This window comes from Dendrobates tinctorius, unplaced genomic scaffold, assembly GCF_039654945.1.
Source record: "Dendrobates tinctorius isolate UK_male_01 unplaced genomic scaffold, ASM3965494v1 ptg000057l, whole genome shotgun sequence".
NCBI classification, from domain to species: domain Eukaryota; kingdom Metazoa; phylum Chordata; class Amphibia; order Anura; family Dendrobatidae; genus Dendrobates; species Dendrobates tinctorius.
The window spans coordinates 6,443,783-6,515,871 of record NW_027361725.1 but is presented as its reverse complement, the minus strand read 5'-3'; the positions used below and the strand labels follow the sequence as shown (position 1 = coordinate 6,515,871).

At 47.6% G+C, this 72,089-nt stretch overlaps 1 protein-coding gene across 1 annotated transcript; it reads right to left on the bottom strand.

Annotated features, from left to right (window-relative positions):
* Window positions 1-64,268: 64,268 nt before the first annotated feature.
* LOC141091915 (uncharacterized) lies at window positions 64,269-71,143 on the bottom strand. The gene is made up of 2 exons (XM_073577697.1): window positions 70,638-71,143; window positions 64,269-70,144 (listed from the first exon to the last, which is right to left on the bottom strand). Exon 2 carries the CDS (start codon window positions 70,130-70,132, stop codon window positions 69,059-69,061), a length of 1,074 nt encoding a protein of 357 aa, XP_073433798.1. The 5' UTR covers window positions 70,133-70,144; window positions 70,638-71,143; the 3' UTR covers window positions 64,269-69,058.
* Window positions 71,144-72,089: the final 946 nt, after the last annotated feature.

Below are 72,089 nucleotides of genomic sequence, written 5' to 3'. Positions count from 1 at the left end.
ACAGGAATCGCGCATGCGCATAGCGCTATCCAGCGCCATTTTATTGAAGACACGTGTCTTCAGCAATATGGCGCCGGACAGCGCGGTATGGGTATGCGCGTACTCCGGCGCCAGACTCCTCCCCCCGGCCTCCGCCAGACGGGACAGCGGTGGACACAGGGAAGAAAGTTGAGTATAATTTTTTTTGTATGTGTGCAGTTTAATAGGGGTCAGGGGGACCATGCATACCACGAAAGGAGGAGTGAGGGGACCATGCATACCACGAAAGGGGGGTGAGGGGACCATGCATACCAGGAAAGGGGGGTGAGGGGACCATGCATACCAGGAAAGGGGGGTGAGGGGACCATGCATACCATGAAAGGGGAGTGAGGGGACCATGCATGCATACCAGGAAAGGGGGGGTGAGAGGACCATGCATACCACGAAAGGAGTGAGGGGACCATGCATACCAGGAAAGGGGGGGTGAGGGGACCATGCATACCAGGAAAGGGGGGTGAGAGGACCATGCATACCACGAAAGGGGGGGTGAGGGGACCATGCATACCAGGAAAGGGGGGGTGAAAGGACCATGCATACCATGAAAGGCGGCGTGAGGGGACCATGCATACCAGGAAAGGGGGGGTGAGGGGACCATGCATACCAGGAAAGGGGGGGTGAGGGGACCATGCATACCAGGAAAGGGGGGTGAGGGGACCATGCATACCATGAAAGGGGAGTGAGGGGACCATGCATGCATACCAGGAAAGGGGGGGTGAGAGGACGATGCATACCACGAAAGGAGTGAGGGGACCATGCATACCAGGAAAGGGGGGGTGAGGGGACCATGCATACCAGGAAAGGGGGGTGAGAGGACCATGCATACCACGAAAGGGGGGGTGAGGGGACCATGCATACCAGGAAAGGGGGGGTGAAAGGACCATGCATACCATGAAAGGAGGTGTGAGGGGACCATGCATACCAGGAAAGGGGGGGTGAGGGGACCATGCATACCAGGAAAGGGGGGTGAGGGGACCATGCATACCACAAAAGGGGGGGGAGGGCACCATGCATACCACGAAAGGGGGAGTGAGATGACCATGCATACCACGAAAGGAGGAGTGAGGGGACCATGCATACCAGGAAAGGGGGGGTGAGGGGACCATGCATACCAGGAAAGGGGGTGTGAGGGGACCATGCATACCAGGATAGGGGGGTGAGGGGACCATGCATACCACAAAAAGAGGGGTGAGGGGACCATGCATACCAGGAAAGGGGGGTGAGGGGACCATGCATACCATGAAAGGGGGGTGAGGGGACCATGCATATCATGAAAGGGGGGTGAGGGGATCATGCATACCACAAAAGGGGGAGTGAGATGACCATGCATACCACGAAAAGAGGAATGAGGGGACCATGCATACCAGGAAAGGGGGTGTGAGGGGACCATGCATACCAGGATAGGGGGGTGAGGGGACCATACATACCACGAAAATGAGGGTGAGGGGACCATGCATACCAGGAAAGGGGGGTGAGGGGACCATGCACACCACGAAAGGGGGGTGAGGGGACCATGCATACCACGAAAGGGGGAGTGAGATGACCATGTATACCACGAAAGGGGGGTGAGCGGACAATACGTACCATGAAAGAGGGGATGAGGGGACCATGCATACCACAAAAGGGGGGGAGGGGACCATGCATACCACGAAAGGGGGGGCGAGGGGACCATGCATACCAGGATAGGGATCAGGGGTACCATGCATACCAGGATAGGGATGAGGGGTGCCATGCATACCAGGACAGGGGTTGAGGGGACCATGCATACCATGAAAGGGGGGGTGAGGGGACCATGCATACCACAAAAGGGGGAGTAAGATGACCATGCATACCACGAAAGGAGGAGTGAGGGGACCATGCATACCACGAAAGGAGGAGTGAGGGGACCATGCATACCACGAAAGGGGGGGTGAGGGGACCATGCATACCAGGAAAGGGGTTGAGGGGACCATGCATACCATGAAAGGGGGGTGAGGGGACCATGCATACCACAAAAGGGGGAGTGAGATGACCATGCATACCACGAAACGTGGGTGAGGGGACCATGCATACCACGAAAGGGGGAGTGAGATGACCATGTATACGACGAAAGGGGGGTGAGGGGACAATACGTACCATGAAAGAGGGGATGAGGGGACCATGCACACCACAAAAGGGGGGGAGGGGACCATGCATACCACGAAAGGGGGGGCGAGGGGACCATGCATACCAGGATAGGGATCAGGGGTACCAGGCATACCAGGATAGGGATGAAGGGTGCCATGCATACCAGGACAGGGGTTGAGGGGACCATGCATACCATGAAAGGGGGGGTGAGGGGACCATGCATACCACAAAAGGGGGAGTAAGATGACCATGCATACCACGAAAGGAGGAGTGAGGGGACCATGCATACCACGAAAGGAGGAGTGAGGGGACCATGCATACCACGAAAGGGGGGGTGAGGGGACCATGCATACCAGGAAAGGGGTTGAGGGGACCATGCATACCATGAAAGGGGGGTGAGGGGACCATGCATACCACAAAAGGGGGAGTGAGATGACCATGCATACCACGAAACGTGGGTGAGGGGACCATGCATACCACGAAAGGGGGAGTGAGATGACCATGTATACGACGAAAGGGGGGTGAGGGGACAATACGTACCATGAAAGAGGGGATGAGGGGACCATGCACACCACAAAAGGGGGGGAGGGGACCATGCATACCACGAAAGGGGGGGCGAGGGGACCATGCATACCAGGATAGGGATCAGGGGTACCATGCATACCAGGATAGGGATGAAGGGTGCCATGCATACCAGGACAGGGGTTGAGGGGACCATGCATACCATGAAAGGGGGGGTGAGGGGACCATGCATACCACAAAAGGGGGAGTAAGATGACCATGCATACCACGAAAGGAGGAGTGAGGGGACCATGCATACCACGAAAGGAGGAGTGAGGGGACCATGCATACCACGAAAGGGGGGGTGAGGGGACCATGCATACCAGGAAAGGGGTTGAGGGGACCATGCATACCATGAAAGGGGGGTGAGGGGACCATGCATACCACAAAAGGGGGAGTGAGATGACCATGCATACCACGAAACGTGGGTGAGGGGACCATGCATACCAGGAAAGGGGTTGAGGGGACCATGCATACCATGAAAGGGGGGGTGAGGGGACCATGCATACCACAAAAGGAGGAGTGAGATGACCATGCATACCACAAAAGGAGGAGTGAGGGGACCATGCATACCATGAAAGGAGGAGTGAGGGGACCATGCATTCCACGAAGGGGGGGTGAGGGGACCATGCATACCAGGAAAGGGGGTGTGAGGAGACCATGCATACCAGGATAGGGGGGTAAGGGGACCATGCATACCACAAAAAGAGGGGTGAGGGGACCATGCATACCAGGAAAGGGGGGTGAGGGGACCATGCATACCAGGAAAGGGGGGGGAGGGGACCATGCATACCATGAAAGGGGGGTGAGGGGACCATGCATACCACAAAAGGGGGAGTGAGATGACCATGCATACAACGAAAGGAGGAGTGAGGGGACCATGCATACCAGGAAAGGGGGTGTGAGGGGACCATGCATACCAGGATAAGGGGGTGAGGGGACCATGCATACCACAAAAAGGGGGGTGAGGGGACCATGCATACCAGGAAAGGAGGAGTGAGGGGACCACGCATACCAGGAAAGGGGGGTGAGGGGACCATGCATACCAGGAAAGGGGGGTGAGGGGACCATGCATACCAGGAAAGGGGGGTGAGGGGACTATGCATGCCACAAAAGGGGGGGTGAGGGGACCATGCATACCACAAAAGGGGGTGAGGGGACCATGCATACCATGAAAGGGGGGGCGAGGGGACCATGCATACCAAGATAGGGATCAGGGGTACCATGCATACCAGGATAGGGATGAGGGGTGCCATGCATACCAGGACAGGAGGCGGGCAGCATATACCAGGATGGGAGACCATATACCAATAAAAATGCTCACCACCCGGGCGTAGAACGGGTTCACAGCTAGTACAATATATATTGGGGACCAGACTATTGTTCATATTTTAGAGCTTGATTGCTAAAATGGAACCTGCAGATGCCATAAATACGTATTTTTTTACCCTGTGTAAATGTTGCTGTTCTCATGAATCCTGCGAGGTTTTCCTTTCATTCCTGCTCCTCTCCGTTCATAGATCTAGTCATTTCAGGCAAGTGGGTGTGGTCAACAAATCTCTGGGGGCATCATATTTTGAGGATCACACCCACTTGCCTAACAAGATTAGATTTACATAAAGTGAAGAGGGGGCCATATCTCAGGAATGGAGAGGCACAGGAACAAAATAACAACATCACTGGATTCAGAAGCACAGAGGCATTTACACAAGGGAATATATATATATACTAGCTATGAACCCGTACTATGCCCGGGTGGCGGGCATTTTTATTGGTATATGGTCTCCCATTCTGGTATGTGCTGCACCCCTCATCCCTATCCTGCTATCCTGGTATTTATGGTACCCTCACCCCCCCAATCCTGGTATGCATGGTACCCCCTTATCCATATACTGGTATTCATGGTTCCCTCACCCTCCAATCCAGGTATGCATGGCACCCCCCCTCATCCCTGTCGTGGTATACATGGTACCCCCTCATCAATATCGTGGTATGCATGGTGCCCTCACCCCCCAATCCTGGTGTGCATGGTGCCCTCACCCCCCAATCCTGTTACGCATGGTCCTCTCACCCCCCCCAATCCTGGCATGCATGGTCCCCTCAGCCCCAATCCTGGTATACATGGCCCTCTCATCCCCCTTTCCTGGTATGCATGGTCCCCTCACCCCCCAATCCTGATATGAATGGTCCCCCTCATCCCTACCAAACTGCACACATTAAAAAAAAAACACATTTATACTCACCTTTCTTCCCTGTGTCCAGCGCTGTCCTGTTCTGGGTGTGTTGTGGTGCCGGACTGGGCACCTGCGTAGTCCTCACTTTCCGCCGCCATGTTCTTGAAGACACACTGCAGTGTGTCTTTTACAAAATGGCGGCGGTAAGCGCGGACTGCACAGGCGCCGATTCCGGCGCCACAACCTGCCCTCTCCTGACATCACATGGCGCAAGACCATGCGGCAACAGCAACACCGGCTCGGTAAGGTGTTGCAGAGATCGCGGTATGCGTTCAGTGCTTACGCATACCGCGATCTCTTGGGGGGGATGCGTCACTCTGTCTGGAGCAAGACTGCGTAGTGTGCAGGCGCGTCGCGCTTGCGCAGTCTATGGAGGCTTCAGACAGAATGACGCTTAGCCTGTTATATTATAGATATTTATCGCAACCAACATACCCTCTTTAAAGGTTTTATCCATATTAAAGGAGTTAATGAAATTAATTAAAAAAGGATTATGTCTGGAATATAAAGGGTTGTTCCCAACATTAAAAGCTAGCACTAACTAATGGGGGTCCAACCATTCATTCTCTATGGGGCTGCTAGAGAGTTAAATGGGTTGTCCACTATTCAAGCAACCCCCTCTCAATCCCTATGTTTCCCCCTCGGTAAAATAGTAACACATATGCTTGCCTATGGTGCCGCTGCCTTTCCAGCAGTATCGGCACCTGCTCTCTCAAGGCTCGATTGACATTATTATGTCATGCAATCCCTGCTGCCAATCAAAGCTGGCTTCACTCTCCCAGCCATCTGACAAATCAGATATGTATAGAGCCAGTCAAAGATGCTGCAGCTCTTATTTCCTCTGGATTTATATGATACATCCGAAGGCAGGGAGAGTGAAGCAACTGCTGATAGGCCACAGGGATTGCGTGACATAATGTAACATGAGCCCTGGGAGAGCCAGTGCCAACACCACTGAACCAGCTCTGGCACCACAGGTGAGTATAAGTGAGGTGAGATTAAGGCTATGTGCCCATGTTAGCGTTTTTAAAAGCTTAGAAAACCGGACTCCTACCCAGAAACCGCACATTTTATTTGATTTTTGCACAAAAACCGCGCGTTTTTGATGCGTTTTTTTCCGTGCGGTTTCTGTGAACATTTGAAATGGCTAAAAACGTGCAGCTGTGCAGAAAATAATGAGCATGCTGCGTTTTTAGCCACTAAGCATTTTCCAAGCGTTTAAAAACGCATGCATTGGCACAAAAAGCCAAAAATGCATTAAATTTAATAGGAAGCTTCTTTTAAGCGTTTCTGCAGCGTCTGATCACAGCCTAAATGCTATTATTTTCCTGGAGTAAACCATAGGGATTTAGAAGGGGTTGTCTGAGTAGTGGACAACCCCTTTAACTGCAGCTTTCCCTAGCAGTTCCTTAGAAAATTAATGGAGCAGTGGAGTACATATATGCAAATACTTAATTCCAAAGAGCATTTAAGAGCTCTGTTCTTGGGATCAGTGAGGGTCTCAGTACTAAAACCGCCACCAAATAAAAAATTATCATCTTTTCCACAGACAATAACTTTTAATGATGGAAATAACCTTTTAATCCCAACTCATTCATTTAAAGAAGCACTCTGATCAAAATGTTTATCTACTTAATACCGTATTTTTTGGACTATAAGACACACTTTTTACCCCCAAAATTTGGGAAGAAAATGGGGGGGTGCGTTTTATAGTCTGAATGCAGGCTTACCGGGGGGTTGTGGCAGTGGTGTAGCAGCGGAACCGGCGGTGGCAGAGGTGTGGTGATGCTGAGGCTTGGTGTCGGTGGTGCGCGGTGTGGAATGCACCAGAGCAGGGTCCCTTCTTCAGGATGCCGGTGGCAGAAATGTGGCGATGGAGGCGGCGCATACGCAGATTGAGATCTCTGCGGCCCTTGGTTTCAGGAAAATGGCCACCGGAGACTGCGCATGCGCAGACTGAGATCTCGGCGGCCATTTTCCTGAAGCTGAGGGCCGCCGAGATCTGCGCATGTGCGGCCTCAAGAAGATGGCCGCCGAGAAACCGGTGATGCACTCGGCTCTGCTTGACATGGACACCGGGCTGCAGTTTCGCCACATTTCTGCCTCCGTCATTCTGAGGAAGGGACCCTGCTCCATGCTGTGCCTCACTGCCGACACCAGACCCGCAGCATCGCAGCCCGGGACTGCAGCATTGCCTTACTTCTGCACCACCGGCATACTGAGGAAGGGACCCTGCTCCATGCTCTGCCTCACCGCTGACACCAGACCCGCAGCATTGCACCCCGGGACTGCAGCATTGCACAGTTCTGCCGCCGCCAGCTTCCTGAGGAAGGGACAATGCCTCCTGCGACCCCGCTCTACCACCGCCGGCCCTCAGGTAAGATATCTTAAATTTGGACAATAAGAGGAACCCCCATATTATAAAAATCTTTTTTCTGCTATTTTCCACCCCAAAATTTGGGGTGCGTCTTATGGTCCGGTGCGTCTTATAGTCCGAAAAACATGCAGTCATCATATTATATAGCACTGTGTACTTAGATTTGCTCATTTTGCCTTTCTACCCAGATAATTATTTTCTTTCCTATTAGGTCTATGATATCACATGATTAAAAACTGATGAGCTGAATCATTCTAAGCTCTATGTAGAAACAGGAGGTCAATTTTCACTGTATGAGTCATAAGTCACTGCAAAAGTCTCTGGCAGAGGAAGGAGCTGGGTCAGGAGGTGAAAAGGGAAATGATAAATGCAGGGACAAGAAACTTCCTGTTTCTATATATAGCAGAGAAAAGAGAGGAATTAGGCTAGTTTCACACTAGCGTATGGAGGAGCTGCGGAGGGATGCGGACTTTGTCTGTGAAGCTCTGCCCACTGCCACACCTCCTCTGTTCAGCTCCACCTACGTCGGCATGCGGCCTATCTTTAGCATTGGATACGAAGGCCTTGCCGATGAATGCGGATGCCTCCACATGCGTCGTTTTGGCGGTGTGGCGACGCTACAAAATCCAACACAAGGCGTTCAGCGCAGGTCACCGCACAGTCAAAACAACACATGTGGAAGCATCCGCATACATAGGCATGGGCAAAGCATACTGCGCGTGCATGAAGCAAGATTGCTTTGCGCAGGCGCGAACGATGGAGAATACCGGAGAAGAGCGCGGACGGGGGCCACGGATGGGGTGGAGAAAAAAGAAGAAACACCGCTCATCTGATCGGACCCAGGCCATTTACATAGGCCTGCAACTTCCGGTGACAGATTCCCTTTAATCCAGGCTTGGGAGGAGATCCCTCATGAGAACATCCGTTACCTCATCTTGCTGAAGTTGGATCAGCCTTTAATTTGATTTTCCACTTTGATTTTGAGTACCATTCCAAACCAAGACCTCCATGGGATATTAATTTTGATTTACATTGATTATTTTTATGCTTTACTGTTCTCAACGCATAACGCATTGCACTATGTAATGAATAAAGATTTGCAATGGGAATATCCCTTTACTTTTTGAGACGTGTGTATATAAATATATATAGAGAGAGAGAGATACATAAACACATACATACATACAAGCATACGTACGTTATATATAATATATATTTTTTAATATTCCCTTTCCTTGTCTATAACAACAAGGAGCTTGCAATCCAACTTACAAAAATGAGTGCTCACCCCGTATCTATTTTGTCCCTTACATGATTTTAGATTTTTTTATGCTTTTAATGGTTTTTTTTATTGTTTTTTTTACTGCCACCACAGGCTACCCAATAATAATATATTACAGGGAGTGACTCATCCCAGGACTCCGACTCTGGTAACATTTTATTATTATGTCCCAGTAATTGACCAAAGTCACTTTCTTTCTGCTGGGCTGGTTATTTATACTGCGGGCAGACATCAGTATTAAGTGTCTGGGTCTATGCCGGTCATACGCTGGCAGGTGGTGCCCCTCCAAGATGTCTGGCCATGGGTTGCTCAGGTCCCCATAGGCTTTTGCAAGTCTCCATGCAATGTGGACAGAGTGAATCTGTGGCTAAGCGGTGGCTATGGCCAGAAGAAGTAGGGGGGTTGGTAATTCTTTGAGTCATCAGTCATTCTCCTGCCAGAGGGAAGAGACTTCCCTGTCACTCTCTCTTGTCTAATGGTGTCTTCCCACAGTCTGCTTCGTCCCCCTCCTATGCCCATGTCTGAGACCGCTCCCCCTCTATGGGTCATGGCAAACAATAGACTTAGATGCGAGGGCACGGAAGGACAATTTGCCCCAGACACGGTTCTAATGATAAATGGCCGACCAAGTGTATGTGACAACATGCAGACTGCAGATAAGGCTTCCAGACACAGCATGGGATCTGGGAAAGGGTACTTCGGACCAGCACCCCTGCAATGAAGACCCCTAAATCTATTATATATTCCCTGTCTCTCATTAGTAGCCACTTGAGAGATGCCAAGTGTGAGAAATCTGCCGGCAATCAGTCTAATAGGGAAATTCCATCATTGACCTTGACAATGAGACGACCTTGGGCTTTAGGAGCGTCTTTGTGACCCTTGATGATGGGCTCAGGTGTCCTATTCACCATCTGGGGACGGTAGGGTGACTGAATAAAATTGTATTCACATTGTTTAAAGGGTGAATGCAAAAATATTAAAATGTTTCCCAAAATTATTTGTAGCACTCCAATAAGGCCAAACAGTATAATGACTACAAAAGTACAATACAATCCCCCCAAAAAACAAAAAATGCATTAATGAACCGTCTCTTCATGTGCTGCCATATGGTGCTCCTCATTGTTTGCCGCTCTCAGAATCAGATATAACGAAAAGTATAGAAGCAACCGAATCATGTAAATAGGATAGGAAATTGATCGTTTAGGGTCAGGAAACCATCAAATTGAGAAAAACCCTCTGTACACAGTAACATAACAAATTTGTACTTATTATTTGCCTCCTTAAATAGCCTTGGGACTAGAATATAGAAAATGGGGCCCAATAGTGGCCCTACACTATAGGTCATATTCTTTCTGACCCTGCACACATGCAAAACAGGAATTTAGTCTACTGCATAACCCTGTCACTGTCTACTTGGAGAACCAAAAAATCAGGCATATTGAAATCCAACATGACTGACCCCTATTTCCCCTAATATCTCCATTATTTCTCATTAATTCAGTCCATGTATTAATGTCCCACCACCATGTAATGCGAAGATAATGCTATATAATGTGGCAATAATGCTCTCTTACTTTTGCCAAATAATACTACAATTCAATTAATCTCTGCCCAGGTCATACTGCCGTGTACATGTAAGCAGGTTTGGGGATGCAGTGACAAACAAGAAGCAGAGCAAGGGTTAACAAATTTAGTTAACATTAAAGGTACTTCTTGCAGGGAGATAAACAGTTAAACTGAGGAAAGAAAAGGTGGATAGCAGAAATAGCAACAGTTCACTCAGTAAACTTATCTTGTCCATGGCTTCCTAAGCCGCAAATGTTCCGATAGGGGTAGTAGTCCTTGTATCTGTCGATGAAATGTCTTCAAGGGGGGTCCAAGGTTAGCGATCCGTCTTCTGGCAGCAGCCCCTAGTCCATAAGCTGGTGCAACCAACGCAACAATAGCTGCAGCAATCCAGGGGCTAAATGAGGGTTGTGGTACGCTGTCCAGCAGTAAGGTTCGCAGGGTACTGTCCTGTAACCGGCCCTTGGCTCCATGCACATGCACCGATTTTACTGTTACTAGTCTCGCGGTGCCTCCTACACTAGCTGTCTCGCTGGTGGCACCGGGAGCTGCCTGCTGCAGTCCGTCAGAGCACCGGTGCTTCAGGTGCCGAGCGCACAGCCCACCTTGCTGCTCGCACGCTGACAGCGGGAACCCCACTGCTGCCTCGCACGCTTTTTTTCTCAGCATCCGGCCGGGTTCCCTGTCTAAACACACCCCCACTGCCCGGGTCATGGGGTCTGTCCAGTCACCTATTCCTTTCCCCAGGGAAACATGGAACGCAGTTCCGGACCTGGCTCAGTACAGGTACCCAAAGCCCGATCTTCCTCCTTGCACTCCCCCTCTCCTTTAGCTCACCATTCCATGGTCGAGTGTTCTTGCACTAAACGTTGACACTCTCCATTTCTCAAACAATTCATTGCCAAATAAACTGATCCTGTTCATAACGAGTGGGAGGTATCCCAGCCGTCGTCCGTTCAGTGTGGCGTAAGTTAGGTTGAGTAGTAGAGTCAGGTTGGATGGTAGAAGACGGGGACACGTCTGGTTCCAATGGAGCAGCCATCTCTGGAGTTTCGGGCCAACATACTTCCCCTGGACTGGCAGCCAGTGAACTCTCCAAGTCTAAGGATGATGCAAGTGGTTCTTCCTCATCATAATCGGGAAACGTGGGAATAGTTTCCTCGGTGGGACTTGGCTCTCTCCTCTCCTTCTCAGGGTCCCATGACAGGCAAAGACGAAACATGTTGCAGTGGACTATTCGAGTAGGTGCGTCTTCCTCTCCTTCGGGTTAAACTTCATACACTGGACCAGCATTGTCAACTCGGCTTTTCACCCGATACAGAATTTTCTCCCATCGATATTCCAACTTGCCCCGTGGCCTCTTGTCTCGAACCAGCACTTGATCTCCTACTTTAAAGGGAATCTGTCACCTCAATTTGGCGGGCTATTTAAATGCCTTGTGTCCGGTCCAATGGGCGGTATTTCGTCTCCTTTCCTACACCCCATCCTTGTCCGCCGTCCGCAATATTTTCGGGAATTTGAGTAGTTGTACTCCATAGTTAACGCGTGCGCAATGCAATCTTGCCTCGCACAGGCGCAGTATGCTTTGCTCAACTGCGGGCAAAGCCGAAAAGCATTACTGCGCATGCGCCGGTGAACTGTGTCCCAGAACACAGCGAAATACGTCCGGGACATAGTTCACCGGCGAATGCGTAATGCTTTTCGGCTTTGTCCGCAGTTGAGCAAAGCATACTGCACGTGCACGAGTCTAGATTGCATTGCGCATGCGCCGACTATGGAGGACAACTACTCAAATTCCCGAAAATATTGCGGACGGCGGACAAGGATGGGGTGGAGGAAAGGAGATGAAACACCGCCCATCGGACCGGACACAAGGCATTTAAATAGCCTGCCAAATTGAGGTGACAGATTTCGTTAAAGCTGTCTCTTGGAGGGGTGGTGCTTTGTGGTGCTCAAGCTTTCAGAACTTTGTTTGTACCAGCCGGTGAAGCGTCTGCAATCAGTATCTATGTTTTCAGACCCAGGAAGACACCCCCGTCCGTGGGTAGTCTTCTTCTGGGTCCAGATCCAGCTCCATGATTTCTCGTCCGCTCCGCCCAAATAGTAGAGCATATAGGGTGTATCCGGTTGTATGGTGCACTTGGTTGTTGTACACACAGACCAATTCAGCCACATAATAAGGCCAACGGGCTTTCTGATCTTCCTCCAAGGTTCTCAACATCTGGATGAGCGTCCGATTGAAACGTTCACAGGCTACATTCCCTTGTGGATGATAGAGCGTCATTCTTGCCTTCTCAATTCGATAAAGACGATGCAACTCCTCCATCACCCGACCTTGGAAGCAAGTGCCTCGATCAGAATCCGTACACCCGGATGAAGTCTCGACAGATACGCAGTTGTCTTGGCAGTTTGATCCCAGGTCGGAGTGACTACAGCAAACTTGGAAAAGTGGTCGGTCACCACTAGACAATGTTAATATCCAAGATGAGCTGGACCCACAGTCAAGTCAGGGGCAGACCTACTGCCCGTGTAGACCGTGCATTGCATGGGGGCCCCGGGGGAGAGGGGGCCCCTCCAGCACCGCATGGCTAATTAAGTCAAAATTCAAATTAGCCATGTGTAGTGCAATGAGGAGAGCAGCGCTGCGGGAGGCAAAGGGGCCCCTGTGAGCCTGCCCCCAGCGCCGACTCCACCCCCCCTCCCCGCATTGAAGGAGGCAATGATGGAGCCGGGAGGAGAGAGCGTCAGCTGACGCTCCCTCTCCCATCATTCCCCTCTCTGCCTCTGACACAGCGGGTGCGCGATGACATCATCGCGCTCTCACTGTGTACCAGGAGAGGAGACAGGAGCAGGGAGCAACACAGGCACGAGAAGGTGAGGAGTGTGTTTTGTTTTGTTTTTTTTAAATCAGTGTGAGTACTGGACTGTGGGGCCATGCTGGAGGGGCTATATAGCATGCTGGGGGGCTATATACCATGCTGGGCTGTATTATACCATACTGGGGGGTGCTATATACCATGCTGGGCTGTATTATACCATGCTGGGGGGCTATATACCATGCTGGGCTGTATCATACCATGCTGGGAGGGCTATATACCATGCTGAGCTGTATCATACCATGCTGGGGGGGCTATCATACCATGCTGGGGGAGCTGTATACCATGCTGTACTGTTGGGCCATGCTGGGGGGGCTGTATACCATGCTGGGGGGCTATATACCATGCTGGGCTGTATTATACCATACTGGGGGGTGCTATATACCATGCTGGGCTGTATTATACCATGCTGGGGGGCTATATACCATGCTGGGCTGTATCATACCATGCTGGGAGGGCTATATACCATGCTGAGCTGTATCATACCATGCTGGGGGGGCTATCATACCATGCTGGGGGAGCTGTATACCATGCTGTACTGTTGGGCCATGCTGGGGGGGCTGTATACCATGCTGGGGGGCTATATACCATGCTGGGCTGTATCATACTGTGCTGGTGGGGCTATATACCATGCTGGGGGGGCTATATACCATGCTGGGGGGCTAAATACCATCCTGGGCTGTATTATACCATGCTGGGGGGGGGCTATATACCATGCTGGGCTGTATTATACCATGCTCACGGGGCTATATACCATGCTGGACTGTATTATACCATGCTGGGGGGGCTATATACCATGCTGGGTTGTAGTATGGCATGCTGAGGGGGCTATATACCATGCTGGGCTGTATCATACCATGCTGGGGGGGCTATATACCATGCTGGGCTGTATTATACCATGCTGGGGTGACTATATACCATGCTGGACTGTATTATACCATGCTGGGGGGCTATATACCATGCTGGACTGTATTATGCCATGCTGAGGGGGCTATATACCATGCTGGGGGGGCTATATACCATGCTGGGGGGGCTATATACCATGCTGGGGGGGCTATATACCATGCTGGGGGGCTAAATACCATCCTGGGCTGTATTATACCATGCTGGGGGGGGCTATATACCATGCTGGGCTGTATTATACCATGCTCACGGGGCTATATACCATGCTGGACTGTATTATACCATGCTGGGGGGGCTATATACCATGCTGGGTTGTATTATGGCATGCTGAGGGGGCAATATACCATGCTGGGCTGTATTATTCCATGCTGGGGGGGCTATATACCATGCTGGGCTGTATTATACCATGCTGGGGGGGCTATATACCATGCTGGGCTGTACTATACCATGCTGAGGGGCTATATACCATGCTGGACTGTATTACACCATGCTGGGGGGGCTATATACCATGCTGGGTTGTATTATACCATGGTGGGCTATATACCATGGTGGGCTGTATACCATGGTGGGCTGGGCTATATACCATGTGGTGCTGGGCTATGCGGCTGTGTTATATACCAGGGGGGTACATTTTACATTATATTCTATAAGGGGAGGCTGTGTTATATAATATGGGGGGGCTACATTATATTCTATGGGGAGGTGGGCTGTATTATATTCTATTTGGGGCTACATTATATTCTATAGGGGGGCTGCATTATATTTATTATATTCTAAGGGGGCTGCATTATACTATATGAGGAGGGCTACATTATATTCTATGGAGCGGCTACATTATACTATATAAGGGGCTGCAGTATATCCTATGAGGGGGTTGCCATATATTCTATGGAGGGGCTGCATTATACTATATGGGGGGGACTGCATTATATTCTATGGGGGGGTTACATTATGTTCTATACAGATATTATATCCAGCCCTGCATAGCCTCAATATTAGATAACAAATAACAAATAACTTTGTTGCCCTATGAAGGGTTGGGGGGGGTCCGAAAAATTTCTTGCACAGGGGCCCATTACAGTCTGTGCCGACCCCTGAGTCAAGTAATCGATCATCAACAACTCCAAGGGGGAAGAGGTCACAATGGTCTGTGTGGGGGCCCTCTGCTCTGGAGGTTTAGCCAGTTCACAGCTTCCGCATCGCGGACAGGCTTCCTCTACCGCAGTCTTCAAGCCAGGGTGATAGACCAGCTTCTGCAGCCACTGGAACTATTTCTATAGACTTTTTTAGGGTAAAAAATAAAAAAATACAGCCCACATATTGAACAATGTGGTATCTCCGTCAGACTCCTGATCTATCTGTGGGCTACAAATTGTTGCATTTCAGGCCTACATTCACCTTTTTTTGCTGTGTCTTACACTAGTTCTATAGACTATTTTGGGGTAAAAAATAAAAAAATACAGGCACATATTGAACACTGTGGTCAGACGCCTCATCTATCTGTGGGCTACAAATTGTGGCATTTCAGGCCTACATTCACCTTTATTTGTTGTGTCTTACCCTAGTTCTATAGACTATTTTGGGGTAAAAAATAAAAAATACAAGCCACATATTGAACAGTGTGGTATCTCCGTCAGACGCCTGATCTATATTTGGGCTACATGTTGTTGCATTTCAGACCTACATTCACCATTTTTTGCTGTGTCTTACACTAGTTCTATAGACTATTTTGGGGTAAAAAATAGAAAAATACAGGCCACATATTGAACAGTGTGGTATCTCCGTCAAATGCCTCTTCTATCTGTGGGCGAAAAAACTGTGGCATTTGAGGGCTCCATTCAACTGTTTTTTCTGTGTCTTACTCTAGTTCTATACAGACGTTTTCTGTTAAAAAACAAAAATAAAGGCCACATATTGAACAGTGTGATATCCCCGTCAAACACCTCTTGTATTTGTGGGATAAAATTTGTGGCATTTCAGGCCTACAGTCACCTTTTTTGCTGTGTCTTACTCTAGTTCTATACAGTAGTTTTCTGTAAAAAAAACAAAACTAAGGCCACATATTTAACAGTGTATCAAGCCCATGTATCAGTGGCTAGGAATAATTTATTTTGCATCTTAATCGTGATTATTTTATTCCAAAGCAATCCAGAGGCCCCTTTTTTTTCTCCATTTGCTTGTTGACACTGCAGACTACATACAGCCAGATCCTTTTCATAGTACAACGTGAAAATCTAGAAATTTGAAACGGGTTTGCCCGTCCCAGCCATCACATCTGAGTGTGCAGAAAATTCTGCCATTTTTTGTTGTACTGTAGATTTTTTTGAGTGTATTATACAATTTTTGACTCCATTTTGCTGCCCAAAAGTATTTAGATACCTGGCAGATATTTAACAGTGTGTTTTGTCCGCCACACGGATCGCATATCATTGCGGTCAAAATTGTGCCATTTCAGGCCTCCATAGAATTTTTTTGCTGTGTTATTGTAAGGGGGTCACAAAAAATCGTCCTGTGCCCTCAAACACGTCCCAGTTTAGAATGTACGTAATGCTGCTATATATATATATATATATAGATTCTTTAGATATTGTACACAAGTATTCTAATGTTCTTGTGGCTGTATTGTATATGTTATATACAGGGAGAGTGTAATATTCGTTTTGGCCACTATATGGAGACATAATAGTGTATATAGTATAGGACAGGAGGTTAATAGGGAGCAGAATGGTTAATATAGAAGGGCTTAGCTGGGGTGTAAGGGAGAAACATTTCCTGGTTAGATCCAGAAGGGGATAAGTAGCCCGATGTGCTCGGGTGGGCTTAAGGCCCGAGCTACCCAGCACCCTGCAACGTTCAAGAAGGAGCCCAGCCATCCAGAGTCAGTGGGCCAGCATAGCTACAGATACAGCAGCGGCAGCAGCTACAGGAACTTGGGCTACAGAAGTCATCGCAGCACAACAGGGCAGGTTGCTCACCATGTGGCAGATCATTGCTTGTGCTGACGTCCTCAGATCCGGGGTGAAACGGCTGAAGCAACACCTGCATGCAGTGAGGCTGGCTAGGGAGGACACTGAGGAGCCATTGGAAACGGTCCAACCCAGGCATGTACAGTGTGACAAGGAGAGGAGTGCAGGGAAAGACAAAGTAATGTGTAACGTACAAGCTGTTGATAATGTTGTAATGAATCTGGATGTGCTGTGAAGTCATGAAAGTAAAGTTTTACATTTTGAGTTGTACCTGGACTGTGTCTCTGTTTATTCAGAAGTGGCAGGAGATGACCTAAAAGAATGGAGAAAATGGCCTGATAGCGCAGGGGATGGAGAGGCAAGTAAGCTGACAGTGAAGCATGATTTTTATGTATTGGAAGGCTAGGGCACCCAGGCCAGATGAACTCAGCCACCACTATGGCCTTGGCTGACCTCTACATCATAGCCTACTTAGGGACACAATTTTGCTGGTAAAAAAAAAAAAACATGCCACATATTGAACAAATTATTATGGCTGCTTCATGGCTGTGTCTTAAATGCACCAACTACTACCACCATCATCATCTTCTGCTTATTGGCAGTCACTGCGCAGATAGAAAGTCTGATGAGCAGAGGGTGAACGCTTGGGCGGTGTTGTACTCTGTCTCTGGATTACGAAGGCAAAATCTTCTAGATTAAATCATGACTGGAAGAGCGAGAGCTAGAGCTTGTGGAAAAGCACGGGGCCAGGACTCGCAACTACCCAAGCCTGGTGTTCCTGGGCTGGATTCTGACAATCCATCACCTACTAATACTGAACTTGTTGGGCGAGGACGTCAAAAAGGAGCCCATGCAGTTTCTAGAACAGAAGCTAGAGATTTTGACATTTCAGCTGTATTTTAAAATGTGTCAATTGGAGAGTGTGGTGGTTGTAGATGTGACTTCCATGATATGGGTGTTTCCACTAGACAATCCTTCCAACATGTTATTGAATCAAAACCTGTTTTGTCTCGCAACTCTATTCAGCTGTGCACAAACTATGTCAAATTAATAGCTAGACCCCAGTGGGTCTTGTTATGAATGGGTCACCGAGGAGGATGGCAGGAATTGGCTAAGCCACCAAAAAAACAGAGAGGTTGGAAACTAAGCGGATTGCAGACCCCTGATCCTGTTCACACAACTAGCAGTAGCCGTGGAGCGTACCTACGATGCCCTAGACGCCTCGGCACAGCCGGAGAGCTAACTAAGCGTAAAGCAAGAAAGGTGAAATCTAAACTGTCCCAGAGTAGACCCCAAAAGGAATAGATAGCCCCCAAACATATATTGTCGGTGAGACAAGATGAAACACAAACGCAGGCAGAAAAATAGATTGAGCAAACGATTGGGCCCAAACTGACTAGACAGGACAGGAAAGGAAAGACACTGTCTGCAATCACGCAAAAACTCTTAAAAATCCAACACGTCTAATGTACAAAAAAATACTGAAATCACACGACTTCGCCCCCACTATATCAGCACTCCGGTATCAATTGGAAGCAAAGCAAAAGAAACCAATATAACAGGGGACTAAACAAACTGACACAGGTTGTAACATATGGAGCGGTCGTCCAGCACAGCCCCCAGAGGAGCAAGCTGAACCCGCACAACAAGCAGAGAGAGACAATACCAGATCAGATGCAAAGGATTAGCAAATGAACCACTTAGCTGAACCATGCAGCACCAGGGCAGGAGACATCAGACCTCTGAATGCACAGCAAAGCAATCACCAGCAGGGATTGCAGGAAGTCTGCAGACCTAAATGCTCCAATCAGTAACCCCAGATATTAAATCGTCATCATCATTATCAGGTGGCAAACCTGTTGTGATTGAGTCACCGTAGGAGGCAAAAACAGAAATGCTAGCTAAGTCCAGAAAACCCGAGAAGTTGGCAGCTATTGGATTGCAGACCCCTGAACCTATCAACACAACTAGCAGTAGCCGTGGGGGGTTCCTACGATGCCCTAGACCCCTCGATCACAGCCGGAGAATTAAATAGGCCTAAAGAAAGAAAGGGGAAATCTAAACTGCCCCAGAGCAGACCCCAAAGCAATAGGCAGCCCCCAACATATAATGACGGTGAAGCAAGAGGAAAACACTAACACAGGCAGAAAGATAGACTGAGCAAAGACGGGGCCCAAGCTAACTAGATAGAAAAGGACAGGAAGGCTGCTGTCTGCAATCCGTGAAAAACCCTATGAAAATAAGAGCCAACAGACTGACAGTGAAAAAGGTCCTGAAGACGCTAGGCTTCAAAAAAGCTATATCAGTACTCAGGAATATTCTGAAGACAGAGCTACAGGCAAAAGGAGATTCAGCTCACCCCAGCAGGGAATGGCAGAATCCAGAAAAGCAAGGAAAACACAAACAAAACACAAATGCTAACAGGCAAAGCAGAAAACTTAGCTTTAGAGGAGCAGGAATCAGACTGGTGTCCTAGAAGTCCACAGAGAAATCACCCGCAGGGCAGAAGGGCATCGGCAGCCTTATATCCAGTCCGTGACTCCACTCAGCCAGTCATCCTCATTAGGCTCAGGTGCCTGATAATCAGGCTCATTACCTTCCTTTACCAGAATAGGGAGTTCACCAGACCTCAGTGACGAAGGGGAAAATGAACTCACAACACAAACCTCTGTCAATCTGGCCAGCTCCACTACCTCCAGTAACCACCGGAGGGAGCAGGGGGAGCTTCGGCTCAGAAGTCTGAGCCAGAGAATTCACAACAGGGTCTTGTCACAGTACCATGTTGACTACAGTCCACAGATGTTATCTAGATCCCTAATGTCACCTCTAGTTTACCAGCATGATGAAATAATAGTAAAAGCATGTGGTTTTGATGGAGTTGTTCTTTTCTTGCCAAATAAACTAAATAAGATCAATGAGGTGGCTAGCCGCACATGCAATGGAGAAATGATAAAGAATACAATAACTTTCACAATCTACTTACCAATAACGTCACTAACTTGCTTTCACTTTTGCAACATTATTGTCAGGATTCGTACCGGGGTCTAGTCTGGTTTCCACAGCAAGTTTCGCTGCCTTACTGGCTGTGCCACACAGCCAGTCGGAATATTCAGTTTCTGATCAACTAGTTCTTTTTCGTTCATCATTCTTCCCCGTTCTGGTGATTGGCTGCTTCACTGTTTCCTGTTCGTATGTCCCGCCTTCTTCCTATTTAGCACTCCTCAGGGCTTTCACTCCTTGCCGGTGATTCTTTTGTGGTACGGATTCCTGCCTTCTCCACTGCGCTGCCCGGTACAACCTCTGACAGCCTCCTGGTCTCTCTTTCGTCTGAGTACCTCTGGACTCTAGCTTTCTGCTTGTCTTTGCTGAAAGTTTAGTACTGTTTGGTGTGTTAGTTTTGGGTTTCGTGGATTAACCCTTCAGGTTCGTTCTCTCTTTAGTATCACTCTTGTAGTCCTCCTTGCTGCTGCTTGTCTCCCTTAGGTTGTCCAGCATTAATTCCACCCTCGGTTTACCCTCACTGTAGCTCCCTGCACTTACGCCGAGGAAGGGACCGCCGCCCAGTTGTCGCTCACCGGCTAGGGTGGGACCGGCAAGTAGGTAGGGACAGCGGGGGGGTGGAGCTCAGTGGCACCTTCCTTCCCCACCGTGTGGTGGAATCATAACATAATCACCGGCCCCCCAAATGGACGCTATGACCTCCTTAGTCAATCAGATGCAGGGTCTTACTCAGCTGGTGCAAGATCTTGCTGCGCAGGTCCAGCGTCAGGAGCAAATTCAAGCAGCTGCCGTGGCAGGGACAACTAATTCTGAGCCTAGAGTTAACTTACCCGAGCCATTTTTCGGAGATAGAAGCCAATTTGTTTCTTTTAGAGAAAATTGTAAATTATATTTTCAATTACGACCTCTTTCTTCTGGTCCTCCAGCTCAAAGAGTCCGTATCATAATCTCTCGCTTACGGGAGGGGCCCCAAGAGTGGGCCTTCTCTCTGCCGCCAGATTCAAATCTCCGTGTTTCAGTAGACGACTTCTTTCAAGCCTTAGGGAATATTTATGATGAGCCTGACCAAGTAGCTCTGGCCGAGGCAAATCTCACCTCCCTGTTCCAGGGTGATCAGGAGGTAGAGATTTATTGCACCCAGTTTCGTAGATGGAGCTTAGCTACCCGTTGGAATGATCCCGCCCTACGGAATCAATTTCAGCGGGGCCTTTCTCCAGCCCTAAAGGATGAACTGGTACATTACACCCTGCCCCAGTCTCTAGAGGAGCTGATGGCCTTAATGGTCAGAATTGATCGCAGGTTAAGGGCGAGGAGATCGGAGCTGGCTGTTCCGAGTCTGCCAGTTGCCGAACCCATGGAAGTGGGAGCCATGCAAACTACCACAGAACCTAGCCCTTGCCGTCCACGCCACGCACTTGGAACCTGTTTTTACTGCGGGGATCCTCGGCACTGGATAAAGGATTGCCCGCGGCGCCCTTGCACTCCACAAGAATCTTCTCGGAATACACCACCTAGGCCTGTGGGTGCACAGGTAATTCCTTTAAGTTCTAAGAGACTCTTAGTGCCAATTTCTATCGCTTTCTCCTCCTCTAAGGGAGAAGGAGTGGCCATGATTGATTCGGGGGCTACTGCTAATTTTATGTGTTATGAGTTTGCTGTCTCTTTGGGTATTTCTTTAATTCCACTCGCTCACCCCACTAAATTAGTTGGTATTGATAACACCCCACTAGCTAATGGGGAGATTAGTCTCTGTACTCCATTACTATCATTTCAGGTTGGGGTACTGCATGTGGAACAACTGTCATTTTTGGTTATGCATGACCTCCCAACTAGTGTCATACTGGGGCTCCCATGGCTCCAGCTCCATAATCCCAACATTAACTGGGTTTCTGGTGAATTAGAGAAGTGGGGTGCAGATTGTTCACAGAAATGCCTGTTAACACACGTTTGTGGTATCGTCTCCGTACAAGCTTCTCTTCAGAGTCTTTTGGGCCAATTCGCAGATGTCTTTTCTATGAAGGAGTCTGAGCGGTTGCCACCTCATCGCTCTTATGACTGTACTATCAATTTGGTTCCCAATTGTAAATTCCCTAAGGGACGCTTATACAATTTATCTCCTCCTGAAAGAGAAGCTTTACGTGAGTATGTACAAGAGGCTCTAAGAAAGGGGCATATTCGTCCGTCCACCTCACCCCTGGCCGCAGGTTTCTTTTTTGTCAGTAAAAAGGATGGAGGACTCAGGCCGTGTGTAGATTACCGAGGTCTTAATGAGATAACTGTCCGTAACCAATATCCACTACCGTTGATTCCGGACCTGTTTTACCAGGTTCAGGGGGCTCGATGGTTCTCGAAGTTGGACCTGTGAGGGGCGTATAATCTCATTCGTGTAAAGGCTGGCGACGAGTGGAAGACCGCCTTCAATACCCCCGAGGGCCACTTCGAGTGTCTGGTTATGCCCTTTGGGCTGTGCAATGCTCCGGCGATTTTTCAAAATTTCACCAATGATATTTTCCAACATGCTATTGGCCGCTATGTAATTGTCTATCTGGATGATATTTTGGTGTTCTCTCCTGACTGGGACTCACATTTGAATCATGTAAGGGATGTACTCCGCAATAACCAACTTTTTGCCAAGCAAGAAAAGTGTATTTTCGGGGTCCAAAGTCTATCTTTTTTGGGTCATATTTTGACACCCCAGGCCATCACAATGGAGCCGGAGAAGGTAAAAGCGGTTCTTAATTGGGCTCGTCCTGCATCTTTGAAAGCTCTTCAAAGATTTCTGGGGTTTGCCAACTTTTACCGCAAGTTTATAAAAAACTTCTCTATTGTGGTGAAACCTCTCACAGATCTTACTGTGAAAGGTTCCGACTTGATAAACTGGAGTAAGGATGCAGTGGACACCTTCACGTTTCTTAAGGAGAGCTTTGCCACTGCTCCTGTTCTTACCCAGTCCGATCAGGAGAGACCCTTTGTTGTTGAGGTTGACGCCTCGGAAGCGGGGGTGGGGGCAGTACTTTCACAGGGGACTTCGTCTTTGACTCATTTGAAACCCTGTGCATTCTTCTCAAAGAAGTTTTCCCCAGCGGAAAAAAACTATGATATTGGGAACAGGGAACTGCTCGCTATAAAGTTGGCCTTTGAGGAATGGCGGCATTTCCTGGAGGGGGCCAAACATCCTGTTACTGTCCTCACCGACCATAAGAATCTTGAATATCTCAAAATGGCCAAACGGCTAAATCCAAGACAGGCAAGGTGGGCGTTGTTCTTTTCACGTTTTAATTTTGTGATTTCTTTCAGACCCGGCTGCAAAAACGCCAGAGCAGACGCGCTATCTAGAAGCTTCTTGCCTGAACAACCGTCAAACATCCCACCTGTTACCATTTTACCTGAGAAAGTGTTTTTGGCTGCTAATACCTCTGATTTGTTTGCTGAAGTTAAACAGTTTCAACATTTGTCTCCGTCCGGCTCTCCTGATAATAAATGGTTCGTTCCCTGTCATTTGCGTTTGAGACTGCTGAATGAATACCACAACTCTCCTCTTTCAGGTCACCCTGGTATTTCGGGTACTATGGAGTCAATCTCCAGAAATTTTTGGTGGCCGACTTTACGCCGGGATGCCACTGCCTATGTCAAGGCGGGTGACATTTGTGCCCGGTCTAAGGTTAACCGCTCACGGCCTTTGGGAGAACTATGTTCTCTACGTGTTCCCTCCAAGCCATGGACCCATCTGTCCATGGACTTTGTTACTGATTTACCTCCCTCCCTGGGAATGACTACCTTGTGGGTTGTGGTAGATCGCTTTAGTAAGATGGCGCACTTTATTCCTTTACCCAAATTACCATCCGCCAAGCAATTGGTCCCCTTGTTTCTAAATCATGTGGTGCGGCTGCATGGAATTCCTTCTAATATTGTCTCAGATAGGGGTACCCAATTTGTCTCCAAATTCTGGAGAGCTTTCTGTAGTAAAATTGGCGTTTCCCTTGCTTTCTCATCGGCCTTTCACCCGGAGACCAATGGGCAGACAGAACGGGCCAATCAAGCCCTTGAACAATTCTTACGTTGCTATGTGGCTGATAAGCAAGAGACCTGGGCATCTTTTATTGCCTTGGCAGAGTTTGCCATAAATAATAGGGTGAACTCTTCCACAGGGATGTCTCCCTTCTTCTGCAACATGGGATTTCACCCTAAATCCAGCTCTTTCTCTGAGGACCCCTCGGACAGTCCTGAGGTAGAGATTGTTTCCTCTGATCTGCGGTCGGTTTGGGAGCAGGTCCAAAGCAACATCAAAAAGGCTCATGAGTCACAGTGCCGCTTTGCTAATAGGAAGCGGAGGAGAAGTCCTTCCTTTGAAGTTGGGCAGAAAGTGTGGCTTTCTACTAGAAATCTGAAACTGAGAGTCCCCTCTGGTAAACTGGCTCCCCGGTACATTGGGCCCTTTAAAATATCTCAGATAATCAACTCTGTTTCTGTCAAATTGGACCTCCCCCAGGCGATGAGAGTGCATAGGGTATTCCATGTTTCTCTCCTAAAACCTTATGTACCTCCAGTTTGTCCTGCTGACACACCTCCTGCTCCTGTTGTTGTACTTGGTCACCCTGAGTGAGGTAAGAAAGATCTTGGACTCCAGGAAAGTTCGTGGGGTCCTGCAGTACCTGGTGGACTGGAAGGGGTATGGCCCTGAGGAGAGGTCGTGGGTGTCTCATTCCAAGGTTCATGCCCCCAGGTTGTGTAGGAGGTTCCATGTCGATTTTCCTGAGAAGCCTTCCCCGGGTGAGGGTCCGGAGGCCCCTCATAAAGGAGGGGGTAATGTCAGGATTCGTACCGGGGTCTAGTCTGGGTTCCACAGCAAGTTTCGCTGCCTTACTGGCTGTGCCACACAGCCAGTCGGAATATTCAGTTTCTGATCAACTAGTTCTTTTTCGTTCATCATTCTTCCCCATTCTGGTGATTGGCTGCTTCACTGTTTCCTGTTCGTATGTCCCGCCTTCTTCCTATTTAGCACTCCTCAGGGCTTTCACTCCTTGCCGGTGATTCTTTTGTGGTACGGATTCCTGCCTTCTCCACTGCGCTGCCCGGTACAACCTCTGACAGCCTCCTGGTCTCTCTTTCGTCTGAGTACCTCTGGACTCTAGCTTTCCGCTTGTCTTTGCTGAAAGTTTAGTACTGTTTGGTGTGTTAGTTTTGGGTTTCGTGGATTAACCCTTCAGGTTCGTTCTCTCTTTAGTATCACTCTTGTAGTCCTCCTTGCTGCTGCTTGTCTCCCTTAGGTTGTCCAGCATTAATTCCACCCTCGGTTTACCCTCACTGTAGCTCCCTGCACTTACGCCGAGGAAGGGACCGCCGCCCAGTTGTCGCCCACCGGCTAGGGTGGGACCGGCAAGTAGGTAGGGACAGCGGGGGGGTGGAGCTCAGTGGCACCTTCCTTCCCCGCCGTGTGGTGGAATCATAACAATTATATTCCGAAGCCTTGAAGAAGATGATGAATATGAAGCAAATAGGTATGAATTATTATCACCCAAATGATGCTACAGAAGTCAGAACATACAATCTGTGTGGCAATGATTTACCACTGAAATTTTGAAGTATGAGACTAGTATCATCTTGTGGATTGATGTGAACCACAAAGTCCTTCAACGTGAAACTGTTCTGGATGTGAAGTACAATTTGCACTCAAAATTTGGATCACATGCCTTCTATGATGCTTGCATGAAAGAACTGATTGGACAGATATGTAAAGAGGAAGACCGGCCTGCGGGTACCTGTGCGTCGCCGGGTCCGTAACTGTCGAGGCTGTGTCCCCTGTTTCCCGAGGGCAAGGAATAGTGGACTGGACAGGCCCCATGTTCTGCCTTCTTCCACGTACGATGCTGTGTGGATTCCAGCATACTGCTAAACCCTTCATCCACTCCCAGTAAAAAGACTGTATACTTAAGTCTATATTTATTGAGATGATGTGAACAACAATGGTAGATGATATAGTGGAGGAGATTGGTGAAAACAATTGTGGATGAGATCAGGTAAAAACTATAAAGAAACAGACAGTACAATACATCAGTACTGGCAGATAATACAGCAATAATACAGGGTGCTATTATAACAATAGCAGGCATTATTACACAGGTTGCAACACACAATGCTGTGAATAGAGCTATCTAAGCAACTTGAGGCTGCCAGCAGTGCATTAACTGAACAGGGGTGCATCTGTCTAACATGGAGTGCAAAGGCATTACAACGAGCTGAAAATACATTGAACATATCACGATGGCTGCATTAAGGCTAGCTAACACAGAATACATTGCACAACACATAACTGTACTAAACCCTCACTGGAATCCGCTTGACAGAAGCAGTGATTTTGCACAGAGCAGGACACATGCGAGTAGCTCAGAGATCCGGGAGAAAATGGCTACAACTTCCTAGCCCAAGAAGATGAAAGGGTGCTTCTAAACAGAACAACTATTAAATGGAAAGGATTCTAAATCCATGAACAGGAAAAGAGAAGTGCAACCATGACATCTAATGGCCATAGCTGGAACAGCACTTAAGAAATTTCTTGCTGCACATGAATGGGCAGAACACTCCCCGCTTGGCATCAACTGATGCTACTATTTGGTTCTTTTGGGTTGAGGGCGGTATACGCATGCTTGCAGTGATTCCAACCTTTACAAGGTCTCTGGCTTGCAGGTAATGCTGACTTGTAGGACTGGGCCACATGAAGTAGACAAGCAATGGCTCGAACAAGTGACTTCCAGGTTGAGAACCTGCTGAACCGATGAAAATCCAGGTGATGGCTTGAAATCCCTGTATGCAGAGCAGACACTCGAGGATGAAGCTCTTCGTTGGCATCTGGATCCACTAGTTTGAATGTATCGGGCCTGTCGATGTGGGGCATCGAATGGTACAAGGAAGCAGGGCCTGTGAACCATGTAGTGTCCTTAATATGACTTGGAGCAACAATCCGCAGGATTGCGGTGAGTAGGCACATAGTGCCACTGATTAGGGCAGGTGGATCTTATCCTCAGTACCCGGTTGCTGATGTAGACATAAAAGTGTCATGTTTCATTGCAGATGTATCCCAGTACCACCTTGCTATCGGTGTAGAACTCGGAGGCCGTAGATAGCGACTGCTGGGGAAGGGCTGTTCCCGAAGATGTGCACCCTCATCCGGTATTCTGTGATGTCTTTGTCCGGATTGTTGTCACGGTACCAGAAGAACCTCAAGTGGTTTCTGTGTTCATCTTTGACAAGAAAACACTGGAACATCTGTTGTATGTCAGCTATAAATGTCACCGTATCTCTGCAGAAAGAGAGTAGTACTTCCAGAAGTCTGTTGTTAAGGTCTGGACCCGACAGAAGGACATCATTCAATGAAACATCCTCGCATTTGGAGCTTGAGTCAAATATCACTCGCATTTGACCTGGCTTCTTAGGATAGCATACTCCGAAGATGGGCAGGTACCAACACTCCTCTGAGGGCCGAAGTGCTGGTGCAACCTCTGCGTGGTTGTTCTGGAATATCTTCCCCATGAAGGTAAAGAAATGTTCCTTCGTCTCAAGTGACTTCTGAAGCTTGTGCCTGAGGGAGATGAAATGACTGTAGACCAGTTCCCTGTTATTGGGTAGGCGACTTCTCTGAGGTCGAAATGGTAAAGGTGCGACCCAACTGTTCAATTTGTCTATCCATGATGTCCAAAAACATCCTATCTTCTATAGACATCGCTACCTTGTCATCTTCCTTTGTCCTGTGGAAGACTGTACATCCCATGTGGTCTTGATCACCTTCACAGGCCTGGTCATCGTTGGTAGGTACTGAGAAAGGGCAAGGTAGGGGAGTGCCGTTTGGCAATTCCTTTACCAGCAGACTATTGTGACATGGCCGGAAGAGAGACGGATGTCCATTTTCTAGTGTGCTGGTAAGCACACTGTTGACTGAGGCCGGCTTGTGTGCTCCTCCTAGACAGACGTCTCCTATAATGACCCATCCTAGGTCGAGCCACTGTGTGTACGGAGCTTTCCTGGAACCTTTTATACATTCTCTAGCCTTGTGAACTTGTAGTACATCTCTTCCCAGAAGTAGAGCTATTGGAGCTTCTGGATCCGACTCGGGTATCAGGTGGGCTGTACGCTTCAGATGGGGGTGATGAGTCCCCACCTTCCTTGAAGGTATCTCTGACCTGTTGTCAGGAATCTGGTTGCACTCCAGGATGGTCGGTAACTATAGGCAGGTTTGGCCATCTATGAACTCCACCTTGTATCCTGTTGCTTTCCTCCCCGCTGTCTCAACGGTACCTGAACACGTCCACAGGGTGTAGGGAGAACCGGGGCCTACAATGCTGAAGTTGTCAAAGAACATGGGCCTGACTAGAGACCTGTTGCTTTGGTCATCCAGGATTAGATATATCTTGAGGGCTTTGTTCTTGCAGCCTGCAGGATAGACTCGGACAAGGCAGATTTTTCAACAGGACCTTCCTCCTGTGAGTCCCTTACAGATCTCCATACATTTAGAGCTGACCTCAGGGGTGTCCTCGTCGGTGTCCTTCTGCTTCCCATCGTGCTCCTCTGCTTGCGACAACACTCGTGGTGGCGATCCAGGGTGCATGGCTGTATTGTGATCCGTGCTGCTACATTCTGCACATTTCACGCTAGCTTCACAGTTCCTGGCGAAGTGAGAGGTTGTGGCACAACATTTGAAGCAAATGTTGTTCTCCTTGAGGAAACCTTTGCGATCCTCTAAAGACTTCTCCCTGAAGGCTCTGCATTTTAGTAGAGGATGTGGTTTCTTGTGTAGAGGACACTGTTTACTGACATCCTGAGTCTTGTTCTCATCTGGAGGGGGTTTATCCACATTGTGAGGAGGGCCTGTGGAAACAATGTTAGTTTTGTGGACTGCCACGGGTGTCCTACTGGGTTTGACACAGGGGACAGTGGAACATGACACAGTGAAGTGAAAACTAGGGTCATTTCTGATCCTAGCTTGTTGGGTGACAAAATCTACGAAAACAGTGAAAGGAGGGAATGGTACATCATAATTTGGTTTATACCATGAACCACATGTAACCCACTTTTCTTGTAAGTTGTAAGGAAGTTTTTGTATTATCGGTTTGACACCCCTAGCGGTGTCTAAGAATGCCAATCCGGGCAAATCTCCTTCCTCCTGTGCAACCCGTAACTCTATCAATAAACCACTCAATTCTCAAAGCTTTTGATAACCTTTAGGTCCTACTTTAGGAAAATCATCAATTCTTTTGTACAAACCATTCTCCATGACTTCTACTGTCCCATAGCATTCATCAAGTCTTTCCCACACTTTACGTAGACCTGTGTGTGGATGCCTTATATTAATGTCTCTCAGTCTTTTGGCATTCTTGACCGACTCACTTCCGAGCCCCTTTACTAGGAGATCTAACTCCTCACTACAAGAAAGGTCCAGACCATGAATGTTGTTCAGGAACGAGGCTCGCCATGACCTATAGTTCTCGGGTTTGTCAGTGAACTTTGCAAGTCCTTATGTAACCAGTAGGGATGAGCTAGTACTGAAGTATTTGGACTCGCTATACTCATACCGAGTATACCCTAATACTCGGGTATTAGGTACGAATAGCGAGTCCAATGAAAGTCAATGAAAAATGCGAGTAATTGTCTGCTGGATCCTACAAAGCGGTCTGGAGGCTGAGGAAAAGGCTAAAAAATGTGTAAATGTTAAAAAATGTATGCTGTAAACAAATGTATGTAACATGGGGGCACCTGGTCAGGGGCTGCACGATAGTTTTTAACCACTGCTTCACTAGAATGTACAAACACTATTTGAAGTCCTGTGTTTTTTTGCTGGAAGAGCAGGTCTCGTACACCACTTACGCAGTGCCTGTGATATATCAGAAGTGCCGTAAGAGCGGTTGATGATGGAGGCTATCTTCTGACAGCTAAGTGTGTAAGTGGTGTAAGGAGAGCAATCTGTCCTAGGGGCTGTGTTATGGTTAACGCAGGAAGAAGCCACCCATCATCATCATCATCATAAGGGATTCACAATTATAAAGCTTGGACTACTGTCCTTGTTGTGCCACTGCCCAATGTGTAGGCATAGCAATAGTGTCTCCAAAAATTAGCCCAAGGAGCTGTATCATAGTTGATGAAGGAAGCAAGACAGGTCTGAAGGGCCAAACAATTATGATGAAGCTAGGACTACTAGCATAGAGGTGGCCGTGCCAAGTGTCCAGGCATAGCAATAGTGTCTCCAAAAATTAGCCCTAGGGGCTGTATCATGGTTGATGAAGGAAGCAAGGCAGGTCTGAAGGGCCAAACAATTATGAAAAAGCCAGGACTACTAGCATAGAGGTGGCCGTGCCCAGTGTTCAGGCATAGCAATAGTGTCTCCAAAAATTAGCCCAAGGGGCATGATACCATGGTTGATGAAGGAAGAAGAGTCTCACTCTCATCACATGTGCCTCCGATGGGAAATATTTATTAACGTAACATTGTTTTTAGCTTATTGACCATGATGTACATGTGTCAGAAGCAGGTTTTGAAAACATGTGTAAGAAGAAGAAAAGGGGCTTGTATGGGAAGGGAAGGATGTGATCACCAATTTAAAAAAAAATGTGTTGGGTAATTTTAGGTTGGGATACTGTCATCTGGAGGGCTTAAATACTGTTGCGAAATCCAGTCCTTGTTAAATTTTATCAGAGTCAGCCTGTCTGCATTCTCTGTTGTCAACCGTGTGCATGTATCTGTGATGATTGCCCCAGTGGCACTGAAAACATGCTCTGACATCACACTAGGAGCAGGGCAGGCCAGCACCTCCGAGGCATAGGAGAGGTCGGGCCACTATGCAGCTTGGATACCCAGTAATTAAATGGTACAGAAGCGTCAGGAAGGACGCAGGTATGGTCACTTAGATAGTCGTTGACCATCTTGTTCAACTTCTCCCTCCTTGACATTGCTACTGTTCCAGCTAGTCCTTGGTGATGAGCCGGTTTATTGAAGATGGCCCAGTTTGTGGACATTTTACCACCACCTCTTTTGGACCTGCTTGGCGTATCTCTCTCCATTAATGCATGCTGTTGCTGAAACCAGTAGCCCTTGGTGCCTTTGTTGGTGCTATGTATCCACCTTCATCCTCTGTGCTGCTGTGCTGAATATGCGTGTCAACCGCCCAGGTCAGATCGGTGGTCTCATCATCGACCACCTCGTTGTCCATGTCATCATGTCATCCTCCTTCCGTGTAGATATTGGCGACTGGCCAGATGGCAACTGTGTGTCATCACCATCAGCCTCCACCTCTTCACCCAGTATATCACGTGGATGAAAATGGCTTTCTTCTGGATGTGGGGTTTCAAATATTTGGCCATCTTCAACAGACGATACCCCCTCACGTTCCTCTTCAATGTCGCGCGGTGAGAGGCCAGAGGCAATGCAAGGAAATGGATCAAACAGATCCTCGGAGTGACCAAGGTTGCGGTCAAATGCTTCCTGTGACTCCTGACTGGGTGATGAACTAGGAACAGGTTGAGAATAGGATGACCCAGCGTTATCTGTATGGACAGTAGACTGCTTTGTCATGGACGATTGGGTGCTGCTAGAACATTTCATTGAGGCCTTATCAGCCATCCAAGACAGTATCTGCTCTTGTTCTTCTGGCTTCCAGGCCCGTTTATGTTCCAGACCGGGAAATTTCACCAGGAACCTAGATGCATCAGCCTTCTCCAGAATGCCGGAATGACCTTATCTGGCCACTCGAACTCCGAGGCCAGCATCCGGAACTGGATGGCAAAGTGGCTGACCATGGATGAGCCCTGTGACAATGCCAGCAGCCTGAGCACGGTGTCATGAGTGACTCGCGGTCCCAGAAAGACCTGCTTCAGAGTGTCCAAGAACCGTGAGGCACTCTGCACCACATGATCACCACTCTCCCAAAGTCGGGGCAGGGATGGCAGTGGTCACACGGGAGACAGCCTCTGTGGCTGCCTGAACAGCGACCGCAGTAACATCCGCAGCTGAGGCTGAATGCTCGAGAGCTCCCAACCTGCCCTGCAGCTGCCGGATGTACTGCAGCAGTCGCTGTTCGTCCGCCATTACTACCCAGACCCTGGCGCTAGTATAATGTTACGGACTGGCGGAACGCACCAAATAATATAATGATAGTTGGTGCATTCGCAGCCCGGGGTCCACCGTGCAGAGGTGGTAAACTGCTGCTTAGTAATGGCGGATGTATATAGCGGTATACAAAGGTCATACGCGGGTTAACGTCACCCGGTGTGAACAGGAGCGGTCTGTTACGTCACAGAGCCGCAGTACCGTGAAACTTAAATGCCGGAGTCTGTTAGCACTCACAGAGCTCGGCAAGGGGGCACTCAGAATGTGGCCACGGAACTCTGCCCCAAGGACACGGGGTCAGAGTCCCTCTAGACCTTCTGAGCACATGCACCGTGGCGTGTAGAGCCTGCGGTGGACACTGACTCTAGTCTCTGACTCAGTCTCTACCTACACCTAGACCTGGGCGCTTGACAGGCTAGGCTGCACAACACATGCATACCAAAGGTAGGGGTTTCCAATGAGTCATTCACCAGAGACATTCATACATGCATACAACACTCACTCCACATGGTCTAATCTTTGTCTATACTAGCGCATGGCCGTGCAGCCATGTGACTCTTTTATAGCAGCGTCCTTCCGGGACCTTCCTGACCTTCGTGAAGGTCCAATCCGAGCTGGAGAAGGACCTGAGCATGTGACCTCCGATCTCCAATGAGAGATCGTCCTACGGGCATGCTCAGTGGACCGAAAGGAGGACTTAGTCCCTGGAGTAGCTCGCTGCTGACCAGCTTGCATTGCTATAGCTGGACCAGAGGTGGCAGCAACAACTAAACCTACAGAGCTGGTCTGAGCAGAGTGCCTGGATCGACGAGTCTGCTGAGCAGCCTCCTGTGTGGCTGGAGAGGAATGGGAGACTGCCGAATGGAAGGCTCGGGATTCCTGCTGTGCAGCGACCGGAACCCGACGCCTAACAATAACAGTAGCAGGCATTATTACAGAGGTTGCAACACTCAATGCAGTGTAGAGAGAGATATCTAAGCAACTTAAGGCTGCCAGTATTGCACTATCTGAACAGGGGTGCATCTGTCTAACATGGAGTGCAAAGGCATTACAACAAGCTGGAAATATATTGCACATATTACGGGGGCTGCATAAAGGCTAGCTAATACAGAATACATTGCACAACACATAACTGTATTAAACCCTCACCGGAATCCGCTTGACAGAAGTAGTGATTTTGCAGAGAGCAGGACATATGTGAGTAGCTCAGAGATCTGTGAGAAAATAGCTACAACTTCCTAGCCCGGGAAGATGAAGGGATGGTTCTATAAGAAAACAACTATTAAAAGGAAAGGATTCTAAATCCATGAACAGGAAAAGAGAACGGCAACTATGACATCTGAAGGCCATAGCTGGAACAGCACTTAAGAAATTTCTTGCTGCACATGAATGGGCAGAACACCCCATGACCCAGGAAGAGGTGGCGTGTTTAGACAGGGAACCTGGCCGGAAGCTGAGGGGAAAAAGCACGCAAAGCAGGAGTGAGTCCCCCTCAGTCAGCGTATGAGCAGAAAGGGGGGGCAGCGCACTGCGCACTCAAAGCGCCGATGCTGCGAAGGACTGTAGCAGACAGATCCGGTGACCTAGAGGTAGGGGGCTAGGCTAAGAGAAAGCGGGCATAACACCAGAGATTTTTTGCGGGGACAAGCAGCGTGTAGGAGGCTGAGGCGCGTGCTCCATCCTTAGAGCACTGGTGCCGCAAAGGACTGTTCGCGTTGGCTCCTGCCGCTAACAGCAGTACTGCCAGAGAGTGAGGAGCTGTGCTCTCCTTGACCATGAGTACAGTGCAAATGCGCAGTAGAGAGAGCCAGTTCATGCCACGTGTCCAGCTTTGATAACCAATAATTATAAGGCATAGAGGAATCACGGAGGACGTTGGTACGGTCAGCAAGATACTCCCTTAGCATCTTCTTCCAAAACTTTGCACTCCTTGTAAGAGTGTGGGAGAGAGGGTCCCCGCCGAGTGTCCGGGTCGGAACCAAGGGGACCCTCACCTGGGTTCCGGGGCAAACTGTTTCCGGGGGACAGAGATCAGGGACGGACAGTGGAGACTGACAGGTGGGCTGGGGGAGAAGCTAATATAAGAGGGGAGGAGAACGCTAGTCATAATGAGTCAGCAGAACAGGAGAGGTGGAGGAAGGAAGCCAGGAAGCGCCAGAGAGCCAGAGCAAAAGCCAGAGCAGAGCAGGGAGAGCAGCGACCAGAGAGACCGCAGGGAGACTCACCACAGGCAGAAGGGAGTTTGCAGCCTCCATTCTCCAGCCCCCAAGTGGCACTGCACCGCCACCGCCGGGGGGTGCCGCCTTGCGGAACTCTTCCGGGGCCTGTTGTGCCCCCACCTCGCCTGGGCACAGGAACACCCAAAGTCTTTGTCAGATCCTTGTCGGCTGGGCCCAGCTGCTGCAACGCCGAAGCATCATTGTTCAGGACCCTGCCGGACGTCAGAGAGGATAAGTGACACTTTTATAACTAAGGACCCGTAGTCGGCCATACCGCGGCCCTAAAGTGACCGGCCTTTGCCGGGTTAGTGATGTTCGCATTACCGTGAGTTTCTTGTATTGATCCCCTGCGTGGGCAGTTATTGTTAGCTTGTTCGGTTGCTCAAGACAGCCCCAAAGGCTATCTATAGATATAAGTTACACCTTAAAGCTCAAACTGTCTCACGCCTCGTCACTGCATCCCCCGTACCTGCGAGTACTACATGAGTACCCCACACTTCAGGGCCAGGGTGACGGGAGGGTCTGAGAAAACTCTCCCAGAACATTTCTAGTCTTCTACTGCCTCTGCTGGATAGGAGTTGTGTCTCTCTCAACTGTACTCCTTGCTTGTCCAGCGAACTGCGACCTCTGCCGCCAGTGTTTTCAGATAGGAATTTTTTAAATAATTCTGCAAGAAGGGCCCTCTAGTACTACAACATATTAGTACACCTGTCTGCCTCTGGAATAAGAGATATAAAGTTCTCCTAGTAACGTGGTTCTAGAAGTGTCACCAATCAGTATTGCCTGGCACCCAAAATTTTGATAACGCAAGGGTAACGGCAAAGGCAGCGTAACATAAACTGAGCCATGTGTGCCAGACTGCTAACAGGCAAGACTTCCGTGTCCTCACCAAGAGGTTGACTGACCATGCTCTTCTCCTCCTCCTCCTTGTTCTCAGGCCATCCTTGCTGAACAGACGGTATGACAGTTGTGCTTGTAGTACCGTCTATAGCGCATGAAAATAGCTCCTGTTCTTCTTCCTCCTCCTCTTCCTCATTGTCAACCAATCGACGTTGGGATGACATGAGGCTGGGCTGTAACCACCCTGTATGGTTCCTTGCTCCATCTTATCATGCTCCGCCAGAACTGTATACTCTTTGCTTGTGAGCAGAGAGCGTTTAACGGTCTATTAATTGGCCTCCCCCTCCCTTGATTTTCTACTCTCTAGTCAATCCTTAATGCAGCAGCCAGGTTCGTCCATCTGGCTAATCGGTACTCAGAAGTGTCCACTCTTCGCCAGTGGTTACACTGGCTGCCCATTCATTATAGGACCCAATTCAAAGTACTTCTTCTCACCCACAAAGTTCTCCACAGTGCAGCACCCCCTCACATCTCCCTCATTTCTGTCTATTGGCCAAACCATTCGTTGCACTCTGCAAACGTCTTTCGACTAACCTCTGCACTAATCCGTACCACACGCTCCCAACTCAAAGACTTCTCCCGTGTTGCGACAATCCTATGGAATGCTCTACACCAAGAAATTAGGACCAGCCAAACTTGCACAGTTTTAGGCGCTCCCTCAAAACACATTTGTTCAGAGCAGCCTATCACGTTCCCTAAACAAAGTCATTTTATGTGTGTGTGTATGTAGCCCATTCACTGTCTCTATCCACCCCCCCCACTCTCTCAAGATGGCTGTACCATCATTGTAAATACGTAATTGTAAATACACACCTGTACTTTGTATCTCCCCACCTCACTGTAGATTGTAAGCTCTCACGACAAGGGTCGTTTTATTTTGCTGTAATTATTGTATTACTATTAACATTGTTACTTATGACTGTAGTGTTTGAAACTGTTAAAATGTAAAGCGCTGTAGAATATGTTGGTGCTATGAAAATTACGATTATTATTATTATTAGAACACAGAGAAAGATGGTGATGCTTATTATGGCGTCGTCGCCGCTCGCCGTCTTGTTGGAGTCCTTAAAGTTTAGGAGGATGGTGATACGCCCACAGGGCATGAAGATATATAGTGGACTCACTAGACCACTGATGGTGGTTGCTGTATACCCGATACACAAGAGACAGGAGAATGAGTTTCAAAAAACCAAGGATGTTTATTAAAGGAAGCAAACAAACGGAAAAGGTGCCTGAGGGAAGAACCCTCTGAACCATGACACAGAACCATGTAGTGGAGCACCGGGAAAGGTGTACCTCTATACAGAGATTCCCCCATCACAACACCAGGTGATCTTAATGCTGCGATACCAGGACCAGAGGGACGACCTGTACAGACCGTATAGAGGAGGTGGCGAGAATCCCGGAAGCTCTGTGTTTTTATCTCAGAAAGGCTGATCTAGCCGGCAGAGATATCTGGATGGTTCCGGGGGGAGAGCCTTGGTCAGCCTGGAGTGTCCAGAAGGATCCAGGACAGGGAATTGTCAGCAGTAGATTCTGAGGAGCCAGAGATATTAGTGTAAAGACAACATTAGCCTTAGCATGCAGAGCTCAACAGAGTGTGGCCTGAATGGGACACAACAATCCCACAGAATAAACACCTTGCTCAGGCACCTCCCTCAAGGGGAGGATGCCTTGTATGCACAGAACATCACATCACAGACAGCCCTAATAGAGAACAGGTGCCCTGCTGTTTTAAGTATGTGCAGGAAGCGGGGTGCACCTCTTAAGAGCATTACCAGGAGACCTGCCAAGAAGATGCAGGTTCTTAGCAGAGAAAGGAGCCGCTGATCGTCTGAAGCCATGGATAGGGTGAGTAGTACCAGTGGAGCTGCGAGATAGGCGCCGGTCTCCCTGCGCAGCGGGGATCGGGCGGGCCTTCGCCTGAGGGCATCACAGTACGCTCCCCTTACGTCACCCCTTCTTCAAACCTGCCAGGAACTTTCTAAGGCTGGTTTCGCATTAGCGCATTTTACATGCAGCGCACGGCGCCGCTAAGCCCCGTCCCCTGCCCGCTCCATCCGGTCATCGCCTCCTACTATTGCACACGGCTGCATGCGATCTGCGCACACTATCTTTAGCATAGGGTGCGCAGACCGTGCGCTGGCCGTGCACTAGTAGGATTTTGGCATGCGCTGCGCACTTTTGAAGATGCGCCGATGTGCACCGAACGCACCATGTTGCATTTTGGCGCGCTCGGCGCACGCCAAAATCCTACTAGCGCATGGCCAGCGCACGGTCTGTGCACCCTATGCTAAAGATACGGTGCGCAGATCGCATGCAGCCGTGTGCGATAGTAGGAGGCGATGACCGGATGGGGCGGGGCTTAGCGGCACTGTGCGCTGCATGTAAAATGCGCTAATGTGAAACCAGCCTAAGAAGAACCGGGGCATTAATGTTCTCAGTTTCCCAGGATCTCTCTTCAGGGCCGTATCCCTTCCAGTCAACCAGAGAGAGCGACCTGCCCCCTCTTCTCTTCATGGCCAGGATGTCATTCACTTCATAGACATCCTCAGAAATGACAGGAGAAGGAAAATAACCTGGATCCTGGGTGAAGCGACTGAGAACAACTGGCTTCAGCAGGGAGACATGGAAGGGGTTATGGATCCGTAAGGAGGCAGGCAACTTCAAACGATAGCACTTCAAAGGGGAACACTTCAAAGGGACCGATGAAACGAGGAGTCAGCTTACAAGAAGGGACTTTAAGACGGATGTGCCTGTAAGACAGCCATACTTTATCTCCGGGTTGGAAAGGTGGCGGATCCAGACATCTCTTATCCGCATGCTCCTTGGTTCCAACCGATGCCTGCTCCAGTGAGGTCCTGGTCTCTGTCCAGACCTTTGTGAAGTCCTTGGCCAGTGACTCAGCCACAGGATTGCTGGAAGCAAGAGGCAGTGGAGTCGGGATCCTAGGATACTGTCCATAAACAATGAAAAATGAGGAGTTAGAGGAGGACTCACTGACATGATTGTTGTAGGAAAACTCCACCCATGGCAGCAGGTTAGCCCAGATGCTGTGGTGACCATTCACAAAGTGTAGCAGATAGTTGGTGAGGACTTGATTCACTCTATACTTCGCCGTTAGATTGTGGGTGATAGGCCGAGGAGAAGACGAGGGTGACATCCAACAGATTACAGAGGTACCGTCAGAACCGGGAGATAAATTGAACTCCTCTTTTGGAGAAAATGTGGAGTGGAAGTCCGTGAAGCCGAAGGACATGCCAAATAAAGAGCGCTGTGAGTTTAGGAGCGGAAGCAAGACCAGAAAGAGGAGTGAAGTGTCCCATCTTGGAGAACCGGTCTACAACAACCTAGATTACTGTACAACTGGACGATGCTGGCAGATCCGTGATGAAGTCCATAGCAATGTGTTGCCAGGGAACAGACGGAATCGGGAGCGGAAGAAGGCGACCGGCTGGCAGTTTCTTGAGTGTTTTATTACAAGCACAGGAGGGAAAGGCGGCAACGAAGTCCAAAACATCTTGATGGAAGGTGGACCACCAGTAGTGTCGAGATATTAGTTGTAACATGTTCTTTTGACCGGCGTGTCCGGCAAGATTAGAAGAATGACCCCAGCATAGAATTTGCTTCTTGTCTCATACAGTTACAAGAGTCTTACCGGGAGGGATCTGCGACAGCCTGATTGGAGCTACCGTGATCATCTTGAACGGTTCAATGATATACTGAGGCTCCTCTTCAAGGTCGTGTGACAAGAAGGACCTGGAAAGTGCATCGGCTTTGATATTCTTCTCTGCAGGACGGAAATGAAGAGAGACATTGAACCGAGCAAAAAATAAAGACCAACGAGCCTGGTGAGGGTTGAGTCTTTGAGCTGACTCTTTTGATCTGTGTAAATGATGACCAGATGAACTGCGCCTTCAAGCAGATATCGCCATTTTTCTAAGGTTAACTTAATTGCCAGTAACTCTCTATCTCCAATTGAGTAGTTGCGTTCGCAGGGTGAGAATGCTTTTGAAAAGAAACCACAGGCCACCATCTTACCGGTAGACAGTTTCTGTGTGAGGATTGCTCCGGCCCTGGATGATCAAGCGTCCACTTCAAGGAAAAACTGCTTGTTGATCATTGGTCTGTGAAGAGCCGGGGAGGTAGAGAAGACTTGTTTGAGGGAGGTAAAATCTGACTCGGCCTCTGGAGTCCAATCCTTTGGTTTGGCACCTTTACAAGTCAAGGCGATGAGTGATCTTACCAGAGAGGAGAAGTGAGGTATGAATTGCCGATAGTAGCTGGCGAATCTCAGGAACTGAGGTATGGCCTTGGTTCCCTCAGTTCGGGGCCACTCTAGCACGGCAGAGACCTTCTCTGGATCCATCTCGAGACCTGTATCGGAAATAATATAGCCAAGAAAGGGTAAAGCTCTTTGTTCAAACAGACATATCTCAAACTTCGCGTAGAGACGATTCTCCCTTAATCGTTGAATAATGAGATGAACATTTCTCCTGTGAGTTGGTAAATCAGGAGAAAATACCAGGATGTCGTCCAGATACACCACCACACAAAAATAGAGGAGGTCACGGAATATGTCATTGACAAACTCCTGGAAGACAGCGGGCGCATTGCTTAACCCGAAGGGCATCACCTGATATTTGTAGTGACCATCTCGCGTGTTTAAGGCAGTTTTCCACTCGTCCCCATATCGTATCCTGAGGTTGTAAACCCCATGGAGATCCAACTTGGTAAAAATCCTGGAACCTCGAAGACGATCAAAAGTTCTGGAATTAAGGGAAGAGGGTATCTGTTCTTTACAGTTATTAGATTGAGACCACGATAGTCAATGCACAGATGAAGAGACCCATTTTTCTTCTTGACGAAGAAAAACCCAGTTCCAGCCAGAGAGGAGGACTTCTGGATAAAACCTCGAGCCAAATTCTACTTGATGTAATCAGACATGGCTTGAGTCTCAGTGGGAGAAAGAGGGTAGATCCTACCTCGAGGCGAAGTAGATCCGGGGATTAGGTTGATGGGACAATCGTAAGGCCTGTGAGGGGGAAGAATCTCGGCCTCCTTGTCGAATACATCTGCGAAGGACCAGTAGGCAGCGTGTAACTCGGGTAAGGCTGCAGGAGGCCATGGGGTAGAACCTGGCCGTAGGGGTTTGAGGCAGTGATTGTGACAGGACTGACCCCATCGAAGGACATCTCCAGACTGCCAATCCAGGACAGGTTCATGGTGGCACAGCCACGGATGACCTAGTAGAAACGGTGGAGAAAGATTCGGTAACACAAAGAAAGATATTCTCTGCTTGTGGAGTGCTCTGATGTGGATCTCCACCTCTTCGGTGATACCAAGAATGGGATCTTTCAAGGGTCTTCCATCTATGGAGATAATGCGCCGGGACTGATGAAAAGGAGCGATAAGGATTCTGAACCGCCTGGCCACGGCTTGCTGGGTGAAGTTTCCACCAGGCACAGAGTCCAGAAAGGCCATCTCGGAGAACAGCACCTTTCCAAAGATCACCTGAATGGATATAGTTAGTGGAGGTGAGGAATCATTCTCACCTAGGGAGGCCTCTCTTACCTTTCCCAGGCGGAAGAGTTTCTCCGGCCTCTCCGTTCCACTGCATAGACTGGGAGCAGAGCGTCCACCATAACGATGCAGATTCCTAGCAGGCCTCTCCTCCTGCCAATTCCTCTTCACCTTAACACAGTCAAGCTCCATGGGTTCATCCTTAGAGACTGAAGTGGGACAAGGTGGAAACCGAGGTTTCGGTGAAGAAAATGCTGGACAAGGAAATTGCTTCTCGAGAATCCTCTCTCTGGAGCGCTCCTGGAGATGCAAGTCAATTCGAATGGCGAGGTATATGAGATCATCCAGGGTCTCAGATAGGTCCCTGACTACCAATTCATCCTTATTTCTTCCAGATAATCCTTGCTGGAAGGCTCCGACCATAGGCTCATTGGTCCACTGGAGCTCCAAAGCCAGGGTGCGGAAATGGATGGCATACTGCATTGAGCAGCAGGGTGGTTTGCTGAAGGGAAAAAAAAATCTCTTTAAATCTTCTTCCTGAGCGAGTGTGAACGAGCTGAGTGTGACCTGAGCGTAAGTGCGAACTATGGTAAGTGTGTGACTTGTGATTCAGTGACTTTGGATTCAGGGAGTTTCCAAGGGAGGTATTACTGAATTACTTTTATATTTTATTAATACTTTTTATTTATTTTTACTTATCTTTTCTGTCTGGTGCAATCCCCATTAGGATGTGCTCCACTATTGCCAATGCCATCCAGTGTTCATCTTGCTGCATGTATGCAATCCTTGACCAGCCGGTCGAGGGTGCATACTGCTGTGCGAGATGTGAGCATGTTGTGCATTTGGAAGCCCAGATACTGGATCTAAATGTGCAGCTGGCAACACTGAGATCCATAGACAATATGGAAAGAGTCTTCTGCTCACTGAACAGACGCTCAATGAACAGACGCTCAATGGGATAGATGAGGGGGAGAATGCTAGAGTGGAGCTGCAGGACAGTGAAGCAGCAAGCTGAGTGACAGTTAGAAGCCGGGGTTGAGGGAAGAGTGCCAGGGAGACTTGACTTGATCTGGCACAACCCAATAAGTTTACTAAGTTGGCAGATGAGGGGAGTGTCAGTGCAGGGGTAGCACTGCTGCAGCAAGGCATGTCCTATGAAAGCCGGAGAAGTGTCTGCTCCAGTAAGGGGGGAAATATAAGAGCAAGGCAGGCTAGACAGGTGCTGGTAGTGGGGGACTCAATTATTTGGGGAACAGATAGGACAATCTGTCACAAAGACAGGGATCGTTGAACGGTGTGCTATCTACCTGGTGCTCGAGTCCAACACATCGCTGATCAGGTTGACAGATTACTGGGAGGGGCTGGTAAAGACCCAGCGGTCATGGTGCACATTGGCACAAATTACAAAGTTAGAGGTAGGTGGAAGGTCCTTAAAGATGATTTCAGGGAATAAGGATGCAAGCTTAAAGCAAGGACCTCCAAGATGGTATTTTCGAAAATACTTCCTGTACCATGTGCCACGCCAGAGAGGCAACGGGAAATTAGGGAGGTTAATAAGTGGCTCAAGAATTGGTGTAGGAAGGAGGGATTTAGTGTCCTGGAGAACTGGGCCGACTTCTCAGTTGGCTACAGGTTCTACGCTAGGGACGGGCTGCTCCTCAATGGGGAGGGTGCAGCTGTGCTTGGGGAGAAAATGGCTAGAAGGTTGGAGGTGTGTTTAAACTAGATACTAGGGGGGAGGGTATTCATTTTATAGGAGGGGAAGACAGTGCAGATAGAGACCCGGGCACAAATAATGAAATTGGGGGTGGGTGTTGCATGGGGTGTGTGGTTAGAAAAGTTAATAATTTAAGAAAGAATAGCGGTACAAAGAGATACATAAAGTGTATGTATACTAATGCCAGAAGCCTCACCAACAAAATGGAGGCATTAGAATTAATTTTGTTGTACCATAATTATGACATGGTGGGGATATCTGAGACATGGCTGGACGAGAGCCATGACAGGGCGGTTAATTTACAGGGCTATAGTCTGTTCAGAAATGACCGTACAAATAAGCGAGGAGGAGGCATGTGTTTATTTGTAAAATCATCCTTAAAACCCATCCTGCGTGATAATATATCTGAATCTAATGAAAATGTAGAGTCCCTGTGGGTGGAGATAAGGGGAGGGGGAAAAAATAATAAATTACTGATAGGGGTTTGTTATAAGTCTCCAAACATAATGGAAGCAATGGAGAATATCCTCATAAAGTAAATAGATGAAGGGGCGACTCAAGGAGAAGTCATTATTATGCGGGACTTCAACTACCCTGAAATACATTGGGGAACCGAAACCTGCAGTTTCGGCAAAGGCAATAGGTTTCTGACAACTATGAGAGACAATTACCTTTCACAACTGGTTCAGGACCCAACAAGAGGGGGGGCACTGCTAGAACTAATATTAACCAACAGGCCAGACCGCATATCAAATGTAAGGGTTGAGGGTCACTTGGGTAATAGTGATCACAAAATAATAAGTTTTCATGTATCCTTTAATAAGATGTGTCGTAGAGGGGTTACAAGGACACTAAACTTCAGGAAGGCAAATTTCCAACGGATGAGAGATGATCTTAGTGCAATTAACTGGGACGATATCCTGAGACATAAAAATACACAAAGAAAATGGGAGACGTTTATTAGCATCCTGAATAGGACCTGTGCACAATATATACCGTATGGGAATAAACATGCTAGAAATAGGAGGAAACAACTATGGCTAAATAGAGCTGTAAGGGGAGCAATAAGTGACAAAAATAAAGCATTTAGAGAATTAAAGCAAGTAGGTAGTGATGAGGCATTAAATAAATACAGAAAATTAAATAAATTCTGTAAAAAGCAAATCAAAACAGCAAAGATTGAGACAGAGAGACTCATTGCCAGAGAAAGTAAAAATAATCCCAAAATATTCTTTAACTACATAAATAGTAAGAAACTAAAATATGATAGTGTTGGTCCCCTTAAAAATAGTCTGGGTGAAGTGGTGGATGAGCATGAGGAAAAAGCCAATATGCTAAATGACTTTTTTCAACAGTATTTACACAAGAAAATCCCATGACGGATAACATGATCAGGGATCAAAATTCTCCTTTAAATGTCACCTGCTTAACCCAGCAGGAAGTACGGCGGCGTCTAAAAATCACTAAAATTGACAAATCCCCAGGCCCGGATGGGATACACCCCCGAGTACTGCAGGAATTAAGCACAGTCATAGATAGACCATTATTTTTAATCTTTAAAGATTCCATAATAACAGGGTCTGTACCATAGGACTGGCGTATAGCAAATGTGGTGCCAATATGTAAGGGGGTGGCATTACTATGGACAGTAGAGACAAACTGCCATTTTCAGAGACAGAACCCCCTTGGCTAGAGCAATGGGACATTTGGCGCTCCCTGCAATAAGACTGGTTTTGGCTTGCTCCTCCAGCTATGGAGAGGGGAGGGGCTGTTTTTCCAGTGAGTGTTCTGAATTGGGAGTCTGCAGGAAGCTGGTGTGCTGTGAGCTGTGAGGAGAAAAACTTGCAGCTTAGAACTGACTGAACTTGTGGGATTTTGTATACTCTTCTGGGGATAATGAAGGTGTCTTTCCCGTGTTGCTGAAAGGAGCCACGAAGATATACAAAGAAGAAATTCAGAGGAGAGAATTCACTGTTTCTAGGAGCAGGCTTGGAATCTTCACACAAGGACAAGACCACGTTGCACAGAGCTTCCAGGGAGGACATAGCATCATCTTGCAGAGAACTGCATGGGCCCCCAGGAAGGAACTGAGACACCAACTTTATCATGAGTGTTAACCCCGTGTGCGCACATGTTTAGGGCTTAGGATAGGCTGCAATAGACAGAGCACGGTAGCCGTGCGGTCGGAGTAGCAGCGGCCAGTCAGGCTATAGTTAGAGTAGCAGCATACTGTACTTTATTGCATTGTTTTGCCTTTTGAAAGAATACACTGATCTGTAATAGTTGGTGCACCATGCCATTTGTACGGCCCAGCTAGAGAATATCACTGTGACGACTCCTGGAGTGGACCCTCTGGGTCGCGGCACCAACCCTCCCAGGGCGAGCTGACCTAGTAAAGACCACCCCCTATACAGGGAGTGTCAGGGGCAAGCCCGAGGGGGTGAGGTACTATGACTGCTGGCACCAGGCGGCCGGCTCACAGGAGACACGAGTGGGTGTGTCTGCAGGAACGTGTAAAGCGTGGACACGGGAACACGTGGTATACAGAGACTTCGTACGACCGGGTTTGAGTGAAGCAGGATGCGTGCAAGGAGCACGTCAGAGCACTGAGTCAGGCAGCAGGTGTGCCAGGAGGTGTAACAGAGTACAGGAGCAGGGTGTGTGCCAGAGGGCTCAACTGAGCATAAGACAGAGTGCAGGATTGGAACGTGTGCCAGGAGGCACAACTAAGAGACAGAGTACAGGATCAGAGCATGTGCCAGGAGGCACAACTGAGTATGAGACAAGGCACAGGGTCAGAGTGTGTGCCAGGAGGCACAACTGAGTATAAGACAGAGCACAGGATCAGAGTGTGTGCCAGGAGGCACAACTAAGTACAAGACAGAGCACAGGGTCAGAGCGTGTGCCAGGAGGCACAACCGAGTACAAGGCAGAGTGCAGGTTCAAAGCGTGTGCCAAGAGGCACAACAGAGTGCAAGGCAGGGGACCCGAATACAGCACACAGCCAGGCAGGGACACGGCAGACCAAGCCAGGAAGCACAACAATAATCAGGCACCTCCCCTAGGAAGAGGTAGCCTGATATAGCACATGATCACGAGAGCTTCCGGGTCAAGTCCTCCAGTACCATAGAGAGGACTGACCTGGAGACCGAACTGAGAAAAGTGCACAAGCGCAGACATAACATGAAGGAGACAGGGACCTAGGTACGAGAGGTGCGCGTGCGCACCCGGCGGGGCCCCTGGAGTGACCGTGGCTCCGGAAGAGATGACGTCGGGTCCGAGGTCCCGCCGCCAGGTGAGCGCGGCGTGACAGTCACTTTTGTAAATTGTTTTATGTCATTGCATACCCCTGTTTACACTTTCCTAACACTGCAATCCTTGCCTGTAAATAAATTAACCCTTTGTTGTTTGCACCTCATCTTGCATACTGTAGTCTCCCTGCATTGTGGAGGTCCCCCGGCCATCGCTTCAAGTATTCAAAAAGGGGACAAAAACTGAAATTGTAAATTATAAGCCAGTGAGCTTAACATCTACTGTGGGTGAAATCCTGGAGGGTTTTCTAAGAGATATTATCCTGGAGTATCTGAAGAAGAATAACCTCATGACCCAATATCAACATGGGTTTACAAGGGACTGTTCCTGTCAGACTAATCTGATAAACTTTTATGAAGAGGCAAGTTGCAGACTGGACCAAAGAAATGCAGTGGATGTGGTGTACATTGACTTTTCAAAAGCTTTTGATATGGTGCCACACAAAAGGTTGATACTAGAGATGAGCGACTTTGCCTTTTTTCGGATCGAGTCGGGTTTCATGAAACCCGACTTTCTCAAAAGTCGGGTCGAATGAAATCAGCCGATTATAGTGAAAAGTTGAAGGCCGACTGAAACACGAAACCCAATGCAAGTCAATGGGGAAGCAAAGTAGGCAGGAAGTGGAGGACATTAAACACACCTACAGTGCCTATTTGAATGGCAAAAACATCAATTTTTATTACTGAAGCTTGTCAACCTTAATTTACTTCATAATAATAGTTACGCACTGAAAACTGGGGGATATTTGGCTAAAGTTGTGGAGGGGTAGGGCTGGCCCCAGGTTTTCATGTGCCCTGGGCCAAAGAGTGCCCCTTTAACACATACCACAACTCATGAAGCTCTGATACGGTAGAGAGAAATAGCGGTATAGTACAATGAAAAATACTTCACTTTTTACATCTCATGACTGATATCGATTTTAAATTCTCCAATAGCTCCAAAAACGGACAGTATATTACTCCATACAGTATTATGGGTACCGCATAGTGCGCTATACAGAGTAATGAGGCCCATATATTTCTCCATACAGAATCATTGGTCCCATATAATGTTTGAAACAGTATATGATGAGCTCTACATAATAATGCTACAGCATATGTTGGTCCCCATGGATGAAGCTCCACTGTCTTATGGGCCCAAATAATGCTCCATATATAATGGGCCCCATTTCTAATGCTCCAGTATTTAATGGGCCCTGTAAATGCCGCTCCAGTGTCTGATGTCCACCTTTGGAATGCTCCAGTGTATGGTGGGCCCCATATATCATTCTCCAGAGTATAGTGCTCCCCAAAAATTGCTGTCCCAACATTGAAAACAATTAAATAAGTCTCCTCTCTAGGGAATCCCTGTACTAGTCTGGACTCCTCGTCGTCCCCATCTTCCATCTCACTGCACTTGGCTGTTTAGGCAGAGGACGTACAGACGTGATGTCATTGCACCTTCTGATCAGAATATCACTGTCAGGACACGCGGAAGACGTCATGGCGGTGGAGCAGGGAGAGGTAAGTATTTCAACTTTGCAAGTGCTGTGATCCGGAGCAAGCAGGGGGGCCCACTCATTGGTGACAGCACTGGCACAGGGCCCCTCATAGTACGGCGGTGTGTGGCAGTGTGTCTGACGGCGGGTGGACCCTCCCACCGGCAGAGACACTTTTGCGTACTATGAGGGGCCCTGTGCCAGTGGTGTCGCCCATGAGTATGCCCCCCACCTGCTCAAGGAACCTGCACTTTCATCTGCACCTTCCTCTTTGTCACCTTATAAGGTGGTATAGTATGCGGGAAGGGGAACCTGAGTTTCCTCAGGGTCAGATTCTGGCTGTGTAGAGTGTGAGGGGAATGTAGTGGTCTGGGTCAATGTACCAGCAGAATCATCTAGCAGTGGCTGGGCATCAGTGTACTTGTGGCGTCCCCAGGAGTACGGTCGCCACAGTGGCATTACCTTCCTCCTAGGGAGTGTGATGTCATGCTTGGGAGCAACGAAGGATCTCTTTAGCAGTTCAATCAACACACAACACATTTCCCACTCCAGGCCAGCAGGGAGACCTCTGAACCTGACTGCTGAGGAGCTGCTCTCCGTGGTCGGGAGGAGGTAAGCTAGGGCACTCTGTGCAGGGAAGGGGAAGTGTGTGGAGGTGAGAAGGGGAGCTGGAGGATGAGCAGAGTTAAGGTTCACTCCTAGCTGGAGCGCATGGTCCGGATTCCGGTCTCAGAGTTTGTAGGGACACTGACGTTCCTGCAGCAGAAACCGGAGGAAGTAGCAGCTGTAAATGCTCTGTTCCCAACTAAGGCTCGGAGGCCCCAGCATCGACGTGTGGGAGCCAGAAGGAAAAGGCTACGGTTGCCTGCCATACGAGAAAGTTCCAAAAGAGAGTCAACAGGGGGAACTTCATTGAACTCAGCACTGCGAGTACCTCAGATAAGCGCTAGAATGGAGGCCACACTACCTATCTGCAGAGAGAGAATTCAAAATTGGCTTCCAGGCAGACCAACTCCTTCTCCATCTGTACTCTGGGTCCTGGACGGCACTTACCAAGTACAGGTAAAGGAACTGCACGACTGTGTCTGTCAACTATCTCCTGCGCCTGGCGCATGGCTCTGCTACATCCTGCACTGCACACCATCTACCAACTCTTTCATCTGCCCTGCGACTACGGCCCTACCTGTGCAGGGCTTCTACATCTTAGCTGCACCACAACATCTGTCCCAGAGAAGCGACACTGCAGCGCTGGTCAATCTAATCAGAAACCACAGGTGGTGTATCATTCACCTATAAACGTAATTCACCCTTTGCATGGACGTCCAGGGCCACGGAACGGGTCACCACCACCGTGACACATCCCTGTGAGACAACGGCCCGGTACCGATTAACCCCACTGCCCTGGCTGGCCACCCACACTCCATGTCTGATTCATCTTGGACTTGGGAATTCACGATTTGACTTGATAACCCAGGCATGGTATGATAGAAAGAGCTACATGGACTAATGTGAAGTGTGTCCTGCTGCATCATTCACTTTTGGTGGGGGTGAAAGACACAAGGAAAGGGGTTCTTCCTTACCAGGAGCCAGCACTTGACAACTCAGTGCTTGCATTTTTTGAAACTTCAGAAGAGGAGGGCATATTTTCTGGAGTCTGTTTCGGCAATGTAAGCCAAAACCAGTTTCTCGTGCTCCGCCTTTAAAAGCGGTTAACCTACTCCCAGAAAAGGTAGCCTTCTAGGCGTTCCGGAGGCAGACCATGACGCAGGCTCAACACCTCCTGCCTTAGCTGCTATTGCCACTACCAGCAGATGCACCACCACCATCAGCACCAGCTGCCCCCCCCACGCCCACGTCCTCGGCCTCTTCCACCAAACTTCAAAATTTTGTAGAAAATAGACCCAAAATAACATCAGATATATGGCACTGTATCAGAAGCATACAGCTCTATTCAGTCAAAGGATAATTGTCAATATCTCTATATATTCCATCAGTCACTCAGAGACGCTCACACGCTCAGTATGGATTAGACAAGAATATAAAAATTAGACAAAGTGTACAGTATCATCAGATAGCAGGTATATATAGTATAGTTTAAACATTCTAAATCTCCGTAGATATTTGAGGAGGCACACACAGACACTCTCAGGCTCAGTATTGGATTACAACACAATCTAAAAAGCCGTAAAACGGTAATGGATCTCAAGAGTACAGCTGTACACAGTGTAGGTGTCATTGTTGTCAATTTCAGTATTTATTTCCACAGTCAGAAAATAACTCTCACTTGGTCAGTTTGGATTAGACCAGAATATAACAAGCAGTAAATGGGTAATGTATCACAAGCGTAGAGCTGTATACAGTGTTGGGGTAATTTTTAAATGTACATCTAAATTGCAGGAGTAACCCATAGACACTCACACGCTCAAGATGGATCACACCACAATATAACAAGAAGATCCGCAAGAAATAATCACACATGTGGGACAATGTTCCAGGTGTCAATGATACACTTAGAGTGTTGGTTGGAGGAGGACTTCCTGGCAGAAAGGGTACAGTATCACCAGATACCAGGTATATATAGCATAGTTTAAACATTAACAATGTACTTCTATATATCAGGAGTAGTGTTGAGCCACCCCGCTAGTGTTTTGGTTCGTCGCACAGGAGGCAAGTTCGTCGAATGTTCGTCGAACGTTCGAAGAACACCGTCGAACCCCATTGAAAACAATGGCAGGCAAACACAAACACATACAAACACATAGAAAACAATTACAAAACACCTTTAAAGGTGTCCCAAAGCAGACAAAATGCTCAGAAGACAAAAATAACATATGGAAAAGGGCAACTACATTTAGAAAAGAGGTGGAGGAGTAAAAGGAGGTGGAGGAGACACAGATATAGGCTTGTCATGCCCTTATGAAGTCAAGAAAGGCTGGAATAAAAATGTAAAATACAAACCAAAAAAAAAAAAATTCTGACATCGAACACGATCATATACCGTCGGACTTCCCACCAATAAATTATGCCAACTGCCGATGGGGCGGCGTTATTCCCACGAACCTCCAAACTGCGTCCATGAAGGCAAAGTGTTTGGTTTCCGGGGGCTGTATGATTGCAAAGCTGAACCTTAAAGGAATGTCCAAAAGGGCACCACCAGGAGTGGAGCCTGTGGCTTCATTGGACTCCACTCGGGAAACCACAGCCATACAAGCTACAGAAAAGATGGACAGATTGCAAGTTTTGTCGATTCTGTGTGTGGTGTGGTATGTCCGTTTGTAGTTGTGCTAGTGATTTCTCAGCTTTATTCCATTAACGACCGAGACTCCGGCATGCCCCCGCGGTACGCGTCAAGCTTACTAGAGGGATACGCGAGGCTCTGGCATGCGAGATCGAGCAATAACGGGTCTATCATGCCCTTGCGTGCTACACTGAAAGGACCAGCTTTTGTCGCTTACAGGTGCTGATAACCCGCTGAACACCGTTAGTGATGGGGATCTGGGATTTCAATTTTTCCCCGCGAACGATGATTTACCAGTAAGTGCAGGTCAACCGCAATTATGGAATTAGGCCTAACCGGCATTCCTGACAAAATGAAAAAATTATGTGTCCAAACCACAGGTGCTGTAGCTTGCTTAACAGCTCGGTAGCCGTTCTCAGGCCCAGTATGGATTCGACAACATTGTAGAAAGTTGATAAAGGGTACAGTTTCACCGGATAACACGTATATACTGTATGTAGCATAGTTTACACATTAAAAACCTATGTCTATAGATCAGGAGGCAGGCTCAGATGGTCTCGGGTCCAGTATGGATTAGACGTGATTGGACAAAGGTGAGAAAGGGTAACGTATCACCGGATTACAGGTATGTATAGCATAGTTTACACATTAAAAACCTATGTCTACAGATCAGGAGGCAGGCTCAGACGGTCTCAGGCCCAGTATGGATTAGACGTGATTGGACAAAGGTGAGAAAGGGTACATTATCACTGGATAGCAGGTATATATAGCATAGTTTAAACATTTAAAATCTCCATGTTCTCAGTATGTTTTTGAAGCGTACACCAGTATACACTTTTGGTGGTATTTTTAAATCTTCATATATATTTCTGTCTCAGTAAGACAGTCCAGCCTCTCCGACATAGGAAATGAGATGCATACAATTACTGACATAAATTCTAGTGATTGCAGAAATCTAGGAATTCCTATTCATGGGATAAACTTCCGTCACAATTCTCAGAGGCGATGCTGACCCTCAATTAATTTGTGTGTGGAGACAGCGAAAACATAACTTTGTGAAGAAAGTGTTGCTGTATCGCAGTACCGTTGATCCCATCAGCGTTACTCATCTCCATCAAATTTTTATCACAGGGAGAGATGTAAACATGTTGCTCACTGCCTATCATGATCTGTCACGTAACTTTGGAGTGCAAAAGACAGAAGCCACAGGCCGTAGGCGATTCTATGGGATTGGCATGAGAAGGCACATTTAAAAATGTGCGCCGGAATGTTACACGTCTGTGAGTAGGAAAACTGTGAAAGCTGATGATAAACCACCACTGCATGTCATTGTGAGTCGACGTACATAAGAAATGGAAGCCATTGATCATCTGAAGCTAGAGCCCGGCCAGCGGGACAGGGCATAGCTACGTCTTAACCATCATCTATCAGTTCAACAAATTTGTAGTGGCAGTCCCAGTGAAGGATTTGACAGCCCAGACTACACTGGGCCCCTCATAGTACGGCGGTGTGTCTGACGGCGGGTGTGCACCCCCACCATCAGAGACACTTGATTGCACTATGAGGGACCCTGTGCCAGTGCCCGCGCCCAAGAGTTGGCCTACCCACCTGTCCAGGGCAATGGCACTCGCACTGTTGTGTGCGCTAGGTGGTGACCCCGGCCATGGGGGGGAGGCAGCCCAGTTAGGGAGGTTTACAAAATGGCATATGTTGATCTGGGACATTCAGCTGCTGCTAAAGGCGAAATTGGTCAAGTCCGAGGAAGAGGAAGACCAAAGCATGCTATTTTTCTGACAACCTATGTGTCATCAGGGGGAAGGTGGGACAAAATCCTCGGAAACCCATGCATGGTTCATTTTAATGAAGGTTAGATCATTCACATTTTGGGTCGACAGACGGGTCTTTTTTTCTGTCAGGATTGATCCAGCTGCACTGAAGACTCTTTCTGATAGCACACTTGCAGCTGGGCAAGCGAGCTCCTGTAAGGCATATTGTGCCAATTCAGGCCAGGTGTCCAGTTTAGCGGCCCAATAGTCAAATGGGAATGACCTGTGAGGGAGAACATCGATATGGGACGAGAAGTAGTTTGTAACCATAGTTGACAACTGCTGTCTCCTGTCACTTTCAATTGATGCAGTATTACCAGTCGTGTGAGCGGGACTTGAAAAATCAGTCTACAACATGGTCATGAAACCCCAGTCTCCAATGCCACTTCTGATGTGTGCACCACAAACACCTCTTCCAAGCTGCCCCCGGCCCCTACGGCTCGTGTGAGAACCATCACCGCTGCTGTGTGCTGGAAATGCCTCAACCAACCGGTTTACCAGAGTTGCTTGTTTGTTATCCAATATTAGGTCAAGGTTCTCCTGTGGCATTGTTTTGGAATTTGCCTTTATAGCATGGAACCAGGATGCTGGCCAACCAGTAGTCGTCATTGTTCATCATTTTGGCAATGCGGGGGTCCCTTTTTTGGATCTGCAAGGCATAATCTGACATGTGGGCCAATGTTCCCGGTGTCAATGATGCACTGCGAGTGCTGGGTGGAGGAGCACTTTCTGGCAAATCCACATCCCTCCAGTCACGCACAAACCCTGTACCAGACCTTGCCACGCCAACATTTTCTCTTGCCCCACGAGAAGCATCCTCCTCCCCTAAATAATCATCCCCATCATCATCCTCCTCCTCTTCCTCCACCTCGCCCAGGAGAGGTCCCGGAGCAGACAATGGCTGACTGTCATCAAGGCTTCCCTCCTCCTCTTCCTCCTCATCTACCTCGGCTGCAGACGCCTGCTCCTTAATGTGCGTCAAAGTTTGCATGAGCAGATGCATAAGTGGGATGCTCATGCTTATGATGGCATCGTCTGCGCTTACCAGCCATGTGCATTCCTCAAAACACTGAAGGACTTTACAGAGGTCTGTCAGCTTCGACCACTGCACACCTGTCAACTCCATGTCTGCCCTCAAAGTGCTTGCCAGTGTATCCTCCCATAAATGCATTATGGCCTGCCTCTGTTCGCACAGCCGCTCAACCATGTGCAGGGTGGAGTTCCAACTTGTTGCAACGTCGATAATTAGGCGGTGCTTGGGAAGTTGGAGCAATCGCTGCAGCTTCTGCATACGACTGGAGTGTACCGGCAACCGGCGGATGTGCGAGCACAGTCTTCGAACCTTATGGAGCAGGCCTGTTAACTCTGGATAATTATTGAGGAAGCACTGCACCACCAGGTTCAAGGTGTGAGCCAAGCAAGGTATGTGGCTGAGTTTTGAAAGGGCTATGGCTGCCACAAAATTCCGGCCGTTATCACTAACTACCTTGCCTGCCTCAAGATCTAGACTGCCCAGCCATGACTCAGTTTGTCGCTGAAAATAGTTGACCAGTACCTCCGCGGTGTGTCTGTCGCCCAAACACATCATCTGCAACACAGCCTGCTGACGCTTTCCACTAGCTGATCGGTAGGGGGACACCTCGTGTGCAACACTGGCAGCTGCAGATGGAGTGCTTGTGCGACTGCGCTCTGTGGACGAGCTTTCGATTCTGGAGGAGGAGGAGGGTCGAACGCCTACAGCCAACTGTTTCCTATACCGTGGGCTAGACAGCACTGTCCCACCACCGCTGTCCCCTGTGGACCCTGCATCCACCACATTAACCCAGTGCGCAGTGCTGGACACGTAACGGCCCTGGCCATGCCTACTGGACCATGCATCAGTTGTGAGGTGCACCTTTCCACTCACTGATTGCTTGAGTGTATGGACAATGCGGTCTTTCACATGAAGGTGGAGGGCTGGGATGGATTTGCGAGAAAAGAAGTGGCGACTGGGTAGGTCATAGCGTGGTACTGCGTAGGCCATGAGTTCGCGGAAAGCTGCGCTTTCATCCAACCGTTGGGGAATCATTTCTAACGAGATTAGTTTGGCAATGTGGGCGTTCAAACCCAGTGTACGCGGATGAGAGGATGAGTACTTTCTTGTCCTACTCATAGTCTCTGGTAAGGTGAGCTGGACTTGAGAGCTGCATATGGTGGACATGGCGTACTGAGAGAGGGTTGATGATGGTGATGGAGTTGGTGTTCTTTCTGATGGCCTAGATTCAGTCGTTCGTTGATATAACATTGTGATTCCCTGACTGCTTTGGCCTTGCGACGACACCTCAAATTTGCTGCTGGTGGTGTGCTAACCGGTGGGCTTACAGTGGGGGAAACAATGTAGCGTTGCTGACTACCTTCTTTGGGAGCAGTTGCACATGTGGTACGTGAGGTTTGGTAGTCCGTCCACGCTTGCAAGTGCATGATGGTTAAATGTCTAAGCATACAACTGGTATTCAAATTTCTCAGATTTTTCCCTCGGCTAAAGGTCTTTGCGCACTTCTTACAGATAACCTTTGCCTGATCATTAGGATTTTGTTCAAAAAAGTGCCACACTGCACTCTTCCTACTATGGAAGACATTTTGAGGCCTTGCACGTTGTGCTATTTTGACCGTCTGGCCAAGCTGTCCTGCAACTCTTTTGTTTTTTGTAACCCGTTTTTGGACTGCTCGGGGCCTGCCAGATAACAGCTGTTGCGATGTCGATGCCTGCTGCGGATGCTCCTTCTCTTCTGAGCTATTGGCAGCGGCACCCTCTTCCCCCAATGGATGCCGATCTGGGTCAACAACTGGGTCATCCATCACCTCCTCTTCAATGTCATGTGCACCTTCTTCTGTGTCACCATGTATGGTGGTATAGTATGCGGGAAGGGGCACCTGAGTTTCATCAGGGTCAGATTCTGGCTCAGTACACTGCGAGGACAATGTAGTGCTCTGAGTGAATGTACCAGCAGATAAATCTAGCAGTGGCTGTGCATCAGTGCACTCCATGTCAGATTCATCTTGGACGGGGGAATTCACGATTTGACTAGATAACCCAGGCATGGTATGAGAAAAGAGCTCCATGGAGTAATCTGTAGTGTGGCCTGCCGCATCCTTCACTTTTGGTAGGGGTGAAGGACACAAGGAAAGGTGTTGTTCCTGACCAGGAACCTCCACTGACGACACAGTGTATTTATTTTTTGAAACTTCAGAAGAGGAGGCGATAGAGCTGGAGGCTGTGTCAGCAATGTAAGCCAAAACTTGTTCCTGAAGCTCCGGCTTTAAAAGCAGTTTACCTACTCCCTGAAAAGGGAGCCTATGAGGCCTTGTGGAGCCAGACAATGACGCTGGCTCACCACCTCCTGCCTTAGGTGCTATTGTGCTTTTGCCACAACCAGCAGATGCACCACCACCAACACCACCATCAGGACCAGCTGGCAACCCCCACCCACTTCCAAGGCCTCTTCCACCATACTTCTTCATTTTTTTGAAAAAGGTACCAAAAATAACAACAGCTATATGGTACTGTAAAACAAGGTAAAGGGTCTATAGAGTACTGGTGAGAATTTGAATCTCACTGTAGATTGGAGGACGCTGAACTATTGTCTCAGGCCCAGTAGCGACTACACCGCATTGTGACAGGCAGAAATTGGCTGGTGTATGAGAAGGCAGAAGCTGTATATAGTATTGGTGAGAATTTGAATCTCACTGTAGATTGGAGGACGCTGAACTATTGTCTCAGGCCCAGTAGAGATTACACCGCAATGTGACAGGCAGAAATTGGCTGGTGTATGAGAAGACAGAAGCTGTATACAGTATTGGTGAGAATTTGAATCTCACTGAAGATTGGAGGACGCTGAACTATTGTCTCAGGCCCAGTAGAGATTACACCGCAATGTGACAGGCAAAAATTGGCTGGTGTATGAGAAGGCAGAAGCTGTATATAGTATTGGTGAGAATTTGAATCTCACTGTAGATTGGAGGACGCTGAACTATTGTCTCAGGCCCAGTACAGATTACACCGCAATGTGACAGGCAGAAATTGGCTGGTGTATGAGAAGGCAGAAGCTGTATATAGTATTGGTGAGAATTTGAATCTCACTGTATATTGGAGGAAGCTGAACTATTGTCTCAGGCCCAGTAGAGATTACACCGAAATGTGACAGGCAGAAATTGGCTGGTGTATAAGAAGGCAGAAGCTGCATATAGTATTGGTGAGAATTTGAAGCTCACTGTAGATTGGAGGACCCTGAACTATTGTCTCAGGCCCGGGACAGATTACACCGCAATGTGACAGACAGAAATTGCCTAGTGTATGACTAACTACAAGGTGAATATAGAATTGGGCAGAATTGGTATCTCCCTAGAGTGTAGGTCTGTAAGAACGGACAAACTTCTCGGCTTTTTCTTACAGAGTCACACACAGATAGCTTCAATTTGGCCGCTGAACTATTGTCTCTGGCCCAGGACAGATTACACCGCAATGTGACAGGCAGAAATTGCCTAGTGTATGACTAACTACAAGGTGTATATAGAATTGGGCAGAATTGGAATCTCCCTAGAGTGTAGGTCTGTAAGAACGGACAAACTCCTTGGCTTTTCCTTACAGAGTCACACACAGATAGCTTCAATTTGGCCGTGATAACAGCCGGTACACAGTACTGTGTGAGGAGCGTACACCGCTGTACAGTGTGTGAAAAAATGAACGCTCAGTAACTCACCAGGACAAAACAATAAAATTTGGATTGCTTTGAAAAAAGCAGTTTGCTCAGCAGTGTGAAAACAGCAATGCAGCTATCAGGGAGCCTTAAAAGGCAGCCTAATAACCAACAGAGCTGATGCACCAAAATATAACCTCCCATTGTACTGCACAGTAACTGGTGTGTTGTACAGGCAAAATCGCTAGCAGCAGAAGTAGTTTTTGGTATCTTCTTCCCTGCCTAACGCTCTCCCTACAGAATCAGCAGCAGCAGCAGCTCTCCCTATTCTGAGATCAGCATAAGTAACATGGCGGTCGGCGTGCTCGCCCTTTTATACCCCCTGTGACGCCACACAAAGCAAGCCAATCACTGGCATGCCCTTCACAAACATGGTGGTAACTGCTGCCTATGTCATCACGTTGCCCACAGTGTCCGTTCTTCCTGATTGGCTGAAAAAGGGCGCAAAAGCATCTTTTGAAACGCGACTTTGGGGCGATGGTCGCCGACCTCGTGGCCGACCTCACGCTAAGGTCAGGTTTCGTTTCATGAAACCCGACTTTGGCGAAAGTCGGTGACATTTGAATTTTTTCGACCCGTTTCGCTCAACTCTAGTTGATACATAAAATGAGAACAATGGGGATAGGGGAAAATATGTGTAAGTGGGTTAAGAGCTGGCTCAGGGATAGGAAACAAAGGGTGGTTATTAATGGAGCACACTCGGACTGGGTCACGGTTAGCAGTGGAGTACCACAGGGGTCAGTATTAGGCCCGCTTCTTTTTAACATATTTATTAATGACCTTGTGGGGGGCATAGAGAGTAGAATTTCAATATTTGCAGATGACACTAAACTCTGTAGGGTAATCAATACAGAGGAGGACAATTTTATATTACAGAAGGATTTCTGTAAACTAGAAGATGGGACTATCTAGTTTGGAAAATCGAAGGCTTAGGGGTGATCTTATTACAATGTATAAATATATGAGGGGACAGTACAAAGACCTTTCTAATGATCTTTTTACTCTTAGACCTGTGACGGAGACAAGGGGGCATCCTCTACGTCTGGAGGAAAGAAGGTTTAAGCATACTCACAGAAGCGGATTCTTTACTGTAAGAGCAGTGAGACTATGGAACTCTCTGCCATATGATGTTGTAATGAGTGATTCCCTACTAAAATTTATGAAGGGTCTGGATGCCTTTCTTGAAAAGTATAATATTACAGGCTATATACACTAGTTTCCTTGATATTGCGTTGATCCAGGGAGCTAGTCTGATTGCCATATGTGGAGTCGGGAAGGAATTTTTTTCCCCAATGTGAAGTTTACTGTTTGCCACAAGGGTTTTTTTTGCCTTCCTCTGGATCAACATATTAGGGCAGGATAGGATAGGATATGGGTTGAACTAGATGGACTTAAAGTCTTTCTTCAACCTTAATAACTATGTAAGAGAGAGAGCCCTGTTGCAAATTGAAGAGAGACTCCATGGCAGATGTGACATGACCAGGCTCATCGAATATCTTGCAGAAGGTATCCATGAATACCTGTAGATCAGACACGATGGGATCATTCCGCTCCTTTAGGGGGTTGAACCAGGCTAAAACCTCTCCCTCCAGATGAGAGGCAAGGAAAGCCACCTTGACCATGGCAGTTGGATAATGCTGAGGCAAAAAAACGAAAATGCAGCAAGCATTGGTTGAGAAATCCTCTGCACAACTTGGGGTCACCATCGTAACGAGGAGTCTTGCAGAGACGAGGACAGGGTCCTGTAGTGGGCACAACCCTCGGATGCAGTACTGGAGGCTGAAGGACTGGGGAAGCAGTTACCAGCAGTACTTTAGTTAACTGGTCCTCCACGGAGGTCATGTAGTCCAACAGGCGGGTCTGCATCTCTAGTTGGTGATTGAGTTCCAGATGGAGCCCTGCTAGCTGGGTCGCGATGGTGGGCTTGGCAGCCTGTAGAGTAGACAGGTGGGTATCCAAGATTTGCATAAAAGCCACTAGCTGATCCTGACTCTGTCGAAGCGCAGCCAACTTTCTCTGGGCTGAGTATCGGGTATCAGCGGGGTCCATGGCCTGAGCAAACTGTTATGCCCACAGGGCATGAAGATGTATATTGGACTCACTAGATCACTGATGGTGCAGTGGTAGCTGTATACCCGATACACAAGAGACCAAGGATGTTTATTAAAGGAAGCAAACAAACGGAAAATGTTATGAATGGGTCACTGAGGAGGATGGCAGGAACAGGCTAAGCCACCAGAAGACCAGAGAGTTTGGTAACTAAGCGGATTGCAGACCCCTGATCCTATCCGCACAACTAGCAGTAGCGATGGAGCGTTTCTACGATGCCCTAGACGCCTCGTCACAGCCGAAGGACTATCTAAGCCTAAAGACAGAAAGATGAAATCTAAACTGCCCCAGAGCAGATCCCCAAAGGAATAGACAGCCCCCAAACATATATTGTCGTTGAGACAAGATGAGACACAAACACAGGCAGAGAACAGACTGAGCAACCAGTGGGGCCCAAGCTGTCTAGACAGGACAGGACAGAAAAAGATACTGTCTGTAATCACACACAATACCCTGAAAAAGTCCAACACTTCTGATATACAAAAAACCTGAGATCATATGATCTCAACCCCCGCAAGATCAGCACTCTGATATAAACTGGCAGCAAGCAAAAAGATACTAACATAACAGGGGACTAAACAAGCTGCAAAATATGAAGCAGGGCCCAGCGCTGCCCCCAGCAGGGAGCACGCTGAACCCTAGCAGCAAAACAGAAAGCAAAAAAAGACACAACCAGATTAGATGCAAAGAATTAGCAAAAGAATCACTTAGCTGAACATGCAGATCAGGCAGGGGACAAAAGAGCTCCAAATACACACAGAGGAAAAAATCACCAGCAACCTTCAAGAGCAGCCAGCTACATTATATGCTCCCAGCCAGCAATCTCAGATTCCCAATTATCATCGTCAGGTGGAGAAGCTCCATCCACCTGGCCAGCTCCACTACTCAAAGTAACAACCAGAGGGAGCAGAGGGAGCTTCGACTCAAAAATCTGAGCAAGGGAGTTCACAACAGGAAAAGGTGCCTGAGGAAAGAACCCTCTAGGCCATGACACAGAACCACGTATTGATGCACCGGGCAAGGTGTACCCTATACAGACATTGCCCCATCGCAACACCAGGTGACCTTAATGCCGCGATACCAGGACCAGAGGGATGACCCGTACAGACCGTACAGAGGAGGTGGCGAGAATCCCGGAAGTTCTGTGTAATCTCAGAAAGGCTGATCTACCCGGCAGAGATAATTGGATGGTTCCGAGGGGAGAGCCTTGGTCAGCCTGGGGTAGAAACAGATGTATCCAGAAGGATCCAGGACAGGGAACTGCCAGCAGAAGATTCTGTGGAGACAGAGGTATTAGTATAAAGACAACACTAGCCTTAGCATGCAGAGCTCAACAGAGTGTGGCCTGAATTGGAGACAACAATCCCACAGAATAAACACGTTACTCAGGCACCTCCCTCAAGGGGAGGATGCCTTTTATGCACAGAACATCACAGTACAGACAGCCCTAATAGAGAACAGGTGCCCTGCTGTTTTAAGTATGTGCAGGAAGTGGTGCTTGCCTACTAAGAGCATTACCGGGAGACCTGCCCAGAGGATGCAGGTCCTTAGCAGAGAAAGGAGCCACTAATCGTCTGGAGCCACGGACAGAGTGAGTAGTACCAGTGGAGCTGCGACATAGGCGCTGGTCTCCCTGCGCAGCGGAGACCGGGCCTGCGCCTGAGGGCATGACAATTGCTACATATGTCTGACACCTGAGGTCTTATGTGTGTAGTCTGAACGGCCTTGTTGATGTTGTTAGTCAACAACTGCCCTCTTCTGCTCACAATTCCTTTACAACTTATGCAGTGTAGAGTTCCAATGTGTGAGCCGGAAACTGCAAACGCTGCTGAAGAATGGGAAGGGCGGATGATGCTGTAGCTAACTTTATAAAAGGCGTACTTTCACAAGCAGATCCGGCAGCTCTTGGTAGCTTTTGAGAAACAACGAGGTTAAGCACATGGGCCAGGCATGGTATGTGTGTGAGCTCGCCTTGCCTCAGAGCCACCACCAGGTTCTGGCCATTGTCACACACGACCATGCCTGGCTGTAGGTTCAGCGGTGTCAGCCACAGATCTGCCTGCTCTTTCAGAGCTGTCTACAACTCTGAGTCTTCAGCATTGTGCAGTTTGGCACCTAAACATATTAACTTCAGCACAGCCTATTGAAGATTGGCTGAGAGTGCCGTTATTGCACAGCCTCTCCTCTCTGCCAGGCCCTTCACTGGCTTCCTATTGTTCAGAGGCTACAGTTCAAATCCCTAACCGTGACATACAAAGCCATCCACAACCTGTCTCCTCCATACATCTGTGACATGGTCTCACAAGGTCCACCTGGGTCCCGGCTTCCACTATCTTAACCCAGTGTGCCATCAGCAAGATGTACTGTCCCTGCCCACAAGCACTTGTCCACGTGTCCAAGGTTAGGTGGACTTTCTCTGTAACAGCATGCTTGAGGGCCCGGGTAATGTTGTGGGACACGTGCTTGTGTAATGCTGTTGGTATTCCCCAAGGCTCAGTCCTAGGACACCTATTCTTCTCCATCTACAACTTTGGCCTGGAACAGCTCATACAATCCCACAGTTTGCAACATCATCTCCATCACCAAGAAACTGCAAAAACGCCTGTGCACGCCCTCATCATCTCCCACCTCGACTATTGCAACCTTCTACTCTCTGGCCTCCTCTCTAGCAGTCTTGCACCACTCCAATCTATCCTAAACTCTTCTGCCTGACTAATCCACCTGTCTCCCCATTATTGCCCAGCCTCTCCTCTCTAAACCCTAAAACTATGACATACAAAGCCATCCACAACCTGTCTCCTCCATACATCTGTGACATGTTCTCCCGGTACTTACCTACACGCAAACTTCGATCCTCTCAAGATCTCCTTCTCTACTCCCCTCTTGGCTCTACTTCCCACAACCGCATACAAGAATTCTCCTGTGCTTCACCCATACACTGTAACTCTCTACCCCAACACATCAGACTTTCGCCTACCACGGAAACATTCAAAACAAACCTGAAGAACCACCTCTTCCGACAAGCCTACAACTTGCAGTGATCCTCAGTCTACTGAACTGCCGCATGACCAGCTCTACCGTGCACTTGTCTATCCTCACCATCCCCTGTAGACTGTAAGCCCTCGCGGGAAGGGTCCTCTCTCCTTCTGTATTTGCGTGTGCCTTGTATTGCTCATGTTTAGTGTACTTGCCTATGTATGCCCCTTTTTCACATGTAAAGCGCCATGGAATAAATGACACTATAAAAAGGACTAATAATAATAATAATATCATCCACCACCTCGTATTCCACTTACACTCCCTGGTCCTCCTCCTGACTTTCTGGAAATTGTATCTCCTCATCGTCCACCTCTTGTGACACGTTCCCACCGTCTCCTCAATGTGACGGTGGCTGCTCAAATATTTGGGCATCGCAACATGCGATATTATCTTGCCCCGCTTCAAGTGGACCAGGAGAGAGGCCTGAATCTATAAATGGAAACGTGAAAACAGTTCTTCAGAGTTTCCAAGTGTGTGATCAGTCATCTCATGTTACTCGGCATGGTGGGTGGAAGGAGGCTCAGGGTGAGGAATATGTGATCCAAAGTCACGGCTACTCAGACTTGAATGTGTGGAAGACAGGGTGCTGGTGGTGGTTGCAAAGTGACTGGAAGTATTATCCGCTATCCAACCAACAACCTTTTGACACTGCTCTGGCTTCAATAATGGTGTACTGCTGCGGTCCCCTAGTAATTGGGAAAGGAAGGTGGAGCGAGAAGATGTGGGTGTTTGTTGTGGCCAAATTTGAGTTTCCCCACGGCCTCGGCCTCTGCATGCACCACCACCATCACATCCACTTCCCCGTGCCTTGGCCATTTTAAATGGACTACAATTTTTTCCACATTCACTACAAATGGCTGAATTTTAAGCCAACTGATATGTGATCCGTGTGCATTTAAACCACAGTTTAAAATATGAATCCTGTCGGTCACCAAACTGTTTTCAATAACTAGGGTAAGACACAGGAAAAACAGTTCAATGGAAAACTCAAATGCCACAATTTGTATCCCACAGATAGAAGAGGCTTCTGATGGAGATAGCCCACTTTCAAATATCTTTCCTGTATTTTTTTTTATGTTTGGGGCAGAAAAATTGTGTGAATAAGTAGGCTAAGACACAACAAAAAAAAATTATCTGGAGGCCTGAAACCTTCTGCATATTAAAACATAGCTGGGTCACCTGATCAAGCCTGGGAGGAGAAGATTAACCCTTGTGCTGCCTGGCAGCAGGTCGAACAAAGTATGTAAAATGTCATGTCCACATAAAAATACACAGCATTTACATGAAAACACACAATATATCCCATAGAAATGGCCACTTTGTTGGATACCACATATCCTCCACGTCTCTTCAGGCACCACCACTAGAACACTAGGGTGAACGTGTTCCATGATGCAACAGCCATGTTATTGTTTGCAAAGGAGTGTTTGTGGTCTCTGCAGAGTTCACCTATCGTTTCTTGTGTCTCCCTCCTCCCAATAAGTTAAAATAACTATCAATTTAAAAAAAGTCATAGGGTTGGACAGGAAGAGCAAATAGATAGCTGTGCTATGGCACTGCGCCCTGCCAGCACTGGAGTAACTTTTTTTTAATTAACAGCATTATATAAAAATTTTTACATGCAGATGAAGTTGATAGAAAACCACAATCTGTGTCCTCCCAGCATTCCTCTGTACACATCTCAGTATTTAGATCACTATTACTGTGATCTCTTTCCCTTCAGCATTTCTCTGTCTTCTGATCACAGATATCACAAAATACTTCAGCCGCAGGGCAATAAGAATTGCCTACGATTGAACAGTTCTGGATTACATTTGTACAGTGTGAAACATTAATTAAACCTAAAAAATGTATTTGTCTAAAGCACAGTCGGTGGACACTTAGTAATTCCCCCCCATTTAAAGGAATATGAAGGCCTTGAGATATTAAAACTACTAAACAATAAAGATTATCTTTTCAGTTGAAAAAGATTATTGAAGAAATGTAAACAAGTTATTCAACATTTATTTAGCCTCCCTTGACAGCACAGTAGAACCATAATCGTGCTGTATCACAATACTAGAGCAAGGGGAAAACAGAAATTCATGATGCAATAACGCAAATGCCCCACAACGAAGGTGAACTGTACTACAATGCTGAGAACAGGATAAATTGTCCAATGTCTGTTTGTTTGTTTTAATGTTTTGTTTATTGAAATCTGCAAGTTACATCCGAAAGAAAGCAATCAACAGGGTAGCTTACAAAATTATTATATAACCTACAAATTCCACTTTTCGGGAGATAAACAGATAGTTTGAAATATCAATTCATGGCAAAAACTATTGATATATAGAGGTTTAAGGACACCAACAGCCTTAAAGGAACTTCCAGCAGCAGGATTATCTGGGTTCAAATCTGGGTTCTTCCCATCCACACGCCCCTGCTACATCACATATGCCATGATTTCAAACAAAGATGAAGAAGAACAAAAAAGAAGAAAAGAGAAGAGAAAAAAAAACAGTATAGGGAGTAAAGGGACAGGAGGTCAAGTAATTAGAGGAAGAAGTTGGGATATAGGGGTGGAATATAAGGGAGATAAGGGGAGGGGGGGGGGAACACCAGGCAACAAGGATTTCGTCCACTCTGATAAAGCCAAGCAAGGAGGCCACCATAGCCTTATCAACTTCTACTAATGGATCTGAATCGGGTCCATGGGTGCCATACTCTTTCAAAAGCTGAAAGTGAGCCATTCACCAAGGCAGCCAGTTTGGCTACTTGATATAGCATATCTACCTTCTCTTGCAATTGGGATATAGATGGAATGGTAGTTGACTTCCAGTTCATAGGTATCAAAAGTTTCGCTGCTGAAAGAATGTGTTGAGTCAACAGAGCAGTATTTTTATGTCCAGTCGGTGACAGAAAATTTAAAAGCACTATCTCCGGTGTCAAAGTAAGCTTTTTGCCCACAATTTCCCCGATATAATCCTCTACTAGTCGCCAGAACTGCAGCAGGGGTGGACAGGACCACCACATATGTAAGTATGTTCCCTCCGAATCACAGCATCTCCAGCATCTAGCAGAAGACCCCGTCCGCCAATAAGTGTTCTGCTGTGGTGTAATATACCATCTGGCGACTATTTTAAAGGAATTCTCTTGTGCTCTAACACATTGTGATGGGCCATGAGATGAATTATAAATGTGTGATATTTGATTTGGGGTAAACTTGAATCCCAAATCCTTTTCCCAATGTGTTATATAAGCTCTTTTGAGACAACAGTCAGTTATATTTAAAATCTGGTAAATAGATGACATTATCTTTTTGGGTTTATCCTTTGTTGCACAGAGAGTCTCAAATGCAGTCAGTGGGCGGGTAACGTCTGCTCCTAAAAGATACCGTGCCAAGGAGTCTCTTATAGAGCCGAATTGTATAAAGGTCAAGTTGGAAAGCCCTGGTTGCTTCTTCAGTTCCTGAAAGGAGGGGAGTGCCCCGTCCGCCAAGAGGTCATCAACCGCTACATTTGCCAGGGAACCGGGTTTGATTACATCATTGTCTCGGGAATAAGATGCATGTGGCATTATATCTGCCAACTTGAGTAAGGGGGACAAAGGGGGAACTAGAGTTTTCACCAATCCCTTCCATAATTTTAAGGTAGCTTTGGTGTGTATATTAGGTAGATTTTTGTTTATGTTTTTACAAGGATATGCCAAAAGGATGGATCTCAGGGGATAAGGTGCTAGGGCTTCCTCCACCTCAATCCACTGCTTATTGTTAGGAGACCGCAACAGGTCTACCACTCTGGTAAGCATTGTCGCTTGGTAGTACCTCATTATGTCTGGTGCACCCATCCCGCCCCTTGATTTGTTTAATGTTAATGTCCTGTATGCTAATCGGGGCTTTTGCTTTTTCCAAACATATCTGCGGAATAATGTATTAATTTTAAAAAGATACGATTTGGGGATGGTTATAGGGAGCATTTGGAAAATATATATAAACTTGGGTAAGATTAGGCTCTTCAGTAAATTTTTCCTTCCCATCCACGACACATACGAGTCCCTCCATGATTTCATGATGGTTTCTACTGAGGCAATTAGGGGGGGAATATTCTGTTGAAAAAGGTCTCTATCCGATCTTCCTATCTTTACACCTAAATATTTGATATATTGTTTTGGCCAGGTGAATGGGTATGTACTTTTTAGTTTAGCTAAGGTATTCGGGGATATATGTATGTCTAGCGCTTCCGACTTAGACATATTTACTTTAAAATTGGAAATTTTGCTATATTGATCTATAAGAGCCATCAATGTTGGGAGTCCCAGCAAAGGATTAGTCATCAAGACTAAGAGATCGTCCGCAAATGCCGCTATTTTATAGTGTGTCTTATTGATGCGAATACCCTCTATTCCCTCATGTATTTGTATGGCCTTTAAGAGAGGTTCCATTGCTAGCACAAATAACAACGGGGATAGGGGACAGCCCTGTCTTGTTCCGTTCTTTATAGTAAATGCATCTGTTGTAAAATCGTTAATCCTAATATGTGCTGTGGGCTTATCGTACATTGCCATTACGGCTGCTATAAACGCTTCGGGTATCTCAAACTTGATCAGCACTTCCCGTAGGTATACCCAGTCCACCCTGTCAAAGGCCTTCTCTGCATCTGTTCCAAGAAGCATCAATGGTAGTTTACGATTTTTTGCGTATTGAAGAAGGTGCAATACTTTATGGACATTATCCCTTCCCTCCCTTCCACCCACAAACCCGGTCTGATTTAAGGAAATCAAATTTGGCAATGACTTGGCCATTCTTTTTGCCATCAGCCCTGCTAGGATTTTTAGGTCCACATTAAGGAGAGAGATTGGCCTATAGCTACTACATTGTTCAGGATCCTTCCCCTCTTTGTGTATTAGGGATATTCTGGCTGTAAGCATTTGGTTTGGCAATGGGTGGCCTTGTAAAACTGCGTTGCAAACGTTCAATAAATGTGGGAGTAGGAGGCCAGAGAAGGATTTATAGTAAAGTGCTGAGAATCCATCTGGACCGGGCGCTTTCCCCTTCGGGCACTTTGACAGGGCGGACTGCAACTCCCCCAGTGAAAAAGGTCTAGTAAGATATTGTTTTTGGGAATCAGACAAGACAGGCAGATCTAAAGTGCTTAGAAAGGACCTAGTGTCCATGCTTCTTTTAAGTGCGGAATCGGCGTTATCTTCCGGACGGAGATTATATAATTTCTTATAGTAGTCAAGGAATGCCCGCTCCATGTGCTCAGGAGCTTGCGAGCTGAACCCTTGTTCATTCTTAATTGAGTTAATCAGCGTACGTGACTGCCGCTTCCTCAGTTGTGATAACATTAATTTGGATGCTTTGTCTCCATGGACGTACATTCTGTTTTTCCATGTTGCATATAGCTTAGCAGATCTCGAGTTTAATATGTCTTTAAGTTGCTGTCTTTTTTGTTGCAGCTTCTCTAAGCTATGTTGATCTATTTTATGTTTATGTGTAAGCTCCAGCTGTGATATACTATCATAAAGATCCTGGATTTCTTTTTGTTGCAGTTTATTTAGAAAGGAAGTGATAGATATCAACTCCCCTCTGACAACTGACTTATGTGCTTCCCATAGTATCTGTGAGGAAATTTCTGGTGAAGCATTTTGCTCAAAATATTGGGAGAGCACTTTGTTTATACGTGTCTGTACCTCGGTACTTCCAAGTACTGACTCATTGAGCCGCCATACTCTATGTCGGGGAAAGGCTTTAGATAATGAGAATTTTAACAAAACCGAAGAGTGATCGGAATAAATATTCGGAATTATTTTCGCCTGTTGTATATTGGCAAGCATTTTACTGGATATAAAAATATAGTCTAAACGGTGGTAAGATTTATGAGGGTGGGAGTAGAAGGTGTAGTCTCGGTCAGAGGGGTTTAGATATCTCCATGTGTCAATCAATTGTAGAGATCCCAGTTGTGACTTTATTCTGTAAAGATCTTTAGGTGAGAGCGAACTTTTCTGTTTAGTCGTGTCTAGCAAAGGCTCTAATGCAACATTCAAGTCCCCACCCACTATCAATGCACCCTCTCTAAAGCCATCAATTTTTTTCAGTGTTGAGAGTACCCATCTCAATAGTTTTTTATTTGGTGCGTATAAACTGCACAATGTTACCAGGGCACCGTTTAGTAGACCTTTGACAAAGATGTAACGACCCTGAGGGTCCGCCATAGTTTCTCTTAGCTGGAAGGGCACTCCCCTTGCCACTGCTATTGACACTCCTCTGGAACCGGACTGGGTGGTTGTCGCATGAAACCATTTATCATAAATCGAGCTTTCAAAGGAGGGCAATTTATCCGGTTTGAAGTGCGTTTCCTGAATAAGCAATACTGCTGCCTGCTGTTTTTTGAATAGTTGTAATGTGTGGCGTCTAGTGTTTGGAGAGTTCAGCCCATGTGCGTTAAAAGAGATGAATGTGTGTACCTTATCCGAATCCATCATGTTTCTGTACACAGCAGCATCCTTGCAGCTCACGACGGGGACGAATCCTTGTGCCTATAGGTGTGGGGAGGGGGTCTAGGACAAGTAGACCAGACGAAAGAAAGAAAAGGGTAGAGAAAACAGAAAGGTAAAGAGGGGGAGAACACAATATTAACATTATCCATGTTATTAAGTTGCACAATATCATTGACCAATATGCCAACGTACCATAGTTACCTACTGACATTGTTTCATAGAATGCCAGCTTGAGGAAAATTCCAATCAACCTATAAACTAAATATGAAATATGAAATGCTCCATTCTAGGAGAATGCCCAGTTTGGGCTGTAACTAAATCTAGGTTGAAACCTTACAACGAATTATTGGATAGATGTGGCAGCAGTGCTTACCCATATTTGGAAAAGCACGCCAACCCCATCAGATTTGCTTCAACCACATTCAATACCCCAACTGGGGTAGACACCAAGAAAAACTTAACTGCAAAATCTGGGTCTAACCCAAAGATCAAGTATTGTCTCTGGAGTCCTTAGGAAGCGAGGTCTTTGTCAGCTTCCTTTTCAGCCTTTGTGATTTTGGCGTCAGGGCTATCTGCCACGCCGGGTCATCTGGCAGCGGATGCAATAGGGTCGCCGAATGGAAGGACTCCAGGTCCGGGTAGGCCTCCAGCTCAATCCCCAAGGACTCACATGCCTCTTTGATGTCTTGTGATGTTCTTGCTGAGATACCTTTGTCTCCATTTGTGATATGTACTCCAAACGGGAACAACCATCTAAAACGGATGCCTTTTTTTATCAATGCTTCAGTGAACGGTTTCAAGATCCTCCGCTTCCTGAGAGTGCTGGCCGATAAATCCTGGAAAAGTTTAATTTGTGAGCCTTCATACGAGATCTCCTGCGCCTCCCGCGCTCTGCGAAGAACTAAGTCTTTTGCTCGATAATCGAGGAAGCGACAGATCACATCTCGTGGAGTTTCCCCTTGAGAAGGCCTCGGACGCAATGCTCTGTGTACTCTCACCAGTTCAATTTCCTGCGGATCTGATTCATTAAGTAGTTCTTTGAATATCTCTTGTGTTGCTTTCCATAACGCCTCAAAGGCCACCGTTTCAGAAAGGCCTTTAACTCTTATGTTGTTACGACGTTCTCTGTTCTCATGATCTTCTAGCACCGTGTGAATTGTATGTAGTTGGATTTCATGGACTTTTAAAGAGTCTAGTACAGCGTTCGAACTTTGCGTCATGGCAACTTGCGAATTTTCCAATGTCTCAAGTCTGTGGCCTTGAAGTTTTAGGTCGTGTTTTATCTCTGCAAGTTCTTGTCCTATTGGCTCAAGAGCTTTAGACAATATACGTTTGATGAACGAACGAGTGACTAAGGCCTCTCTCGCTGTGCTGCCCGTGTCAGAGTCACTCTCCGGTTCAGAATCTGAATCTCCTAATGAGGTCAAATCACGAAGCTTGGATGGTTTAAGAGAATCTAACGGAACCGTTTGTTTTGTAAGAAAGTCATCTATGTCTGTTTGCGTAGTGGACTTTGTAGGTTTGGGCATGCTTTTTTGCGTTTTTACGCTGGATCTCCCCATTTTTGCAGTTATCTAAAGCAGAGAAGAATAGAGCAGTTTGAAGATTAGAATTCCTCTCGCTGGCTATGAATTTAGCTAATGTTCCATTTTATGCCCAATCTTATAAGTGATAAACAATGGAAAGAGATGTCGTTCTGGCTCTGGTCACTAGATGGCAGTCTATAACCACTTTCTGCTGGTTTTCCAGAGAATCCTCTCTTATATTCGTACAGCTAGGTATAACATGGGTTAATTAGAAAGCAAATAAGGGGGGGATGAAAGATGTAGGGACAGCACTGGTGGGGGGGGAGCGCTTAATACAGATCTAAGGCTCCTTATATTACTCCCTTCTCTCCTCGCACCCCTCGGGTCAGACAGTCTCAGGCCCCCACTTGATTAATTGATTATCTCCTTTATTGCTACGGAGTTAGGGAGAATGACCATGCTCTCCTGGTCCTCTGTCCCCTGAATCAGACCCCTCTGCTTAAGACACTCCGTCACCTTGCTTCTGTTATTTCAATGTTACCTCAGCTCCAGGAGACGCTTGAATTCCTCAGATCTCTCTCACTGACTGCAGAGAGGGGAGGAGGCTGAAGCGTGCCGCTGCACGTCTATTCTAGGTCCCGGGCCGCGTGTCTTCTGCAAGCCCGACGGGACTATTTTCAATGCTGCGGCGTGATACACACTCTCTGTAGCCGTCCCCCAGCTATGAGAATAGTAGCGATTTTATGTGTCCTGGTCAGGGGGTTTCGCAATGGTACCTTATTTGCAGGGGAGGGTTAGCTCCGGGGTCTCTCTTATCTGACAGCCTTGGGTCAGGGGTGAAGTCCTCTACCCGAGGCGATGGTGCTGTTAGCAGTATATCCTTCCGCCACTCCGGCAATCTCCCGCCTGCAGGGCCACAGTTATATGAATCCCTTCTTTATCCCGAACGTGACTTGCCACCCAGGGTCTATGCGATCCAGTGGGGTCCTGGTTTGGGTTGTAATGCGGGGATGGTATAAAAAGAAGGCTCTGGTAATATTAGAGCCCCTTTTGGTGCATTTGTCCGGGAGCTCAGGTTTCCTGCTTCTTGCTCCACCAACGTTCAGGCTCCGCCCCCCAAATTGTCCAATGTCTGATGCCAGACTCCTTCAAACATCAACTACCTGCTGTTGATCATCAGCACTAAACAAAAACCAAAAAGAAAAATGCAGGGTTGTTTTTAAACTAGTCTCTGGGCCCATATGTGAATTGTGAATCTCTCTTATTATAGTCTCCCAAGTTCTGTTGGTGTCATCAGAACTTAATCTTAAATGCAGGTGGTTGGATGACTGCTGATGACCCTGAGGATTTAAAGAGTGCTTTTAAGATAGTATCAGGATCAACTTCAGCTGGAGGATTTTAAGCAACACTGAAGGAGGAGGAGGTTGTGTTTCTTCTAGATTCACCTTCCTTCTTTGATGGGGTGTCGCTTAATCTTAGAAGTATGGGCTGTTCTGATGTTGTTATCACACTACCATTCAAAGAAAGATTGCATTTTATTGGTTGTCCATCTAGGTATCTGTTGTAGTATATTTTGTAGGCACCAACTGCATCTTCCTTTCTTACAAACACAACCTCTGCAACTCCTGAACTCAACAAGTGTTCCAAGGGTTATTGGGGTGCGTGTTACTGTGGTACAGACCAGGCCTTGCATTCAATGCATAAGCGAACAGTATGGGAGTACCAAATAAATAATGTAAACTTGGTTTTCCTGTAGCCATCCAGTACCTCGGTTCAAAGACTTATTGCAGTGCCTGTAACTTTGGTGCAGGGCAGGCCTTGCATTCAATGCATAAGCAAACAGTATGAGAGTAACAAATGAATAATGTGAACTTGGTTTTCCTGTGGCCATCCAGTACCTCGGTTCAAAGGTTTATTGGGGTGCGTGTAACTTTGGTGCAGGGCAGGCCTTGCATTCAATGCATAAGCAAACAGTATGGGAGTACCAAAAGAA

Excerpts from the sequence above, each read along its gene's own strand:
- LOC141091915 (XM_073577697.1), bottom strand. The coding sequence starts at position 70,132 with ATGGGGAGATCCAGCGTAAAAACGCAAAAAAGCATGCCCAAACCTACA.